At 40.3% G+C, this 72,089-nt stretch overlaps 4 protein-coding genes, 1 long non-coding RNA gene and 2 other non-coding genes across 9 annotated transcripts in view; 4 read left to right on the top strand and 3 right to left on the bottom strand.

Annotated features, from left to right (window-relative positions):
- Positions 1-11,795: 11,795 nt before the first annotated feature.
- On the bottom strand, positions 11,796-15,343 carry psmg1 (proteasome (prosome, macropain) assembly chaperone 1). Of its 2 annotated transcripts, none has more exons than XM_066699511.1 (7): positions 15,095-15,343; positions 13,941-14,050; positions 13,420-13,577; positions 13,081-13,143; positions 12,379-12,577; positions 12,112-12,245; positions 11,796-11,962 (listed from the first exon to the last, which is right to left on the bottom strand). In XM_066699511.1, the coding sequence occupies exons 1-7, from the start codon at positions 15,211-15,213 to the stop codon at positions 11,885-11,887; spliced, it is 861 nt and encodes a 286-aa protein (XP_066555608.1). In that variant the 5' UTR covers positions 15,214-15,343; the 3' UTR covers positions 11,796-11,884. The 2 variants fall into 2 exon arrangements, with proteins under 2 accessions (XP_066555608.1, XP_066555609.1); XM_066699512.1 differs by lacking the exon at positions 15,095-15,343 and adding an exon at positions 14,965-15,073.
- Positions 15,344-20,638: 5,295 nt separating this feature from the next.
- Positions 20,639-20,710, top strand: trnap-cgg (transfer RNA proline (anticodon CGG)). Its single transcript has one exon. It is a non-coding gene; the product is annotated as a tRNA-Pro (tRNA).
- A 259-nt stretch (positions 20,711-20,969) lies between these two features.
- trnap-agg (transfer RNA proline (anticodon AGG)) lies at positions 20,970-21,041 on the bottom strand. Its single transcript has one exon. It is a non-coding gene; the product is annotated as a tRNA-Pro (tRNA).
- A 419-nt stretch (positions 21,042-21,460) lies between these two features.
- Positions 21,461-33,976, top strand: mpzl1l (myelin protein zero-like 1 like). Of its 2 annotated transcripts, XM_066699513.1 has the most exons (6): positions 21,461-21,631; positions 23,754-23,920; positions 25,185-25,398; positions 26,737-26,866; positions 30,748-30,853; positions 31,469-33,976. In XM_066699513.1, the coding sequence occupies exons 1-6, from the start codon at positions 21,562-21,564 to the stop codon at positions 31,568-31,570; spliced, it is 789 nt and encodes a 262-aa protein (XP_066555610.1). In that variant the 5' UTR covers positions 21,461-21,561; the 3' UTR covers positions 31,571-33,976. The 2 variants fall into 2 exon arrangements, with proteins under 2 accessions (XP_066555610.1, XP_066555611.1); XM_066699514.1 differs by lacking the exon at positions 30,748-30,853.
- A 2,498-nt stretch (positions 33,977-36,474) lies between these two features.
- klhl35 (kelch-like family member 35) lies at positions 36,475-43,716 on the bottom strand. The gene is made up of 7 exons (XM_066699515.1): positions 43,626-43,716; positions 41,546-42,442; positions 40,823-41,007; positions 39,691-39,809; positions 39,388-39,576; positions 38,353-38,541; positions 36,475-38,202 (listed from the first exon to the last, which is right to left on the bottom strand). The coding sequence occupies exons 2-7, from the start codon at positions 42,394-42,396 to the stop codon at positions 38,008-38,010; spliced, it is 1,728 nt and encodes a 575-aa protein (XP_066555612.1). The 5' UTR covers positions 42,397-42,442; positions 43,626-43,716; the 3' UTR covers positions 36,475-38,007.
- A 17,075-nt stretch (positions 43,717-60,791) lies between these two features.
- On the top strand, positions 60,792-61,517 carry LOC136746769 (uncharacterized). Its single transcript, XR_010816422.1, has 3 exons — positions 60,792-60,967; positions 61,202-61,227; positions 61,431-61,517. It is a non-coding gene; the product is annotated as an uncharacterized LOC136746769 (long non-coding RNA).
- Positions 61,518-68,309: 6,792 nt separating this feature from the next.
- lrrc32 (leucine rich repeat containing 32) overlaps positions 68,310-72,089 on the top strand; it is a 9,195-nt gene continuing 5,415 nt past the window's right edge. Inside the window, exons 1-2 of the mRNA XM_066699517.1 lie at positions 68,310-68,437; positions 70,165-70,255. Of these exons, the coding sequence (XP_066555614.1) occupies positions 70,169-70,255 (87 nt within the window). The 5' untranslated portion in view covers positions 68,310-68,437; positions 70,165-70,168. The remainder of the gene's footprint in view (positions 68,438-70,164; positions 70,256-72,089) is intronic.

A 72,089-nucleotide genomic window follows, 5' to 3' on the forward strand; every position in this document is an offset into this window, starting at 1 on the left:
GATGGGAAAAAAATATTGTAATGTAAGAATACACCGTTATCATTTGCACCAGTGACGTCTTGCTGCCATGCCAACCAGCTCTTGGATTCATGAAAATGCTCAAGTGGATCATTACAACAAGCTCTTATTGCACCGCTGTTTCAGTCCACGGACTGACTGAAAGCTGAAAGAAATATCTTGGTCTTAAAATGCCCCAGCAGAGTAAACAGGGCTGCTTCAGTTACAAGTTCCCCTTATCCATTCCACACTACCATTTATTGCTTAACAGCATCATAAGAATTTTACTTATAGGCGTAGAAAGCAAGGTTTTCTCAGTCACACCATGTACTACTAATATTTATCAGATACTTATAATGATGATAACATTGTCTGCCTGCAGAATTAGTGTGGAATTGAGTTTTTCATCTGAATTGGGACACCTTGACGGCACAGTCCTTCCCAGCATGCTTGGAATGTCTAATCTGTCGCAAAACACTCTCCTCCACAACAAAGCAAAATGTCAATGAAAAAGTTACACACATTTTTTCTGTTAAATAATTCCCCCAGCTTGGTGTTTAACCATTTAATTTTGATTCAGCATTATTAGAAGATTTTAATCATTCAAATAATCCAAGCAAAAGCAGCTGCTTGTCCTCATTAATATACAAATGTTGATGTAAAATTGAACAGTGTCCTTAAAATTAAATCTTATTAATCCACTGCAGTTCAATGATGGGGAGAAACAGATTAATTCATACATAAGGACAGATCAGGTATACAAAAGAGACTGTTCTAAACTTCAGCACTTCATAACAAATTTTAAAAAACATCTAGCCCCGCCTTTCTCAGGCATTCCTGGGCTGCAGATGAGCATAACCCCCTGACTTCACCTCCACAAGCGCAAACCCGTGGCCGAGTTAATATGTGTAATCTGATCAAAGCACCTGGTTTGTTTGAAGTGGCATGGCTCCAGCTTTCCATATTAAACGTGGAAACAGCCAAACAAAGAACAGAGCACAAACAGAAACCACACAAGGTTTCCCGAACAAGGTCCGCCCTGCTCGCTTTACCGTAAGTGTCGAGGCGCAGGGCCCACCCTGGCTCTGGGGGTGGAGTGAGGACGTTCCCACCAATTCCAGCGCTTGTCTTCAAGGTGGATACAATTGCAGGTTTGAATTCCTGAATCAGGGGAGGCTCTTGGTTAATTCCGAGCTGCCTAAACCAGCTTTTATGACAGTCTTTTTTTTTCGCATAAAGCAACAGTAGCCTGGATTCTGTGGCACACATGAAGCATATTTTGGTATCTGACGCATGGTAACGCAGTATATGCAGGTATTTGTTTTTTAGAAGAAAGACCTGGTTGACATAATCATAAAAGGTGAAATTTAAATGTACACACAATTCATGTCATAATAACTTTAAGTGTACAAGGCAGTGTCTCAAAAACATAGTTTAATGACAGAACCATTTTTGAGGAGAAACTGATGCCAAAATCTCTTGCCGAACTCAATTCCTGGCCTGACAGGAACGTCATAGAAACATTGCAGAAATCCTCTGCACACGTGTGTTTTGTAATATAGAAATGGAAATTTGCTTTAGTTACATGCAGCACAAGGGAGTACATGCATTTCACATATATTAAACCACTGTAATCTGGGTTTATGTGGAATGACAGGGATTTGCATGATTTTATTTTTCTTGGTGACACTTCAGAATTACTTTAAGAAGTAACATTCATTGGCAGAAAGGTGTTCTTTGCTCACTGAGAGTCTATTCACTGCCCTTTGAGATTTTTCTTGAAATATTACACTTTATTCAACTCATATATTATAATTAACAAAGAACAAAGAATAGCATACTGGACTAAATAAAGTGTCCTATGTCTACGAAAAACGTCATGGCAATCGAAAATGGCATATCGGAGCAAAGAATGTCACACTGGATTAAACAGTGTCATGCACGGACACATTAACTAAAAAGTGTGTCATAGGGGTCAGCCAAAATGCATTCATATGACTATATAGCTACTTCCTGCAAGTTTTGATGAAATGCTTGTTACACATCATTATAATATACATATACTATATAGAAATAATGTTTTACTGTCTAATTTCTTGCCATAGAGAAACCTATGAATTTTATCCCAATATAGTGTACTGTACACTAATACAATATATAATGCAATGCATATACAGTACGGCCGAGATGTTTCTGGTTGTGTTCCATTGTTACCAAAGAATGTAAAGACGCAATCTGTAATCCTATTTAATCCATATGCAAAACAGAAAGGAAGGCTCATATCTGAAACTATTAAGAACACGGTTAGAGACTAACAAAGTTAACAAGGGATTGAGAAAGTATGCACTAAGACTAACCCAAATATATACAGTTCTGAAATAAGCTGTTTTGGTATTTTAGTATTTAAAACTACTGGCCATAATACTCAATATTAATGTATCAACTACAGTATTTACAAAACATCTGAGGCATGAGGCAGCTCAGACACATTACCAATTAAGGTAATCCAGTTCACCAAGACTGAGAGCAATTGCATCAGAAGATATTGCATCATGACGGGGAATTCCCTTCTCTTTGCTGTGGCTTCACAACAGCTAATTCAGCAAAGCCTAGCACTAAACTTCACACCGGCTCCCTCTCACACTGCCGTAGCCACAGGCGGGGAAAAGCAGGCTCAGAGAACAGCTGTAACTGCGAACTCGGTTTCACAGCCGGGAGGGACCCCACTTTGGACTTTAACTAGAAACTCCTGGTTTCCAAGAGAGCAGGATTGCTCAGCCAGTGTGCTCTTATTGTCCTGCCACCAGTGTCAGGCATTAGTCATAGGTTGTAGTCATAAGAACACACAGCCTTCATTTGAAATAATGTTATTCATTTAGTTCAATAAATATTGATCAGTAGATTACTTATTTACAAAAGAAACATTTTGTCATAGTGACAAGATATAAAATGAATCCAACTGACTAAACTGAAGGTAGTATTGAGGCAGATTTAAGTTAGTGTGTGTGTGGGTGTGTGTGTTTTTGACTGTTTGTCATGGTGTGAGCTGGGAGCAGAAAAAATTACCTTTTTGGGTCACTTTCTTTTTAAGAAATTTTCATTTAAATGTTATATAATCTCATCATAGAATGTTTTCATTTAAAAAAAAATGATGAAGACTATTAAATAAGTGGAAACTATATTTTCCCAAGGCATAGAAGTAATTTTCTCTCTTTTTCCAAAACATGATTTTTCTAAGAATTGATCACTCTTGCACAAATCTACACCGATCAGCTATAACATTATGACCACTGACAGGTGAAGTGAATAACACTGACAATCTCGTCATCATGGCACCTGTCAGTGGGTGGGATATATTAGGCATATGTTAGAAGCAGGAAAAATGGGCAAGCGTAAGGATCTGAGCGACTTTGACAAGGGCCAAATTGTGATGGCTAGACGACTGGGTCAGAGCACCTCCAAAATTGCAGCTCTTGTGGGGTGTTCCCGGTCTGCAGTGGTCAGTACCTATCAAAAGTGGTCCAAGGAAGGAAAAGCAGTGAACCGGCGACAGGGTCATGGGCGGCCAAGGCTCATTGATGCACGTGGGGAGCGAAGGCTGGCCCGTGTGGTCTGATCCAACAGACGAGCTACTGTAGCTTAGATTGCTGAAAAAGTGAATGCTGGTTCTGATAGAAAGGTGTCAGAACACACAGTGCATCGCAGTTTGTTGCGTATGGGGCTGCGTAGCCGCAGACCAGTCAGGGTGCCCATGCTGACCCCTGTCCACTGCCGAAAGCACCTACAATGGGCACGTGAGCATCAGAACTGGACCACGGAGCAATGGAAGAAGGTGGCCTGGTCTGATGAATCACGAGTTCAAGGTGTTGACTTGGCCTCCAAACTCCCCAGATCTCAATCCAATCGAGCATCCGTGGGATGTGCTGGACAAACAAGTCCGATCCATGGAGGCCCCACCTCGCAACTTACAGGACTTAAAGGATCTGCTGCTAACATCTTGGTGCCAGATACCACAGCACACCTTCAGAGGTCTAGTGGAGTCCATGCCTCGACGGGTCAGGGCTGTTTTGGCTGCAAAAGGGGGACCTATGGCTGATCAGTGTAAGTTGTTGTATTGACCCTCACATAGAGAGCAAGGTTCTTTGTGGTTTATATGACCAAGTTTCTATTTGTCTGAGCTATTGAGGGGGTCCCCTCTTTTACAATGTTCAGCTAACTGATAATGAGTGCTGGTTGTTATAAGTAATTCAGGGGTGAGATCAAACTACTGGTGGATAAAACTCAAACATCAAGTATTGTTTTTCTTAACATGATGTGCTGCTTATAGCCTTGGGTTTCTAGTTTGATTTACAGTGATCAGTAATGACAGACTAGGATACAGTACTTATTCTCACAGTTATATTTATATGCTGAGGGACTCCTGCAAATACATATAGTGACCACACATATGTAGACCACAGACCAGCTGGTATGTGCAGGCAGTGTGTAACCTTTAACAGCCTCCTGATTAATCTCTTCATGCACTCCATTCTCTGAGTATTTTTTGTATATTGTGTCTTTTTTGTCTTTCAGGTCAGGCCTTGGACAGAAAACTCATATACATGTTTTATTTGGTACAAGCACATTCCCCCCCCCCCCCCCAACTGAATAAACATAATTCACGGGTGTCAAAATGGGAGACATGTCATGAGGTTCAACAGGTATTGGTTGACGTAAAGTCCTGAAATTAACAGAGGCGCCATTCGCTGGGTCCTGCCACACTACCTCGCTACTGAGAAATCTCTCCATGCCACACAAGCTTAAAACAAATAGTAAAAAAGGACATCCATTAAGCCTTTACTGCCAACGTTTATTTGGGATTCGGCCAAAAAACGTAGCAGCTACCAGGTATATCTAGCAGTCCTCTGTTTAGACTACTGACAATCTAAACAGAAACAGACAAACCCTTGACTGATGGGATAGAAAATGGCTCTGGCAGGCTAGTCCGTTTCCAAGCCAGTGTTCCCTGTAACATAAACAGGCAATGGCTGCTCTGTCCCTCAGTGCACTGAGACTACAGACTGAGGGGAGAAGTCCAACTCTCTGGTACTGCAGCCAAGGTCCACAAGTGAACACACAGACCGCAGATGATCACTGTAACTCAATGCACCCCTAAAAACAACCTGGCAATGAGGTTGCTGTTCAATACTGCAACACACGTTATTTGAAAATGTGGACTTATAGATCTCCACTTCAGTTATCTGAGCGCGACTTCACAGCCCAGTTTAGCATGTGTGCCTGAGCTTGCAAGGCTGCTCAATAGAAACCAGACAGCCGGAGCTCCAGAACCACACCGGCTGTCCAGCAGCAGGCCTGTTATAAATTAAGAGTCTGGGAAGTCGTTAAGCAACAGTCAAAGGCCCCTTTGTATGAAACAAGGACTTTTCCTTCCAACCTCAAAACACGATATGCTAGCACTGCTGGTTTAATTGACCACTGGCAGGACTTCAAGAGGTAGCGCCATAGGCTGGTTTTACTGGAAAATAACATGTCAATCTTCATCTTTTCACCCCAGTAACAAAATGCTATTAAATCAAAACACAGATGCATGCTGGGAAGAGAATGGCTATTGTACTGACACTGAAGATGGCGCAATAATGCATATATTCATGCAAAAACCTTATTAAAGCTATGCCTTCTGATACATTTTCAGTTCATTGACAAGGTAAAAAATAAAATACCATACTGTGATGCCAAAAAATATAACTTATATTAACCACAGTCTCGTTTGTGAGAAGAACAAAATGGTCACCAAACCTATATCATTGTCAATTAGGATTAATACATCAATGCATACTTATGGAAGTAATCAAATACTTTGCTATTTCTATTGCCCTGACTTTGTGTAAACCAAAGAGGGTTTTAACACTGTGTATGAGCTACTTATATGCCCTAAAACACCTTACCTGTTAATGTATGTTCATATATATATATATCTACACTGAACATATGACCTTGTAGCTTATATCAAGCACAGGCCTCTCTTTGTGTGACGCAGCCCCTCATACAATTAGCCCTGACTACCCGGATATACACAAATATACTTCGGGACAGAAGAATAGATAAGAAATCATAAACAGACAGCAGTCCTTCTGTGTAATCGTGTTGATAGATTAGACTACAGGTGATGGCTGGCTATGTTAATGATAAATGTCTGAGAGGCCGTGGGATAGCGTTCAGATGTCTTGGCTCAAACACACATGTAGGCACAAAAACAGTGTAATGAGAAAGAGATATTTCCAGCACTGAGACACCAAGTTGTTTACTCTCTGAATTACTGATATATTGTTATTTAGAAGTATGACGTCAGCCCAATTCTATAGAGATCGGGCCAAATATGCTTGTTTCCAAATATAGGAAACATTTCAGAATGAGTTTGACTTCTGATGTCATTGGCAGGGGAAGCCATGAGCTGTCTGTACTTTCTCTAGGTATAAACACACTCACCTTCCCCTGGTCTCTCCTGAACCACTTTAATAATTGAAACCATATTAACCACTATTACGGTCTGTATTTTGGTTGTCCAGAGTGGAATTTTGTTATTCTACTTTGTCTAGATCTTAAATAATCATAGTTGAAACCAGTGTTTGCTCATCTTTCCAAGCCTAATGCACACTCACTCCTCAAGGCCACCCACTCCATTATAAACGTTCAAACACAACATGGCAACTTCTCAGATATATTTCTGGGGAAACATCCACTGTTGGATTCTTGCTTCATAGTGCAATCAAAGCCACAAGGCTGGTCAAAACCAGAATATCCTTACTCAAGAGTAGATGGTCATTCAACACAATAAATCTTTTGACCATTTGTTTACAGAATGAAACAGTCACCGTTTGTCATCGAAATTGCTGGAGAAATGGAATCCAAATTCAACCATATGATATCATCTTCATTTATTTTCACTTAGAATGAGGACCAAAGTCATGTGATAGGAATAGGAGGTAACCATTATTTATTCACACAAGATTGCACTAAATATTATCATAGAATTGTTTTCTTTAGATTTGTGAATTTATATTAATTAAATATGAAGGTGCAACACAACCAAATTAAGAAGAGTTTCTGTACCTTTACTTTTCAAGACATGGCCTCACAGGAAGGCAAGCTGTGGGTAGGTCTTCACTTCCTGTTGAGGAAAAGGTGACAGGAAATACAAGATAAACAAATACAAAAGAATAACTTGCGAAGATACGGATTGCCTGTGTCAGTATGGCAGTGAATCTAGTTTTACGTAAAAGATATTGATAGAATTAAACGAAGGATGTTGTGTTTTTTCACTGTAGGTTCATGTGACCACAGTGATGGCAGCTGCCTCTTTGCAGATGTAGGGGAATTCTGCTATGTGGTTAACACACTTATTCTGCACATATGTAATTTACGTTCAGTGTAATTGAAACTATCAGCATTTTTCTCAGTAATTGATGTGTACAAGCTTCCTTTGTGAAAGTGTGTTATATTTTACTAATTAAAGCTTTTTTGTGTTTTTAAGAATAAATGGTAAGTCCATCGTCTTATTCTTTGTATTTCAATGGCAGTGAAATACAAAGGAAAATTGCTTGATGTTGACCTGCTCTGGGTATCAAAAGGTAGTTACTCGAAAATAAGCAGAAGACCAAATTCTGAACAGAGCTCTGAGTAAGTGGCGTGCATGTGGGAGATAATTAGTTAGAAATGATTCCTGTGTTGCAGTGAGATCCACTGACTAAAAGTACGAGCTGTTCATAAGAAATCGCCAGCCAGCAGCATTCTGTCAGAGGATTTGTAATTAGCTACAGTCTCTTAGTAAATGAAGCATCTGAGCTGCCTGTGATTGAAATCTGTAAGCTATGAGTCGGCCTGGGCGCTGTGACTAAGTAATTCCTTTTGGAAACATTAACAAGGCACCAGAAGTGTAATTACTCATTAAAACTTGTCAAGCAACAAAGGGGTAGTTTCTGCAGTAAGTGATTCAAACTACAGTAATGCATACAATTGTGTCTACATACATATACTAGTGCTTAACTGTTTTCATAAGGTCTCAAGGTCAAATATACTGTAACGTAATCATATATACAGACGGGTGACAAATTAAAGGTAAAAACAAAATGAAGCGTCTTAGTAAGGTGTTGGGCATCACGAGCTGCCAGAACAGCTTCAATGCTCTTGGCACAGATTCTACGAGTCTCTGAACTCTACTGGAGGGTTGAACACCATTCTGCCAAAAGATAGAAATGTGTTACCATAGGATAAAGGTGATCACTCAGAATAACTTTGTAATTATTTGCAGTGACCCTTCCATATAAGGGGACAAGTGGACCCAAACCATGCCAGGAAAATGACCCCGACAGCATAACAGAGCCTCCGGACCCCTTCACTGTAGGGGTCAAGCAGTCAGGCCTGTACCGTTCTCTTGGTGTCCCACACATGCACTCACCCATTTGTTGTGAACACGAGCCAGTTGAGCATTTGGTGACTGAAGCTCCTGCCATTTGTGCCCCAATAATGACCCCTCTTTCACAGTCACTTAGATCCTTTTCCTCTTGCCATCTTGATCCAACATCGAGGTCAGCTGGGCCTGCTCAGCATTTTTATACATGCCACAGAGCATGATGTCAATTGCTTAATTGTATCATGAAGTACACCTGTTTGGAGGCATCTGCATTCATCATGTTCCTCCACTCATTTATTCAGGTTTTTCCTTTAATTTGTCACCCGTTTGTATATACACATACACACACATTATATATCTATATATCTATATATATATCTATATATATATACAAACACACATACACAAGTGTCCCTCTGAGTTCAGCACTGCATGGGAAGGCTGTATAGGTCATGTCACCACAGGGTTGCAGGTGCTTCAATAGTCACCTTAAAGCAAACGGTCTTGACTCTTCCCACCTGTTCTTCCATACACATTGAAAGATGCCAGCTTCAGCCCACGGAAGATTCTGAAGTGATACTAGTCTGCTAGCATTTCACAAATTCAATGCAGTTATGTAGGTCTCTGTAAAAGATTCTGGACACCTTTGTCTTGGCAATATTATTATTATTATTATTGTAACAATAGTGTTGCCTCAGATCCGCCTGACTGACAGCAATATCTTTGTCAGCAGACAAGAGTGAACACGCAACACATTCCTGGTGTCAGGCCTGGGCAGCTTTCTGCTGATATTATTAGTGAAAGTAGTGATAACACATATTCACTACCTAACCCACCTCCCCCTACTAATCGTTTGCTCTCCTCAGCAGAGGCTAAATCGTACTCACCTCACAGTGGTTCCAGTGAGACAGAGGTCTCCAAACACAGGGCTGGGGAGTTCAAGAATTTTCTGATTTTGATTCCAGTTGATGAGACCAGTGTTGGGACCCTCCAGGACCTGGGCTGCCCACCACTGCTGCAGAATTACTTGTTAACTATGCTTTTATTAAAAAAAAGCTCAAAATCCCACAAAGAAAGAACTTTGTATTTTTCCTTTTTCAATGAGTTAGGGTGCATACAATAGTTTCTAACTTCAGTACTATAAAATATTTTCATGCAATTCTAATAATTGCATTTCAACTATAATAGAATAAAATCATTATTGTATAGAACAAGTGTATAAGTGTATGTGTAGATAAGCAAAATAATTGCACAGTGCAATTATGGAAGACAAGCAATGAAAATTGTGAAGCACATTATATAACCTCAAATAAATTGGCAAAGTGCGCCCCCTGCTGACGACAAGCGTATCACATGTACTTTGAAAATGGCTGGGCTTCATCTTGCTGGAATTGTGCCCCCTGCTTTCCACCCCTCCAGCCTGGAACAGACACTGAGGTGGAAAACACTGAAATTACTGGTGATGACACACATATCATAGGGAGTTTTGTTTCTGACGTACTCTTCTAGTGTATACACAGAATTAACAACTTGCAGAGCTCATAACACATTGTATTCCTACAATGCGCACATCGTTTGAAAGCTTATTCTCTTGGCTACCAGCGCGTTTCATTCTCAAACACATCCGATTTAGTTTCCATGTCGCCCGTCTTCATTCAGAGCCCAGGGGGTAAACGCACAGTCTGCTCCGGTGGGGGGAGGTCTCAGGGCCTCATTCAGACCGTCACAGATCACTCAGTTTTGATAGGATTTCTTAGGCTTGTTTTGTTCACAACAACCTAATGATTAATCCAGTATATATTATTTGATGTTCTATCAAACACAGAGAAGTTCAGATCCAATTATGTACAATTGTTGTGTATTAGTACACTGTAAACAGTTTTCCATCTTGACATTTAGAGCTCTCTATGGGTGTGTGTTGCTTCTACCAATACATGGATGGTCTTGTTCTGATCAGTAGACTGTTTGGTTCCAGAATATGTCATAACTGTCAATATTCTCTGAGATTTTGTATTCCTAGTCAGACCAAGTATCCCCCCATTTCAGAATGCCGGGGGGGGGGGGGGGGGTTATAAAAACCAAATTTTTCACAGAGAATGCTTCACATCATTAAAAAGCTGTGAGTCTCAGTTTTCATGGGATACCAAACACTTGGCAAACAACAACAGTGAAGAGTACACATGGGATTTAAAAGAAGCACACAGATTTGGTGCCCAGAGGGCTTTGTCAGCTTAAGGAGTTACATTTCGTTAAATTCCATGATTTCTTTATCTCCAATTGTTTATTTGTTCTATGCTTTAATTTCAGAGTACACCGAGACATTAAACTGCGTACATTTCAATAATAACTGAAAAAACGTAGGTGTTCTAAAACGTTTGACCAGTAGTGTATATACAATAATTTGACTTGCTTGAAAAAAAATACAACACTTAAAGTACACATTATATGTTTAAGTGCATGTTTTTAAATTCCCAAGTGTACTATGTGGATTAAGAACAAAAGATTAACCTGACAGAAGAAAATCTATCCAACTTTTCCCGCTGTCATATGAGAGCACTGTACATTAACTTTCCCTGCATTCCACTCAAAAACAAAACCTCAAAAATGCAAAACCTCAGTCCGTGCGGATTGGGCTGAGCAGTGATTTAAAGGTGACAGACTTGTGGAAGCTGCAGGCTGGCTGTAAGCATGGGAAGCCTGTGCTACTATTGGAAATTGATTTTTCTGATCCCCTGCCAGCGTCTCGCAGGATTCCATAGGCCTCACAGGAAATACAGTAGACAATTTATTTGTTTCAGAGAGTGAGGAACTCAGAGGGGACCTGAGTGATGGGGCCTTTTCAAAGGTGGCTAACAATATTGCTGTGTTTGCATATGGGAAACATATGTTAGGGGGGAAAGAATGTAAAAATGTTTTTTTAAATTATATACATACATATATATAATACAATCTAAAGCCTCTTCTGTCAGGACTGTTATGTTTCTGAGTGTGAGTGTGTGGAAATGGATGCATTTTAAGCATTCCCTCTTTGAGTGGAGAGATTTATCTGACCCCCTCTACTGAACAGCTGGTCACTAGAGATTTTACCTCTCCTAGTATGCTGTTCAGATCTGTCTCCTCCTAGTGGCCATTTATCAAGTACTCCAGAACAACCTTTCAAAACCCCACTCACTCTTCGCATGGGGTAAATCAATTAATCTGACAATTGTATATTTTGAACATTCATTAAATCACTTTTATGTGCTAGAATGCCACTATGTGATTTATTTGTCTGTTTCCATGGTATATTGAAATCTAAAGCTGGGAAAAAACATCTGACTACATAATACAGTGCAGGAAGAACAAAAAAAAAGTATTTAAACCAAAATAAGTGTATTGATTTTGATAATTTGTTATTGAAGTAATTTATTCATCCAGTATTTAACATACAAGTGCTTTTAAAAAAAAAAAAAAAAACAGACATGGGGGGGAATGGGTTCAAGTGTACAAGTTACTCTGAGCTTCACTGACTCTTACCACCTTCCTGAGGACTTCAGTGCTAGGATTGTAGTCAACCTGGAAATAGAGAAGAAAGTGGATGTTTTACGGTATATCTGAATGGCTTCACCTGGCGATACTTACCATCGTGTTAAGCTCTAACAGTGGCATGCATGTGTATGATTGGACCGAAGCCCCATTTCAGCACACCGAAAGAGTTCTCTTACCTTTCCTAACTTGCTAGAGAGGCAAGAGAGTGCTGGCCTGTAGGCCTCCATGGTGAGCGAATCGGGACAGGCAACGTCGCTGTAGCACTGATAAACGACAGCAGGGATGCGATGCACCTGACAGTGACTCAACACTGAGGAGAGGGCAACAAAGCAACAGCTCAGCCACTGTATACAGGGGTACTCTGGTAACCTGCTCCCCTCCACCAAGCCAGGACTGAAAACAATGAATGAAAGTGGAGGGGGGGGGCGGAGTGGAGGCAGTACCTGCTGCAGGAAGGCCTGTGAGGATGTTGGGCTGCTCCATCAGGGGGCAGCGCAGGGCATCTCTGTACTCGCTGGTCTTCAGTGTTCTCAGGAACGGAGACGGACTAGCTGTGATGCACTCGGAGGTCTTGTACTCGGCGACGGAGCAGTCGGACAGCACCAGCACACGCAGCCCCCTCCTCTGGATGCTCCCCAACACCTCCAGACACAGACACGGGGGCACAAGAGTTTGGAAGGCTGCATCAAAACGCCCACAACACCCACACAACCTGGGAGGCTACAAAACCTTAATATTGTGCATGGTGTCGGTAGCATTCGACCTAAACCGAACACTGCCTCTAGTGCTAGAGTCAGAAGCAGGACTAAACATTGTTACAGGGCATAATTACGGTTCTCAAGGGTTTCATGGTCTATGGGTTTCTGTGGACCATTATCTCATGTACTGAATTGAACTAATGACCTAATTATCTGGAGACGTTGAACACGCTTCCACATCTTTATTCTTAGATTTAATTGCACCTTTACAACCATGGACTCAGTGACACGATTTGCCCATCCCCAGGCAAATGACTCAGCTGAATTTACGCCGAGTTATGCCAATGTTCTTCATCCGTTTACATCACGGTGAACACTTTGCTTCTTGCTTCAATAGACTCCTGTTGGAAAGCTCTGTGAAGAACAGCACAAGCAGTAAGGCCTTACCTTTTCAGTCCACTGGAATAACTGGTCTTCAGCTACGTAGTAAGTACACTGGCATATCACAACCTTGACATACAGAAGACAAAGACATTTACCACAGAGAGCTTGTACTGTTTACTAATCCTCAATTTTTACAGATCCCACAATCCAAGTTCATTAAGAACTTAAAATCCTAATACTACCCTCTTTAAAAGACTAAGCACGACAAAACAGAATGGTTGGAACAAAGTTCTGCAGGTTATCTTTACAGTTAACCTAAAATAACTTCCTTTGCTACATTATTACAACACTAAGGACCTCCAGGATGCAACAGACCTGTGTTGTGCAGATGGGGTCACTCACCGAGGGGCATGCTGCCTGCCTGTAGAGCACACATCTGGACTCCTCTGGCAGCTGAGTGTTGGTCACCTGACTGGGGCCTTTGGTCCTCTCGTTCCACAGCGTGACAGTTCCCACCACGTCCCAGTTCCCCGTGCTTAGCACAAAGGCCGAGAGAAATCCTGACATGCAAGGAATGAATGAGCTTTAATTAATGCTCCCACAGAGGCAAGGATCACAGCATATCTGAACCACAGATTCTACACCGACTCACAGCCCATTATGAACAAACTGGGCCAAACACCTCCTCACACCAGAGTATACCAGCATGCCAAAGGCAGTGGGTACAAATGCATGTTTTCTAGCCTCAGATGGACATTTTCCAAATAACTGAGACTTTTCACTCAATATCAAAATCCTGTTAAGATGACAGAGACAGTTTTCTAATGCAGGAAGGAAAAAAAAAGAGGGGAATATTACTAGCACCACCAATAGCAATAATAATCAGCAATTTTTAAAGAATGGGCTCTTTGCACTGAGCTTACCTGATGCATTTTGCCCCACTGCTATGACCAGGTCTGAGCACTGAAACGTCTTGTCGCTGGAACTTTCTATTGACTCTGCGATTTCTGACCTCCAGTTTAGGTGCACTTCTCTGTGAAAGCAAAATAGAATAAAATTAAACTCAGAGCAGCACAATTACAAATTAAAAAATGGTGGGGGAGTTCTATTCTCAATTCAATTCACTCAATTCTGGATTTTATTAAAGTTAGGGTTGCATTTCTACAGATTCAGGGCTAGATTTGCATGGAACCAGCTTGAACTGTTGCTATTGACTAGGGTTGGTATCAGACTGTGTTTAGGACTTAAAACTGGTCAGGTAACGTACTGGTGTAATACAAATGTGTTGATGCAGAATCACAGTTCAGAATAAAGAATATTTATAAGGCCTTGTTATATGCCTGCAACGTGGTGACTAACCTGTTGATGTAATACAGTAAGGCACACCTACTCAACTTCAAATATTTTGCATCACAACAACATTTGTTAATTCTATCAGGAACACATTTATACTAAATGCATGAGAAATGTTTTCTTATTTCATTATTGATCTATTTTTGTCATGTGTGACTGCCCAATATGCCATTGTTCCCCTCTTCAGGCACACTGTGTGGGAATCAATACACCATGTACACCATGCATGCACGCATAAACCAGCTCAATCTGCACATCCCGTCACCAGTTATCATGTATTATGATCATATACATTATATACTATAGTATTGTTGGAAGTGCAATGCGAAATCAGATCTGCACTGCTGTGTTGGATCGCATTAAGAAAGTGAAAGCAAAAGTAAAAGCGCCTCACGTGTGTTAAGTGTACATGCAATGAAACAGCAAAATCTGAGTCCAACCTTATTTGAATTCGGTGGAAATATATATATGTCTGTCTATCCGGCTACGACCATAAACAATGTAACGCTCGTTTCTCTAGTATCGGAGCACATCCAAAAAATAATAATAACAGTGAAGTGTTACTGTTTTTGTTTGTTTACTAGCCTTGCCTACCTCTTCATTTCGGTCATAAGACAATGAAATCAATCAGAATAACACTAGAAAGTGGCCAAACGAGCGACACCGCACTTGTAAACGCGTTTGTCTACCTACGCTACACATCCCCGGCCTGTGCGCCGCTCACCTCTGCTTCTGCACTTCCCTGCGGATCTCCGCGTCCTCCTCGCCCTCCTCCTCCTCCTCTTCATCCTCCTCCACCGCCCGGGAGTAGACAGACACAACCTCGCCAAAAAACGTGGCCATCGGGCTGTCCTTTGTGCGCTACTGCAGTCTGGCTGCTGGGCAATGTCAGAGTAAATCCCCGGCTGGCCGAGCTGAGAAAGCGGCCTGTCGTGCTAGGCCGCGCTGGTGTCCTGATAGCGCCGGGCCAGCAGAGGCGCTGTGGAGTCCGCGGAGTCACAGAGCAGCGTAGAGGTTTAACAGTTTGAGCAGCTGGGCCATTGAAGTCCGTTTGTCTCAGCATATACGAAATATGAATACTGTGTGAAATGTCTGTATCATTATTTGTTTCAGTCATCGGAGTGGTAGGAGGGGACTACATTATAATTGTACAGCTGCATACATGTTCTTGACCATTGTTTTCTGACTGTATACATGCATGTGTATGCTATCTGTTATTCATGACACATCCAAAATGTACATTGTTCCCCATGCATTATATAAAAAAGTCCTCATTATTGAATAACGACATGTTTATTCATTATTCTAAACACATATCATGATGTATGTAGTTCTAAATTGACAGCAGTTCTCAGTTGTTTTAACCTTTTGAGCATCTAAACTATGACCCCACTGGCGTCTCTGATGGGGGTGAAATGTGTTGGCAGTTCTTAATGTTATGAAGTCTTGTTCTCAGTTATTATCCCTGTGTTCCTGTAAAATACATCATAATTCATGTTTAGGATATTATGGGAATGACTGTGTTCAAGTTCAAGAAACACTTTTCAGGTCTTTTCTTTTCAATGCAAAATGTGCTCCAGTTTTTCAATCTTCCAAAACTGTTTTGAGGTAATAATTAAAACTGTACTTGGCCTTTTCCATACATATGCTTTTTAGTTTTAATTTTGCAATTACTATAGGAAAATATTCTTCTGGAGCAAAAAAACAAAAACAATTCTGTGTATTTCATATCATGTATCCTTTCAATATGCAAAACAGAAAAGCTCACAGTATCTGCATTTCCTCGAATATCTTTATAGTGCATTAAAAAAGGTTTTTCCAGTGAACACATTAAAACATGTCTGAGACAAAAAATGACTTTGTGGGAAATTGCAGTGATGATTACACCGTCTTAGCTTTTAGCTCTACATACAAAAATGCAGTTTTGTTATCTTTCGTTTTTAAAGCAGAACAAAGGAATGACATATGTCTCTTCTTGAGAAACTATAGTGAAACTGTTTGGCATGCCATGGACTCATCAAGCAAGCTAATGGATTAATTCCACTGAAGATCTTCCCTTACAGTTATGTTGTCATTTAAGCACTAACAGCATACAGGGAGTTAAAATTTGACCATTTATTAGCTGTTTAAATGTATTTATTTGTGTTTTCATTCCTTTTGTAATTAAAAGGGTTTGAGTGTGATTTATGTATTGATTTTAAAGAGTCTGTGTGTTGTCTTGATTGCTTTGCAAGAGGTTTCCAGTTTATTCTATCTGATCTGTTTAAAAGAAAGCTATCAGAAATCTTTGATCTGTTGTTGTCCCTTTGGAAAGACACAGAAGAAGATAAGGGACTCCTTCTATAGTGTTATCTATAATTGCGTGTAATTTGTCATGCTATGCAATATCTGGTCTTGTATATGGTTGTTAATCTACTGTCTGGGGAAGGTGAATTATAAATAGCAGTTGATTAAAAAATAGTTATGGTTGTGCAACTCAGAGATGAGAAAATATTATAGTGCCAATGTTTAAATGATTGATTGGAAGACATTTATATCACAAGCTTGTAAAGTAGAGCTAGAATATGTTCAATAAAATACCTCTGAATCAATAATATGAAATCTAAGGACATGGTATATTAATTACATCTTGTATAATCAGCAATTAGTTAATCATGCATTGCACATAATCTCATATTTTCATTATTTATGACACAATTCATTTTCAAAGCATTTTTTTAAACCAATATTGTAATAATTTCACTGTGACCTGTAAATTCCTTCATGTAAGAATCACATTACAAGATTACTATATAAACATAAATAAACATTTACAGTGTCTAAATATTATATTGACATATTTGAGTTGTTCTTGCCATAAGGTTATATTTGTTATCTATAATCTCTAGGGGATCAATTGCTTGCTTTTGTTAAAACATGATGTACTCTATTACAGTATGCTTTATTCCAGAGAAGAAAAAGATAACTCCCTATATCTTAATATATTTAAGACACTGGTGACATACAAAATGACACTTCCCTGATTCCTAAGCCCCTTGAGTGAGTAGCTTAATCTACAACTGCAGGCAATATTTATGCTGTACCTTCATAAGCAAAAAAACAACAACAACACAGTGTTACTTGGGACATTTCCATTGCTTTGAAATGAATACTGCAAAACAACATGCAAAATACATTGGTGCTCTGATGCTTATTTCTATATGTAGTGTTTCCTTTGTTTTATTCCTAAAAGGCAACATGTTTTCCAGTGTATGCAAGAGAATACAATTACTTCACATGAACTATAAATAAACTGTATAACCTGCTTTTTCTGTTTTACATTTTGGTGATGGTTACTCTAGATATCAACAATTAATCGTTGCATACTTTTGTTTTTAACATTTCCTTGCTTTGAATTACTTAAACCAAGCTGTTTATGTGGAACGTTGTTGCCTGCAGCATGATCTGAATGTAAGTGTCAGACACAACAATCCACACAACAGTAAAGTAAAGCCCGTTGAATGCTTCTGGCTTTAGCTGATGGTCTTTATGAACATACCAAGACGCGCTCCAAGGACATGGCCACTAGAGTGAAATGGGTGTTCATGGCTTTGTGGCCCCCAGTGTGGACAGAGAGCACAACGAGTGATGTTGAGGGACATTCAGAAAACCAGGAGGAAATAGAGCGGGACAGATATGCCTGGCTGTGTGTCACAAGCTCCCCTCTTCTAGATTCACACAGAGTAAATAGAGAAAACAAAGGTTTACCATTCTTACTGTCTCCAATGTGTGGGTCTGATCACTCTTAGTTGATGTGAACACAAAGCATATTACAGAGGTGTACACTCACCTAAAGAATTATTAGGAACACCTGTTCAATTTCTCATTAATGCAATTATCTAACCAACCAATCACATGGCAGTTGCTTCAATGCATTTAGGGGTGTGGTCCTGGTCAAGACAATCTCCTGAACTCCAAACTGAATGTCTGAATGTGAAAGAAAGGTGATTTAAGCAATTTTGAGCGTGGCATGGTTGTTGGTGCCAGACGGGCCGGTCTGAGTATTTCACAATCTGCTCAGTTACTGGGATTTTCACGCACAACCATTTCTAGGGTTTACAAAGAATGGTGTGAAAAGGGAAAAACATCCAGTATGCGGCAGTCCTGTGGGCGAAAATGCCTTGTTGATGCTAGAGGTCAGAGGAGAATGGGCCGACTGATTCAAGCTGATAGAAGAGCAACTTTGACTGAAATAACCACTCGTTACAACCGAGGTATGCAGCAAAACATTTGTGAAGCCACAACACGTACAACCTTGAGGCGGATGGGCTACAACAGCAGAAGACCCCACCGGGTACCACTCATCTCCACTACAAATAGGAAAAAGAGGCTACAATTTGCACAAGCTCACCAAAATTGGACAGTTGAAGACTGGAAAAATGTTGCCTGGTCTGATGAGTCTCGATTTCTGTTGAGACATTCAGATGGTAGAGTCAGAATTTGGCGTAAACAGAATGAGAACATGGATCCATCATGCCTTGTTACCACTGTGCAGGCTGGTGGTGGTGGTGTAATGGTGTGGGGGATGTTTTCTTGGCACACTTTAGGCCCCTTAGTGCCAATTGGGCATCGTTTAAATGCCACGGCCTACCTGAGCATTGTTTCTGACCATGTCCATCCCTTTATGACCACCATGTACCCATCCTCTGATGGCTACTTCCAGCAGGATTACGCACCATGTCACAAAGGTCGAATCATTTCAAATTGGTTTCTTGAACATGACAATGAGTTCACTGTACTAAACTGGCCCCCACAGTCACCAGATCTCAACCCAATAGAGCATCTTTGGGATGTGGTGGAACGGGAGCTTCGTGCCCTGGATGTGCATCCCACAAATCTCCATCAACTGCAAGATGCTATCCTATCAATATGGGCCAACATTTCTAAAGAATGCTTTCAGCACCTTGTTGAATCAATGCCACGTAGAATTAAGGCAGTTCTGAAGGCGAAAGGGGGTCAAACACAGTATTAGTATGGTGTTCCTAATAATCCTTTAGGTGAGTGTATATGATATATGCATGAGTCATAAGTCATTCATAGTTTTAAAATAGGTTACAGTGACCTACAGCAAACTGAGGTCACATAAACAAAATGTGCCCAGCAAGTCATCCAGAGAGAGCCTGCAGCTCCGTGTGTCAGAGTCCTTTAGAGCTCAGTGTCAACAAAAAAGTATTTTCCCAATGTCACAAAGACTAAGGGGAAACTTTCACAAAAGTATTAAGAAAGAACCAACTGATTACAACTTGAAGGCTGGAGCACACAGACAATAAACAGAACACTTTAGACTTTGTATCAATATAAATTGTTAAATAATTTAGAGATACATTTATCATTATGATGTATATTTCTAATGCATAGAGATGTCCAAATGGGGTTAATGATCCAACTAAACCACTTTCATGTACCCAGAACTGTAAATGACACTTTTTTTTGTTATGTAAAATATAAGGCAAATATATTTGGTATATGCACTTGTTTACACCCAACTACAAAATCTATAGAATCATTCAAATACATACAATATTCTTCATATATATCTTGCAAAGTTGCTTAACTTAATAACACTATACTAACCTGCATATTTACCTAACATAATATTACATATTCAATCATAATGTTCACAAACATAGTACTGTCCCATGCAAAGTATCTCCAAACACCATACATGCCTTTATTTTTATGATCTGGAAAGACTGGAATCGATCCCAGTGTTGGAGTCGACTCTTCAAGAACAGAATGGATTTCTGGGATCGATTGGCCATCCTTAGAGGCGCACAGACCCGTTTCTGCAGCGGATGAGGGACAGGTCTGTCAGCCCCTAATCAGGTTCACGTTTATTATGGTAAGACAGTGTATGGAGACGTCGGTGTAATAGCTGTGATAATGATGCATCAATGGAAAAACAATCAACTAAGGCAAAAAAAGCTCTCTTTGTTTATCATCACATCCTACCACGAGTGCCAATCCTGTGGAAAAATACACATGAACATATATTTCATCTCGCAACGCTATTTCGCTGTTTGATTCTTCATCTTGGTTTGGGAAATATCGTCCACATCTGCAACCTAAAGAGGACGATGTTCGGTGCGTCGTATATACGCTTCTTGTAGCTTCTTTACATATATTGCTGGGTTTACTTTGAGTCGCTTATTAACACAAATACTGTGTAAAGTAGCTGAGGTACAGGTCTCGCATTGTTCACACCAGGATCAGCTGGATCACAAACAGTGGCTCGTTGGTCTAGGGGTATGATTCTCGCTTCGGGTGCGAGAGGTCCCGGGTTCAAATCCCGGACGAGCCCATTTTTATTTTCCCGCAAGTACTGAAGTCACGTTCCGAATGCAAACTGTGGTTAGTAATGCATTCTTAATGGATTATTAAAAATACATCGATTCTTTTTCTGTAAGTGTTGTGCTCCGCTTGTGTCTGTGTAATTTAGGTACGATAGCTATGGACGACGTGTTTTTGATGTCGGAATACCTTGTGTTATTGTGAAGCAGAGCTGCATTTAGTTCGATGTGTGTTTATGGTTTCATTTGCAAAAACGTGTAACTAAAAATGGGCTCGTCCGGGATTTGAACCCGGGACCTCTCGCACCCTAAGCGAGAATCATACCCCTAGACCAACGAGCCACGCAGGCAATAGAGGGGAATAAACTGACTCTGAGATTTGTACATTTTTTTTTGTTTTTAAAACACTTTCTATATTCTCAAGTTCGTGCATTTATTTTTTGTTAGGTTTACGTCACGTCGCAGAAGTAAGTTGTAACCAATTTGTCGTAGCATGATGCAGTAAAATGGTCGCGTTCTTGTCGTGCAGATTTCCGCAGTTGTGCGCCGAGCTGCAGAACTCCACCGCTCCCATTGGTGCAGCCGCGCAGACCTGCGCAGAGCTGCGGACAAGTGCGCTGCACGAACGCGCCCGGGCGCTGGGCAGGCGTGTGAGCGCATTGGCTACAGCGGGCGGGCTGGACTTGATTGGCAGCTGTGGGCACCTCTAGCGCCGCAGCAGGGGTCTGCCAATCAACAGTCTCGGCGAGGAGAGGCGGGACTTCCTGTTGAAATGCAGGAAGAGAACGAGGGGGTGCTGGAGCAGCGAGAGTGATATTGATCACAACAAAAGAGCAAACAATTGTGAAAATCCCCCGGAACAATGGAGATCAAGCTGTTAATCTCAGCAAACGTGTTCGTATTGTTGTTTGGATCGCATTTGCATTTTTTGGGTAAGTGAAAATCTAGCCTGAATCGACATGAAAGAAAGAAAACAGTTACTGTGTTCTTGGTTTGCGTTCATTTCAGCAAGAAATCTCAGACTTTTAATCATCTTGTTTTTTGTTTGTTTGTTTGTTTGTTTCAGCGAAAAGTCACATTGCTATGTTGCTTTAGTTTGTTTTAAAACCGCAAGGACCCAGTTGTTTGTCTCATCAGTATCGGTCTCTTCATCCTAATTCCGTTGGATGAAGCGGGTCTTTACATGGTGCACAGTGAGGTACCGTGACTGGGAAGGGCAAAGCCTGCCGTCACACGGGAATGACTAGCAATAGACAAGTATCACTTCTGTCTAGTTTTCCAACGAATAATTGATCTTGTATAGATATCTTAAGGTCATGTATATTTTAATTAAAAACTCCAGCTAATGCTACAAAACATGCAAAGGATCACGAAGCACACAAGTTACAAATGAATGTTACCTAAAGCCTCAATTGAGAAAATAATGTAATTAGCTCCTACAATGTTGATTTGACACTTTTCCTGATACCTTGCCACCACTTAAACATTTGAGGATTGCAATCTAATTAGAAAGTCAATTAAGGGCTCAATTATGTAATTGAGAACTCGGTTGGAAGCAAACAACCAGCAGATACAGGGGTGTTGCAAGACAGGGTTTAAAACACGAACAAACCAACAAAAACACACCAATACACTAAGTACTATAGTTTCTCCTCCAGTAAGTGTGTTTGCCCTGCAGTGCTGTAGCCCACACTGTGTCGTTTGTTAAGGGGGACAAATGGCTGTTTTGATAACAGGATTCAATGGTGTTCTGTGACTCACTCACATACAGACCTTTGTTCATAAAATGCATGGTGTAGTTGATAAAAAATATTAAATGTGTATATAAAATGTTTTTCTTAATAGTGCAAAAGACAAAGGCCTGCGGTTTCTGTCTTGAGCAGGCTGACACTTGGAATTATGCTTTGGAATAACTTTAAGTTGGTAGGTTCGGTGCTTTTAAAAGGATATTCATTTTAAACACAACTCCAAATTTGCTCCAGCAGAACATCAGTGGTACAGTGGTACACCTCTGAGGTGAAAAGCTGTATAGATTGTGGTCTTCTAGGAGAGCTTAATGATGGGATTGAGAAAGTGTGCAATCTGTTGGCAGGCCTCCAAGGGCGATGTACTGTAAGCTTTTAATTTACTTAAATGCTGCAGGAGGGGTTTGGCATTTGTGTATTTTTACGGATTGGGTTCTAGCGCTATCCTGAAAGTGGAAGGAGTTGTTCCTCATGGGATGCGAGACAATCGGATTCTCAATTTTTTCTGATGAACCAAGAGATCTCCCTGATAAAGATGGAAAAGCTCATTTCCTTTCCTCTTCACTCTTGTGAGCTGTGCTAATTGTACAGCCATGCTCAGGGATTCACAACACACCCAGCTCTGCTTGAGCCTTGCTTAAATGCTCTTTGTGATAACTGCTCTTCAACATTTTTGTTTGTAATGTGATAAAAGACAATTCACCTCTCCCCTTGTACTGTTATTTTTAATCATCAAAAGAAGAGCTAGACTCGTTGTTCAGATGTTTCATAGCAATACTACAAAGCATACAGAGAACACAATCCATATTTCAATTCTGCCTTAAGCCCAGAGTTTCCAGCTCCGTTTGATAAATGTAGCAGCTTTGTTGACAGTATGAAACCGTAAGCCTGCTATTAAACCAATTTGTAGAAAATGAGCCTCCAGGGCATTTTTTCCCTGGGTCTGTGTCAGCATGATTTTCTTGCTTGTGCACTCGTTCCTCTTAACAGATTTGGGTGGGGATTTAATAATGAATAATAATTAAAAAAAATCCAATGCATGTGCAGTTCAGTTTTTGCTGTTATGTCCAAACGGTCCTGACTAGCCCAGACAGATATATTGCAAAAGCGCCAACGTGGTGTCAGCCAAGAGAGGGGGAAGGGCTGATAAAATGATGTGTCCTGTTTTTTCTGTTAACATTGAGTGATCTTCTCATAAAAAGAGTGCTTTTTTGAGTGTTTTTTTAAATTTAATTGTATCTACCGTGGTGAAATGTAACGCCTGTTGCTTAGATCAACAGTGTTCATGGTGTGATTCTCTCCCACGCAGGTACGTTTCCAGTCACCGCAGTAGAAGTCTATACCCCCTCTGAACTTTTTATTGAGAACGGGACCGTGGGGATCCTCAAGTGCACTTTTACGTCGAAGGAGGTGGTCAGCAGTGATGCAGCAGTGTCCTGGACTTTCCTTCCGGTGGGGGGAGAGAGAGCGGCCACAGTAAGAGCACTGCATTTCTTTACCCTTGGCTTTTGTGACAATTCTGGACATTTAAAGCAAGCTCTGTTGTGTAGAACAATACATATTTTTCTGTTTAGTGTTTTTAAACACTGTGAGGTGCCCTGTTTAAAATTCCATTCCAGTGAAGTTTCATACAGTCGTTAACGGGATGGTTTTGTTAATCTTTTAATGCCATGAGCTATTGTTTGGTTCCACAAACATCAATGCATTTTACAATGATTGAAATGGATGGGACCACTTCTGGTTCAGAGAGACATCAAGGTCTCTTGAAACGTTTAGCTTAAGACCTGGTTAAAAATAACGTATTTCTATTCTGGCCCTAGGAGCTGTACGTCGCTGCAATGAAGGGTTAAGCTCAGGCCCCACTTCCTGGCTCTGTTTCATTCCCTGTTTGTTTTCATTTGAACCTGTGGCTCTGAGCTCCTCTTTCTTCCTCAGAGAACAGATTTTTCCTCTTGGATGAACCCGTCCCCCTCCCCAATAGCTGGCAGCTTCTTTTCATGGCTAAATTGTCTCCTAAAATAACAGGAAATGCCCAGCAATGTTTTAATGTTGTTTTTTTAAGAAAGATATCTTGTCATTTACTATAGTTGCTGGCCAAATTGAGATTAAAATTCACTTACTGATCAATACAAATTTAAAAAATGGAATAGATATTTTTTCCTTTCACTTTTCGTACCTAATGAAAAACTCATGGTCCACTGAGACTAACTGTAACGGAAGGACACGATGTTCTCTCATTTCCTTTCTCCAGAGGGTAATGTTATCTCCTCTATTATATATAATGATACTATCCCATCCCAACCTGTCCCCGAAAAGGTCTTATCATACCTCATCTATCTTACAATTTTGCAATTGTAGTGTTAGTCCCAAAGAAACCTCTTACTCCTCTTTTTAACAGCACCTAAAGGTCTTTAAACACTTCACTCCTTTGTTGGTAAACCTCAGTTTTTGCATACATCAGGTTTTATCTGAAGTTTACCCCTCTAACGGCAGCCTCCAGCTGTTGCATAGGATGTCGTCACAGCGTGTTTCAATGCTAGAAGAAGTCATTTCTTCTTGCAGTCATTTCCTCCCATTGTCTGTTTTATAATGCATTTCGCACATTCCAAAAACCTGCTGATTTTATTAATTTTAAATAAATCATTGAATGGTGTAAAGATCTGTGTTTTTGTTAATATTGTCTCAAATGTCCATAACCCACCTTCTCTCTCTCTCTCTCTCTCTCTCTCTCTCGCCGCAGTTCTTCTATTTCTCGAAGGGGAAGTCGTACCCTGGGGACATGCCGCAGTTCAAGGGCAGAGTGATGTGGGCTGGAGACCTCAATAAGAAAGATGCCTCCATAAAAGTGACCAAAATGCAGTTTACCGATAACGGCACCTACGCCTGCGATGTGAAAAACCCCCCTGACATAGTCGTGACACCAGGGAGTATACAGCTACATGTTGTGCTAAAAGGTAAATATAGCATTATTTTATCTCCTCAAGGTCGGAGTCTGGCAAACCACAGCGTTTCAGTTAACAGCTTATTGTTGTGTGTCTTTCAGAAGTGAAACCTTGCTTACAAAATCTAAATGTATTCTTTCCAACCAGCAGAAACTTAGTATCAACATGGATGGTTTTCCGCTTCCGCTGTCAACACAAGTCAAAAGCCTTGGTGTCGTCTTGGACAGTATGCTCTCGTTTGAACCCCACATAAAAGCCATCACCCGGACATCATTTTTCCACCTTCGCAGTATCTCCTTCATTGTCACACTCCAGCACTGAAACCTTATCCATGCCTAGGTCACTTCCCAATTGGACTACTGCAATTCTCTCCTTACTGGTATCCCTATTAAACTTGCCAATAGACTACAATTGGTCCAGTACTCTGCTGTTAGAATACTCACCTGCACTAGATCTGACCATATCACACCAGTCCTTATTCAGTTACATTGGCTCCCTGTGCATCATATTGTCATTAAGTCACTCCTCCTCCTTACAAAGCCCTCCATAACCTGGCACCTATCTACCTGTCGGACCTTCACCCAGCCTATGCCCCTTCCCGCTCTCTCCTTTCCTCTTCTGCTGGTATCCTTACCACCCCCCCATTGTGTCTCTCCACCATGGGTGCAGAGTTGTGGTATTGGCTGTTCCTCCATTGTTTTGTTTAAATACATCCTGGATATTGTGATTCACTGAGCTGCCATTTCCTGTTGAATAGTTCTTGGCGGTGTTTTGAGGAAACATTTGTTATTACGCTTTGAAGAAAAAGAAGTGCAAATTGGGAATATCTCTTCACAATATTGCCTGCCTTCCATCTGTTTGGGGTTATTTAAATTTGTTCTGTAGTGAATGATGTCCCTTTCAGAAGCTGTGCCAGAAACTCTTGCATTCAAGATCTTTGCCCAGGCGTATGCATGTCATTTTATGTTGAGGCCGCTTGTGATGGCTGTGGGTTTGCACTCTCTGGATATGTGTTTTAAATGGTCAGTTATTCAGTCAACGCACAGAACATTGTGACAGCAGTTGGACGTGGTGAATTCCTGAGGACTGGAGGTTATCTGCATTTTGCCCCAGCTGTACCAGCAGACGGGATGCCAAGTGAAAACAATGCCACGCGTTAATCACACTCCGGATGCGTTTAAATGCGCCACCTTTTTGTTTTTCTAATGCATCATCTGAGAAGTTTAATGTGCTTTTTGTTTTTCATATATAAACACTCCAGCTTGGATGGGTTTCCCTGCTCCCACACAATTTAGTGTCCACTGTTTTGCTGCATCACTTCCACTCATGACGTTTTTCACTCCATTCCAGATGCTCTTCCTCAGTCGAATGCTGGAGTAATTGCAGGGGCTGTGATTGGAGCCATTCTAGGCCTCACCCTCATCATCTTCGTTTTCTATTTAATATTGAGGACACGGGAACCCAAGCATGAATATGAAGGGTAAGATGGAAGTTATGCGTTATCTCAAGTCCCAGGTGTTGTCAAGGGAGCTGTATCTAGAAGTGCAGTTCTAGAATGAGTAGCTGCCTGTGCAAAGAAAGATATTTTATCAAGTACCCTAAACACATCCATAGTGCCTGCTAATATTATTAAAGTGTGGTTTTTAGGTATTTTGTATATTTTATTTGAATGTAACAGGGATTTTATCTTGTTTTAAAGACATGTTGCAGAGCATATTAAGTATTAATGTCCAGTGGTAAGTTCCTATATGCGGTAGCCTGTTTGCCTTTCAACTTACTTCCAGTAGGGCGATTCCACGTGAATTACACACAGACTTGAACATCTAAAAGCCCAGGTGTATGTGCGTATGGAGTTAATTGCTAGGGATGGCATGTGTTCACGCATGTGTGTAAGTGCAAAAATCCGTTGATCAATCATTTATTTTATCACTTTAGTACATTAGTTTGTGATCCAAGTGCTGAAAACTGCATGAAGGCTATTCTTCCACCTAATGCAAACATAGCATTGGGTAGAAAAAGGCGTATTGCCCACAAATTAACAAAATATCTCCCGAGCATATACATTATTAAAATATTGTCAACCCTCGTTCTACACACACTTTAATTTGTCTGTCTGACTTGGTGTCTGAAATATTAATGATGAGCTGAGATCCATATGGAACAATAAAAACCGCACAGTATATGATCTGTTAGGGAGTCTCATGTGGAGTTGTCTAATAAATTTGAAAGCATGGGAATTTCTGCTGATATAAACGCCACTTTGCTTTATGAGATGTACTGTACAGAATAGTCTGTGCTTATTATTCAGTGTGGACAGAATATAAACTGGATTGTTTTATGTCTGCCATAAACCATGTTTAAACAGTAAATGCCCTTAAAGTAAAGATCTCCTGGGGCAAAGTGGTTTGCTTTTACTTTGGTATTTAATGGCTTGGTATGTTGTGTTTTTGCCTTGGGAGTGGTTTTATTTTTGTTTTGTTTTTTACATGGGGGGTTGTTTTGAGCAAACTGACCTTTATGCTGCTGCCCTTTGTCAGAATGGCTTGAGCTGCTGTTTGACAAAGACCAGGAGTCCAAGTCCCTCACAGTCCCCTGTTGCATGTGCCACCAATTCCTTGGATTTGAGCTGTTCATGTTTTAACATCCTGTGAAACCCTTTCTCCCTGGTTATAATCCTGTATTTGCCCGTGAGTTTTTAGTGTGTTTACAACCTTTCACTGCACTTAACAAAAAGCTATTAACAAAAGCAATGGTTATGAACAGTCCCAACCTTCCAAGAACTATCTGAATGACCAGATAGGGTGTGCTTTTCTATTTTTTAAATAAAATCTTGTATTATGTCCTACTAGTCTAATTCAAATATTAGTTGTGCAGTGCCTTACTCGCAAGAAGGTTAGGTTTCAAATCAGTTTTTATACAGAAATCATACAGCTGCATTTTGAAGCATTTCATAACTTTTCTTAATTTTGATGAGTGTTCGCCCAGAAAACACCAAAACCTCTTGTGCTGTCAAAGGATTGCCACTATCTAAAGCTACTTCATCGCATACAATTGACTTCAGGCCAACATTAATTTAAAATCTTAAAGAAGAATTCAGTCATGCCTGTAGCTTTTAAACAATTCAGATCACTAATCCATTTTAAGCTGAGTATCTATAAATTCCAAAATAAAATGCATCCTCTGTGGAATGCTTTGATGCACTGCCAAAACGTATTACCTTAGCCACTGTTTATCCATAGCAGTTTGCACAATTTCTTATGTTTTTTGTTATCCAATTTCAAAACAATTAAAACGGAGCATACACATGTAATATGTCAACACTTGCACATCCTTTGAGGGGCGCAGAATTAAAATGGAAACACTTTATTTGAAGGACGACTACTAAACGGGCGATTAACCATCTCAACCAGGATTCTTTGGAATGCGTGTCATTATCTTTAAGTGGTGCATGCTGGGATTAACAGCACTGTCGCATCCCCCACATTTCCACACACTGCAGTTCAGAACGCACTGCTAGCTTGGCTTTTCGGCTCATGTACTAACTGGATAGTTCATGCTGTTCGGTCATTGTCTTAACAAAACTAACACTGTGTCCTTGGTTGTCATCTAATAACCCCAATTAACTGTGTATTGCACGGAATGCCTGTGATTCTACAAAATAACAAACCTTTTTATTTAACCTTTATAAATGTGTTACTAAAACAGTTTCTTGTAACTCAAAACCTTTTTCTAGAGCTTTCAGGTGTCCCTAGCTCTGTATGACTTTGAAGATCTTCAGACAGAGCTAAACATCCACAACCATAGTCATGCTGCACAATTAAGCATTCTCATGTTATTTCCTTATTAACTTTTGACTTCTGGCTGATTTTCAAAAACAGCGACATACTGGGCAGAGACAAAGAGGAAGATGATGTTTAGATTATAGCAATTTGCAGGTTCTGTCTCTCAAAAAGACAACAAATTTGCCATTTCAAGTCTCTTTTCCCCCGTGTTCACAACAATTATCTGGAGATCAGGAATACAAAGAGCATTACTGCTAACTGCAGTGGGTGCAGATAATGTGGAAGTCTGAATTCCTTAAACCCTTTGAGATTTGACCAGACTGTGCCAGAAAAAGAGACGCTCGTATAATAGCAGTGGATATCATTCACTTTAATAAATTGCCCACTTTAAATATAGCAGATGCATATAAACATTTACTAGTCAGATCTCTTACTCTATGCTAAAATTTGGGAAAGTTGTTCAATATATTTTTAGTCAAATTACCTCACCATCCTTTTGGTACTTTCTGGAGCTTTTTTAGCTTTTGGACACTTCTTTTTCAACCCTACTGTTTTAGCAGTAAAGCTATGAGGAAGTGGCAAATGTAAGGTCCTCCTTGCAATCCCACAGTACATTTAAAAGCCTCTGCTCTGTCCATAACTCAGAGCATTCATTTCATATGGCCTGACTTGCATGCCACGTCAGATGAGCAGTCTTGGCAAAATCCCTTTCAAGTTTTTAATGACAGAGAACCAATTACTTGCTGCTGTTTACACCAGCAGGGTTGTATATTGTTTGAAAAAATATGACCTTTTGATGACCATGTCTGTCTAATGCTGTAGTCTTCTAAAACCAAAAACACTTGGAGTAATAATAATACAAAAAGTCACAACAATGGAGTGATGCACTTTAATTTTCTCTCTGCTCCAAGATAGTGTGCCTATGACAGCAGAATGTGTAGATTGCTTTGCCCAGCCATGTTCTCTAATCTGAGAAACAAAGCAAAAAAATATATAAAAATAAGGAAAAGTAGTCTTTATGAATCTAAAGACAAAGTTAAGAAACTTTTCAGTGTTATGGCATTGAATTTGTGGTTTGTTTTGTCTAGTTACATTCTCCTCTGTTCAGACGCTGTGTGCTTTTGTGTACAAGGTCAAACGATTAGAGCGCTTTAAAAAAAGACCCGTTTGAGTGCTCTGTCTCACAGTTATAGAATTTGTCACATTCCTTGCAATCGCAGTATTTAAAGTTTCATTTGACGTGTCCTGTCCAACCTAATATGTGTCCGTATATGTTTGTGTGTGTATGTTTGTTAATAAGTGTTGGGAAGTGTTTTGTAGCGATACCAGGATAATTCTTCATATGAGTGCAATTTGTGTGTCAATTGAGATCATCACTCACTGCATTTGTCTTTCTGTTTGTCTTCATTTTGATTTTTTTGTTTTTGTTTGTTTTGTCCCTGTACGCCAACGCTTGCTTGTCTGCTACATCTGACCTTGAAATTTAAAAATCCACACCTCCAACCGTAATCCCAACCCCACCCGACCTGCATACCGCTCCTCTACCCACCACCTCCCCCTAAAATCAAACGTAAACTAGCTGCACCTCCACCGAGAGTGTGATTTCCCAACCAACGCGGCCGGGGAAGAAAGCCGATTCCAGTACCAAGGGCTCAAGGTGTAGCAGTCCAACTGCCCCTGTCCAGGTAGGAATGTCAAAGACTTCGCCGCGGGTCTCTGGGTAAGGCTGTTTCGCATGAACAGCGTCCGACTGGAATTCTCTGGGTGGTGTTTCGTGGCTGAACTGGAAGCTTGGGATGGCATGCAATAGGAGTGAACTTTGTCACTTTGATCGTTTGTTATCGGTTATGGGTGGTAGCGTTGATCTTTGCTGATCTCGATATTGTGTGACTGTGACCAACTTTAAGCTGCAGTAGATCCCAATTCTGGTCAGTTTACAAGCCCTAACGATCTGTAGTGTCAGATGGTATGTTTGCCTGTGTGGTTCCATTGAAATATTTAGTCCGTGTTTTGGGGCTTTATTCTGGACTTCCGGGGACATTCCGGGGACCTGTCTGTAAGTCGAAATTTCTGTAAGATGGAACGCACTCCTATATGTTCTTACTATAGGGCTAATGTACAGGTATGAATGGTTTCTTATCATAGCCTTTACTATTCTATGTCAAAAACTGTTTCTATAAAAACATCCGAGTCCTCCGTGACCCCGGGAACGTCTGTATATTGTAAGCTGGTTTGTTACATTAAGTAAACGACCATTTTCAGGATCACTGTTTGACTGATCCATCGTTCTCTCTCCGCAGGGCCCTGTGATCTACGCCCAGCTAGATCACTCAGGCAACAGGACCTCGAACGTATTGCCCAAGAATGAGCCTGTGGTTTATGCTGACATCCGGAAGAACTAGAAGCGGGAGTGGAACACGGAAAGGATGAAGTGTGATGATCTAATACAGACAGTTCCTGGATAGCTGCCTATTGTGAATATATGTAAACAGATTCTATTTAATTGGTGCTGAAAGCATTGCATGTTCAAATGTTTCATATGTGCACATATCTTGATTGCAGGGCTCTGTTTCGGTTTTATAGATTTCCTTTTCTTCAAACTAAGCATTAAATTATTACAAATTAAATGTCTTCTTGGAGGCTGAAACACGGTAACAGTTGATTAGCCTTAAAATCGCAGTAGCTGCGGTACACGGTATTAGATTTCTCGGCAATAGCTTCTGCTGAGGCAAGATTTAGTCGCATCACAAAAGCCACCATGACCAGTTGAGAGCTTTGAACGAGAACAGGTCTGGAATGCTTTGTAGGTACATAATTTTAGGATTGTAGTTTAAAAAAGAAAAGTTTATTAATCGCAGTGAATGGAAACCGATTCTGAAAACAATATTGTCTTAATGTGATCCCATGGGCTGTGCTGTACTTCAATCAATGTGTACAATGTAGTGCAAGCAGTTTCATTATGTAATTATTCACTGCCTTCGCTACAGATTTTAAAAGCGAATTGTGAAATACTGCGATTATGACTGAATAAGTATACATAAGACATATTTGCATGTAATTTATGAATAATCACTACAACAATGCCTTATGGTTTTGTTTGAAATACTTAACATCCTGGGTGCTTATGTTTTTGGGCACAGGGACGAACTTGCCTTATAAGCTGAATATGGCAGTGTCGAATGGTATCTGTGACAGTGGAAATGCATGTTACTACTCAAAATGGGATGGAAACTGCATAACGCTAATCTCGTATAATTCTGAGCTTATGCTCTCACACAAGGCTTGTATTAATGTGTTCATAGCTTGGCAAACTACCCTGTCACCCAGGCTGTGCCACGGCTTAATTTTTCACATTCTTTTCTAAAAACACAACATAATTGCAGTGCCCTTCCTGGCTCACATTCATTGTTTCTGCTTTGGATCAAAAGGTGCAATACTGCGTTACCAATACTTTCTTAAAAATGACAATTCTGTTTTAATTTTACTGCCCACTATTTAACTCGCATACTATTACAACTAAAGGGACTTTGACATATTTTCAGATTACTTGAAGCTTCTCTCTTACTCTTCTGTTGTAGCCAGATGGAACTGGACTAAGTTGGATGAGCACATGAGATGCTGGCCTTCTTCTGGTCACTTTTAAAAGGATCGCTAAAAATGTCTTGGGAACCAGGATCGAATGTCGGTGGAAACAAAGAGTTCCCAAATCTTAAAACCACTGTTTTACTGACTACAGAGTTAGTCATTCAGACATCTTTACGATTGCCACCATTTACGGTTACAATACTATAAGCAAAAAAAAAAAAAAAGTGTACAGTTATCTCTCTCTTATATGGTAGAAATTACATTTTATCACAATATGAAAAGGCTTGTTTCTCACAAGGGAATTCTCAGATCATGCACCAGTGCCATCTTTTAAAGTCATACAATCAGTTCTGACGATCAGTGTTGCTTTTTTTTTTTTTTTTAACATTACAGCATCATGCAATAAGATTACGCTTCCTAAAATGTTTGCAGCCCCTTGCTATCACCAGGGGAAATTTATTTGTCAAGCTCAGCAATTTGCACTTGATAAGAACACTTTCAATGGAGCCTTACACACACCGACAAGTCTTAAGATCTGTGAAGTCTCTCCAGTTTAAGGGTCTTTACATTCCATTGTATTGTCTTCCAATCGTTTCTCAAAATGGAGAGTATAAACTATGATCTACGGTGACGAGTTGAACTGCTACCTGTCAAAAAAAGTTAGATAAAACCATACCTCGGATAACACAAATCAAGTTCACTTCGAACATTCCTCAGTGTTCCATTGAGATTGGAACTACCCCTAGTAGGTTTTTAAATCATTGGTGTTATAGATTTTATTTTATTTTGTAGTCTCTTTTTGCATTCAAATAAGATGCTGTTTATAGATGTGGAGGAGTACACTATGAGCAAATGTTCTTCCATGCTGGTACACTTGTAATACATATCGGTTTCAAATCATTTGTATTGGTCTTGAACACGTTAGTACCTGTGCTATTCTCTGTATTGCAAGTCTGTATTGAAAACCATTCTGCACAATGTCATGTGTAGGACTATACATTTTCCCCTTATATTAATACAAATATTGTTTTGTCTTAAAACTGGAATGTAGTTATAAATTGTGCCTTTGTTTTCCAAATTATTCCTACACTTGTGCATCATCTCTGCTTAAAAGTACGAAGAGATTTGTTTTCCTGTGATACTGTATGTTCTTTTTTTAAATATATATATATATAAACAGTTATTGTACCTATTCTAATTTTTTATAAAATCCATTCCCTGTGTATTTTGTCTTTTTTTTGTATTTTTAAGTACAGTACAGATCCTAATGGATGCAATGTGATGAGAAACCGAGGCTGTAATAGAGAAAAGCTTATTCATTTATTAGAAATCGGGAGAGAAAATAATTTATGCGGGATGAATCAATATTGGTTCCATCCATTTTGCTGTCTACCCATGCAAAGCATCCCCATGACATGCTGCTGCCACCACCATGCTTCACAGTAGGGATGGTGTTACCTGGGTGATGTGCTGTCAGATTTCAAATATTCCAAATATTGAACTTTTGTTTCATCGGACCATATACATATTTTTGCAAATTTCAATCCGGCTTTTACATGGGTTTTTCAGAAATGGTAAATGAGATCGACTTGACTGCTCAAAGGGATAGTTAATGCTGTAGATATGTGTATACCCCTCCTCTGATCTGTGCCTTTCCACAACTTTATAGTGGTTTTGAAGGCTACTTGGTCTTTAAAATAGTATCTTTGTTTTGAAGGCACTACCCAACTGTGGGATCTTACAGAGACTGGTGTATTTTATCTGAAATCATGTGAATCACTTTAATTGCACACAGATGGACTCCTTTCAAATTATTGTGTGAATCCTAAAGGCAATTGGTTGTACCTGAGCTTATATAGGGGTGTCATGACAAAGGGAGTGAATCCCCATTTAAGGAAGACTTCATGTTTGTATTTTTCATAATGTTTTTTTAACCCCCCCTCCATTTTTTCCATATTGAAATTCAGTGTGGAGTAGGTTGTGTAAATCAATGGGAGAAAACCCAGTTTAAATGCATACAAATATTAGGTTAAAATGTGAAAAAGACCAAGTGAATATTTTCTATAGCCACTGACAATAGATCCTATTATTGCAGTAGAGGGCAGTATAACCCACTAATTCAGGGAGCTGATACTGAGTTATTACAGAATTACATATCACATAGAAGAGCAGAAGAAAAGCATAAAACAACTAAGATTCATTCACTCAATAATATGAATAATTATGAAAATGAATTACCAAATAACAGTTTCTAATTGAAGATGTGCATACATTTCATTATTTCTAGTTGTGCCCATTCTAGAAATGTCTTATCCATAGATGCTGTTTTTGTTTTGATTGATAGACTCATCAATTATTACTTTTGTAATGGCGAGGGAGGGGTTAGTGGTGTTAATGCAATCGTGATGATCTTGCAGGAAATCAGTTGTGCATATGCATGCCAGGTCACTGGTCGGGGATTTTGCATTACATCAGCACGGGTGCACAGATGGCAGGTGTGAGGTTTCATTATTACCCCAGATCAATGTTCAGGGTCTCAGATGACACGTCGGTTCTTCACTCATCACTTTGTTTGGGGCAAAACTAAATTTCCATTTGCTTTCCTTGGAAATTCATTGAAAAGAAATCCCTGCTTGGTCAGTAATCACGTTGCTTTCACATGAAAATGGCAGGATGCCAACAAAGCTACTACTTAAGCAAACAAACAGGATGGAAAAAAAAAAAAGCTGTAGAAAATGTTTCCTTACGATTCCAGGAAAATGTGTAGAATTGTAGAATAGTTTGTAGGCTATGTAATAAAAGCTTTGTCATTTCATAATTAATGATCTTTCACAGTTTTGCTTTGTATAATGGACTACATCTTAAACACACATCTAAAACGGAGGGTATAGATATTGGGCTTTTATCTTTACCAGATTTCACCTGAGCTCTTTGTGACATGTTGGTTTTACGTGCACAATAAAAAAACATACACAAAAAATATTTATTCCAAGCTACACCCAGAATACTGAGTCTATCTAGTTTCATTTTCACATTTTTATTATTTAATTGGGGGGGGTTCAGTAACAAAGGAAACGTATTCATTTAAAAGCGAAATATCTGTTTAAATTGATTCATTAAAAGCTGAATTTGATATTTGATTGCGTTCACGTTTCAGACTTGGGGCTGTAGAGGGATAATGAAAACCATTTGCACTGTGGTCCTCCCTGGGGAGAGACATTAATCCTGTAATCAGCGCTTCGAGAGGCTGTGGCAGATAGCGGTTGGTAGATTGTGCCTCCCTGCCCACAAGGCCCCAGCTGCACATGGGAGTCTCGTTAATTGGTCATTCATTGACTCAGTGACTCTCCACTTGCCTATAATGTCTCTGGTTTTCTAACCTTATTATGAACTCACCATCCTGAGCAGAAAGAAATGGGATACGAACACCAAGGTACACTGGTTTGTAGGGTCACTAAAAACAGAGTTTGATTTCACCCGTGTTCGAATCGGAGGTCTACACACCTTTAAATATTAGTCTACATAATCATACACCTCTTGTGTAGCTTGGGGCCTCATAAACGCCAGTGAAGGGAACACAACTGACTAGGAAACAAGTGATGTAAATTCGAAACGAGTAGGAAATGAGATCCTGAAAGTCCATCTGCCAGCACTGAAAAACTGAATTCATTTTAAACAAGATAAATTGAGCATCATCTCTGATTATATTCAAAACAAAATCTTTATTAAGTCAGTGTAAAACAGCTGTTAAATTACAGATTCTTACGACAAACCAGCAACCCCATGATTACATGTAATGAGGCATATGTAGATATTCCTTAATACATAATGTTGTGTACACACCTATGTAAAACAAAGCTGTGAAAAAGAGTCAGGGATGAGCACCATAGTAGACCATTCCCTCCTTTATCTATACAATAATTATTAGATTGATAAGTAGTTAATAAAACAAAACAAATCAAAACCATATTTAAATATAATAAACTTTCAGGAAAAACGGTTAAAGAGTTTGTGTTCAGGAAACAAACAAATGTCCACATATTTTCTTCACATTTCTGGGATTTCCCAACTTAAGTGGTTTAGGCACAGTGTATAATTTGTGTGAAGTGAGTGTACGTCATTATGAAATCTGGCCACTGAGATCCTAAAAAGGGTCAACGTGCAAAAATGGTATTATTCCAACCTGAAAAACACTTCTCTGTCCAATAGTGAATTACACAGCACTGTTGCAGTTTTGACAGTATGAAATTGAAAATAAACTAAATTCATAGAAGGAAGAAGCTTCAGGTTTCACTGATTGGCAACGGACACCAACACTGAGTAAGAAAAGACTATCGGTTTAAAAGCAATTTTCATGTCACGCAAAGCTGTCTAACAATAATCTTACTTGGCAGCTTCTTCAAAAACCACTGAAACCATTGTGGAGAAAACAATATAACAGTAAATAATTCACAGTACACAGATATGTGTCATTAAGTGCGTTATGTTATGCATTAAATGCCTTGGAATTGAAGAATAGAATAGAAGGTTTTCCTTATGGATGGAGACATCTGATCTTTTGTCTTTGGCAAGCAGGTTGTAATCATTTCATTCCTAATTCAATGTATTTACATTAACCAAGGACTGAAATACAATACTAGATAAACGTAGTTTCATTCTAAGCACAATGCCAGTGGCAGGTGTGGAAGAGCACTTATGTCAGAGCAATCAATCTGTTTCCGACTGAAGACTGAAGACACTTTTCTTCAGATGAAATAGGTAAGGTTGATTTGGATACTGTAGTCTTTTACACGGATAACATTTGGCAACATTTCTATAAAGTGTTTCAAACTGGCTTAAAAAAACAAATTAACAACAAATTAAAATAATTTACTTCCGCTATGGCTCACAGAAGATCATAATCTAAAACTTCATGTGAAAGAGGTTTCCAGTATAAAGGAAAACATTCCTTTTGAAAAAATATTGTTGTTTATTACAAAAATAGGATTACTCGCAATGCTGGTTGAGAATTAGAAGAAGATGATGTATCGAAGTTGTGCTTATAAAGTGAAAGCAGCCTTGTTACAACTTTCAGTAAAGGCTGAGAGATGGACCTCAGTTTGACTGTTGTGAAAGTGTCAGAATCCCATACAGCATGAGTTGATCAAATATTTAGCATGTAGGCACCAAATGAAAAACTCACAATCACAATGCACCTCTTGGTGAATGCAGCCCTGGGTGGGGAAGGCACTTCAGCCAGGCTGGGGGTTGTCGTTCAGGGCTTTGGGGTTTGGCGCTGGACCACAGTGACGCATCCGTGGTAGCTCACGCAGCGGGTCATGGGCGGCTCCTCCTCCAGCGCGGATGTTTTAGGATCAAAGACGTAGATCCTGTCGGTGCCGATGCCGTATTCATTTCGCCCGCCAAGAATGTAGATCTTGCCGTCACACGCAGTCAAACCACAGCTCTCCTGGTTTGGCAAGACAAAAACACACTGGCATTAAAAGTTCAAATGTGGCCATAGAGTTCTGTACAACCTAAAGAAATGCTTGGGGAGACAGATTGCTTCTATTATGCTAGTGCAACTCAGGTGCTTTCTTGCTGAGTTTCTGGGACTTACAATTGGGCTAGGCAAGACACCAACTTCACTCCAGGTGTTTTTCTGCGGGCTGAAGCTGTACATCTTGTCCATGAGGCCTCCAACCACATAGATGGTGTCATGGAAGGCTGCAGCGTTAATGCATCGCTGAGTGAACGGGCAAGGGGCCATGTAGCTCCACTTGTCTTCCACGGGGTCATAGCACTGCACCTACAGCAAGAAAAAAAAAGTATTCCAGACAGGATATCCAAATCTGTAGTTCACATTCGTAACAGACACTCGTGGGTTGATATTCCTTGCCTTGCCTTAACCATTCTTACCTGGTAAACATATTTAAATCTATACATTTTAAATAAACTACCACCTTCACAGAACAGGCACACATTTTTCAAAAAAATTTCCAAGTTAATCTGCTCTGGCAATCACTAAATACACTAAGTGCAGCCCACTGCTTTAACAGTCATTTTCCAAGTCAGAGCATGTATTTTAAACAGTAGCATAACATGCATTGTGGTTTCACATGGCTGTTCCAAAGAAATTTGCAGGAATCATTCCATCAATCTTTTTTTTTTTTTTATACAAGAGTTTGGCTTACATAGTGGCTTCATTTTTATTTTAGTAACATGCAATCAAATTCTGGTCTCCTGTAAACACTGAGGTGAAACTTATCTGCATTCCAGCTGCAAATTCTAATTAGATTACATCACTTATAACTGATGCATCTTCAAAGTGAAATGTATGTATTTAAGTGCCTTTTAACAATTCTCTCGTCAAATACGGTACTCTAGCAACACTGCAGCCTCATTTCTCATCACATCTCAGCATCATTCCTTCAAATCAGTTACAGCTGTACAGCAATGAAAGGAGCCCCGGCCTCCAACCAATTGCCAATGACAAATACATCATCGTGGCTTTTAGCATCAAGAAGTTTGTTGTTCCCGTGGGAAGCCACATGTTCCGGGGATGTGAGATTGGGATTGGTGGGCGAGCTGCCCTTTTTTGATTGAAATCCCGCTGTTTTGAAAGCCTGGAGGAGAGACGACAGGGTAGTCTTGCCTGGGCAGTGTTGGCATCTTCGCTCACTGCCCCACCGATGACATACAGCTTCCCGCCACAGGCTGCTACAGCGGCCGAGCTCACAGGCAGCAGCAGAGGGGCCACCGGCTGCCAATGGTTATCAAAGGGGCTGTAGCTCTCCACGCTGAGCAGCCTCTCCATGCCGTTGAAGCCTCCAACCGCGTACAGCTACAAAGACAGGCAAATGTCACGCCACCAGCATCCTGCTCACCTGGGCAACCGAGTCAGCTTTGATACCCAGCTTTCATCATTAGGTGCAATAGGGAATAATTATGTATTTACCTTCCCGCGGAGGGCTGCCATCTTGTGCCGCCACCTGCCTTTGTTCAGAGGGGCAACACGAACCCAAGTGTCCAGCTGAGAGATGTGTCGCCACACGTCACTGCTGTTCAACTGACCACCTTCACCAAGGGGGAAAGACAAAAAAAAAAGTGCACAGGCTATTCCGACAAATCACTGATGTATAATTGTAGACGTACTGATTACTTAACGGATACATTGAAGGAAGTTAAACCAGATACAGGCATTTCTTTTTTTAATGGGGGAAATTGAAAATGAGTTAAATTTACAATTATATGCTTTGAAGACTTTTACATCGACCAGTAAACACTGAAGCGATTGTAAAGGTCTTCTGTTTAATGAGATGCCAAACACAAAGCACACTCGAAGACCATAATAAAATCCTGGAAAATATGAGGGTTATCAGTGTTGTGAAAGGTTTCATACGGGGTATTTGCATTGAATCAGGAAGTATGAAAGAAGAACCTCCTCCTTCAAAACTTCACAGGGTTTATTTTATTGCTGAGCTCTGGATGACAGTTTGTTCTCAGACAAAAAATAACAACGCAATTTAAAAAATATGCTTGCATTGGGCTTTCATTGCATATATATTGCTTACCAAATTTATTTCACAAAAAATGCTGAACTAATGGAATTCAATAAAGCATAAGCCAACAGAGAAAGCAGTGAATCACAGCATAACAATATATAATTGACTGTGGCTTACTGGCTGGCTATGCGGGTCTGTACTATTATTTTATTTGCATATTTCCAAAGTTTCCTGACTAGGACATCAAGATAATGTTAATAAAAAAAAACACATCTGCTTCCCCTTCCAGAGAAACAAATCTTAACAACTCCAACCCATGTCAACAAAAATATTTCCCCAAACTATGAATGCCAGGAATTATCATTATCTATCGCTGATATTTAATTGTTGTCTCCTTTGTAACCCACACAATGATGTGATACTGGTGTGGTACCAAACCAATACTGTGGCAGAACTCAAACAGTTCAGATAGAGCAGCCATCCAAGGGACAAGAAACAGATCTGAACACACACACACACACACATTATATATATATATATATATATATTCTGTGTGGCGCAAAGAAGCCTGATTTTCTTGCGTACCAGATAAGTAGATGTCATTTTGGAAGGCACAGGCAGCAAATTCGGACTTTGAGTATCCTGGGATCGACGCTGAGGGGAGCCACTCCTTAGTGTGAGTGTTGAGCTTCTCAGTGAAGGACAGCTTTGCATAGCTGTTCTTATCGCAGCCTCCAATCACTACGATCATCTCCACTCGTCCCATTGACCTGATAAGACACAGAGGAGCAGCTGAAGTGAGCGTAAGAGTGCAACTACCCTGTGTCTGACCCAGAACTGAGCCAAACACAGAGCAGACACACATTCTCAGACTTAGGGTAGGAATACATTTATGAAACTAAATAGATGCGGTGGTCAATTAAAACAATGTGTGGCATTGCCAAACCACAGAATGTAAACTAATAAACAAAACATACAAGAGTATACACTACATGATTCACATGAGCTGGAAAATCCAGAAAATCTCTTCTGTAGAACTGTTTTGAGGAAGTGTTACTGTTGAGTAGTGTGCAGATACATCTGAACACCCTTCACAAATACAGCATTGGTGTAAATATATATATATATTTTTTTTTTACAACTTGAAACATGCTTCTTAATTTCCATTTTATCTTCAGCATGCCTTTATTGGTGTTTTCTCTCTATTAAAAGCCTTGCTACATTTTATGAGGTTATTCACACGCTGCGCTGCACTGGTAGTCTGGCCTAAGCAAAAGGAGGGTTGAGAAACCAGTGTGCTTGAGATACCTTCTGGGCCGGGTTGTGGCGGAGTTCTCTTCATTTCCGAAGACTTGGTACTTCCTGGCCTCCAGCAGCAAAGGCCGGCAGTCCTTGCAGTCCTGGACGAGGACATCGGTTTCCACAGTGCTGAGGAAAAAGGCAGGGTCCACCAGTGGCAGGTGGACTAGCTCCAGCAGGTCCCTCAGCGCCGCCTTCCTGCCGCTGGGATCATGGTGAACCCACTTCAGCACAGCCTCGACCAGCACCTCTTCGCGCTCCACCAGCAGCTCCTCGCTGGACAGCAGCTCCACCATCTGCTCCTTGGACAGTGTGAGGAACTCCTCGTGCTTGTAGACCTTCACAAAGTCCTCAAAGACAAGCTTCTGACACTTCTCGGTCAAAGGGCGAATGAAATAGGAGCTGGCAAAGTTCATGATGCCCAGGCAGTTGGAGTGGTCGACCTGCTTCTCCAGGAAGCGGACACAGGCCTTGCTGAGCACAGAGACCCCCAGCAGGTCGGCTGCCCTGAAGACACTCTCCACGTTTTCCTCGTGGATGTCCACCTTGCCCTCGTACATGAAGTTCAGCAGGTTCTCCATGGTGGTGGCCGAGATGTCCCGCAGCACCACCAAGGACTGGCGGCTCTCCAGCAGCTGACTGTGGAACATGGTGCGAAAGTAAAGGCTGCTGGCGGACAGTGTGGCGCGGTGGCAGGGGAACTCGCTGCCCCCCACCTGCAGGACCACATCGGTGAAGGTGCCGCTCTGCCGGTACGAGTTCAGGATTTGCAGGACCTGCTCTGCGTGGCAGGACCCTGAGCACAGTTCCCCCTCCTTCCGCTGATCTACATGGGTCTCGCCCAAGTTTCCAAACCCCATCCTGCAGAGGGCCGGCGGAAAATAATATCACCACACTAAGCAAGCCCTGAAGAACAGAGACAAAGCAGGACTGAACCTTTGCTATAACCATTTAAAATCAATTAAGACTTTTTAAACTCCTGTTTGATCTTTTAAAAACCCTGACAATGCATGACATAAAAACACTTTTTTTTTAAACAAGCAAACAAATTACATGTCACTTATAACACACACATTTAATTTGTATTATTCTACTGAACTGATAAGACCTACATTATACTATTATAATATAACACCCTAACACTTGTCTTTACCGTCAGTGCATATGTACAGCTTTCTTTGTGCCTATGCCCATACATTATATATGAAGTTGGCTGATTTAGATGAATTTGAGAACCCCTTCAGGGAACAAAGAGCAGTGAGATCGGGCGTTGTTGCCTCCAGCTGCGTACTAGAATTAATATACCCCGATATTTCTATTTTTTCTTATTTTTTTCTTGATATACTATTATTATGATACAATATTGAAAGTGTAATTACATCATATATATATACACATATTATATATATATATATATATATATATATATATATATATATATATATATATATATATATATATATATATATATATATATATATATATATATATATATATATATATATAAAACATACAAACTAGATCCCAAAACAAAACAACAGACAGTGAGAAGATGTGAACTCAAGCAATGAATCAATGGGTTTAATTAAACGTGCAGCTGGACCCACAGCATTAGCGAGCAGATGAAGAGGAGCGTGTTTTGTGGTGATAAAGCCGGACCCGACTGCTATTGCAATCATTAACATGCGACTATATGGTAAACGGTTTCTGAGTGTTTGCAACATGATTTCCAAATGGTTTAATTTTTTTCTTTTTAACTGGCGTTTTAAAAATAGAGATGTAAAGTGTACTATATACAGAAAGGCAGGAACTGTTAAAAACCATTTAACACAGACATACACGATTAAAGGCGCATTTAGCAAAGATGTACTAGATGTTCAGACAAAGCCAACATAATAATAATAATAATAATAATAATAATAATAATAATAATAATAATAATAATAATAATAATAATAATAATAAAACGCATATGATAGCCTGTTAGGTCAGGTCAGGTGATATTCAATTTGAGCATATGTTCTTTATCTCGTCACTGCGTATGAAAGCAAAAATATGAATACCTTTATGAATTAGATCAGCAACGCACCTGACTCGCTGTGCACTAGCAGTTGTAAGTCCAAAGCACAAGCAGGTTGTGTCAGAAGTCATCCCTCTGCAGCTTTATACGCACAAGAAGAGGCGAGTCTCTCCCCATCGCAGATGCTTTTGTTGCCTAATGACGCTGCCCGTGTGCTCCAGGTCGCGTTTGTGTGGCGCAGATGTCCGCGGCTCCGCCAATGGGATCGGAGGGATTCTGCAGATCTGCGCAGAACTGCGGGAATCTGCGCCACACGAACGCGAGCCCACCGACTTGACTGCGGCCAGGCTTTGTGCAGGGATCAGGGGATTAAACCGCAACGCCGCTGTGTATCATGTATTAGAGATAGACAAATAAAATGACCCGATACGAATATTTGCGTCGAACACTCTAGAATCAGTCGAGTTGACACGAGGAAGTATATTAAAAGAGACACAGTTTTAGTCAGTGGTGGGATCAGACGGTATGTTGAATCGGGGTTATTAGGGCGAAATAGGATCAATATAATCCTCAGTCCGATTCCAGCAGTATATTATAACTGCTGTTCAGTAGAGCAGCATAAGGGTTTTAACTGGCAAGAACAGTCTGGCATCAGATGCTGAAATCTGAGTCTAAATTAAAGACTTGTTTATGCTCAACAGAAATTAATTAAATCATGCATTTACTTAAGGTATACAAACATGCACACATAGTAGGTATATATCAATGTATGTGTATGTGTATGCATACTGGATCCTTAAAGAGTCGTGTTACAATGTCGCACACAAGTAATAAGTTAGTGAGTTTATTAAGTTTCTATCCTTCCTATCCAGTTCTGTCGTATCGCGAGGTCACCCATAAGAACTACAAATGGTCTTGGACTTTTTTTTTTTTCATGGCAACAACACAGGCCCCACACAAACAAACAAACAAACAAAAATCCCCTGGCAGCCACACGCCCCCAAAATACTCGAGGAGGATTTTCTTTTTCTTTCCTCTTTTTTTTTTTTTTTCGTCTGTGGCTGTTGTCTGATAGATAAAACACAAATCAGCTAGCGGCTGCGTTACAAAACTAACTGCTGTTCTAATTCGGTAGCTGTTGTAACTAAAGTGTAAACCATAGTAAATCAGAGAAGAATGTCATGTTTCTGCACCGACGAGAACACAAACGGATTCTGGAACACTGATCAGTGTTCCAGAATCCGGGCATTCATTTCGACAAAAACAAATCGAACACTGCAGGACAGTGATATTTTGAAATGTGACTATTTCCAATGAGAAAACGGGCGAATTTGTGTCTTTTCGTTCGCATGAAGTCAGAAAATAACAACATATGAATCCAAATGAACATGCATTTGCACTAAAGTAATACAAAAATGACTACAAAAGATTTAGAAGTGCGTACTGTTTCGAAAAAACGACTCACGCACTCATTCCTCCTCCTCCTCCAAACACGGCGAGTTGAGTTGATGCCAAAGAGCTCGATTTTGGTCTCATCTGACCACAACACTTCCACCCAGTTCTCCTCTGAATCATTCAGATGTTCATTGGCAAACTTCAGACAGGCCTGTACATGTGCTTTCTTGAGCAGGGGGACCTTGCGGGCGCTGCAGGATTTCAGTCCTTCACGGCGTAGTGTGTTACCAATTGTTTTCTTGGTGACTATGGTCCCAGCTGCCTTGAGATCATTAACAAGATCCCCCGTGTAGTTCTGGGCTGATTCCTCACCGTTCTCATGATCATTGAAACTCCAGGAGGTGAGATCTTGCATGGAGCCCCAGACCGAGGAAGACTGACAGTTATTTTGTGTTTCTTCCATTTGCGAATAATCGCACCAACTGTTGTCACCTTCTCACCACCTGCTTGGCGATGGTCTTGTAGCCCATTCCAGCCTTGTGTAGGTCTACAATCTTGTCCCTGACCTCCTTGGACAGCTCTTTGGTCTTGGCCATGGTGGAGAGTTTGGAATCTGATTGATTGATTGCTTCTGTGGACAGGTGTCTTTTATACAGGTAACGACCTGAGATTAGGAGAGTCCCTTTAAGAGAGTGCTCCTAATCTCAGCTCGTTACCTGTATAAAAGACACCTGGGAGCCAGAAATCTTGCTGATTGATAGGGGATCAAATACTTATTTTCCTCATTAAATGCGTTTTTCTGGATTTTTTTGCGATTATTCTGTCTCTCACTGTTAAAATACACATACCATTAAAATTATAGACTGATCATTTCTTTATCAGTGGGCAAACGTACAAATCCATACATCATAATTTGGACCCAAGATATACCACTGGTGAGGATGAAGATGCAGATTGTGCGCTTTCACAATGTTGCCATAGAAAGTGGTCGGCAGTCAGAGGCAGAGCGATGGCGGACAGACGTGTTTCAATGGAAGTTAACACTGAATAGTTTCCATATTGTGTTTTGTTCGTTTTTATTCGGGAATATTTACAGAGACACATCTACTCGCTCACACGGTATCTATATGTAAAGGGAGATGTTAGATTAAGTCCATGGAGTTACACGGAATCAGAGTATGGAGGACTATCCAAGCTTACATTTTAAGTACATACGCAGAGAAAATAAATACACGATTATACAAATACGTGGACATTTAGGGCTATCTATTTATGTATTTATCTATTTATTTGTTTATTTATTTCAACATGTATTTATACATTCATTAGTTTCAACATGTATTTATTTATTTCCCGTTTGTCTCTTTGCTATTCACATTTCTCAGTGCGCTTCTACATTTCGTAGCGTCTCTTGTATTTTTTTTTTCGATGTGACAAAACATTGAACTCTGTCAATCAGAGCTGGTGGGCGGGACCAGTGCGCGTATTGTCCTATCCAGTGCTCATAATCATCTTCATGTTCATGTTAATAATCATCTTCATGTTAATAATCATCTTCATGTTCATAATCATCTTCATAATCATCTTCATCTTCATAATCATGTTAATAATCATCTTCATGTTCATAATCATCTTCATGTTCATCTTCATAATCATCTTCATGTTCATCTTCATAATCATCTTCATGTTCATAATCATCTTCATAATCATCTTCATGTTCATAATCATGTTAATAATCATCTTCATGTTCATCTTCATGTTCATAATCATCTTCATGTTCATGTTAATAATCATCTTCATGTTCATAATCATGTTAATAATCATCTTCATGTTCATCTTCATGTTCATAATCATCTTCATGTTCATGTTAATAATCATCTTCATGTTCATAATCATGTTAATAATCATCTTCATGTTCATAATCATCTTCATGTTCATCTTCACAATCATCTTCATTTTTATAATCACGTTCATCTTAATTTTGGCACTGATCACCCTCCATACTGCAGCTCCACTAACCACAAGATACACTGCACTGAGTCTGTGTGTGGGGCTGTTATACTTGCCAACATTGAATGTATAACATATTTAGTGTTTTTTATGTATTTATTATTATTTATTAATTCATGTTATTTACATATTTAAAATATCCATATTTAGACGTTTAACAGATGTTAACTTAATTTAAAAAGTGTATTATCCCACAGATGTTTAATATGCTCTATATAACTATATAAAAATATTGTATTATACATTTTGACATAATTAATTTTCAGAAAAGCATCTTTAGGGTAAATAAGTAAAATTAATTCAAATGATTGCATTTTATATACTGTACTATGTCTTACATAAATTGTTTGATTGTAATTTTGTTTTGTGCTGAATAAATTACTTAATAAGACAGAGATCTGCTACATGTTTGCAATAGTAATAATTTATATTAATGTTTTTCTGTTTACATTAAACAACTACCACATGGTTTCCTTTGTTAAATTAATATTTTGTTTAGCTTTAATAAGCCAACATGTTCAGTAAAACTAACATATTACAGTGTTCATGAAATAACACATTATTTGTGCTAATATTCCTACACATCTTCTGAGTAAAACTAACCCATAAATGTGTTAATTAAATAACACATTATTTGTGCTAATATTACTACACACAACCTGTGTTAACTTTAACACAACATGTGTTGTCCTTAATCACACTCAGTAATGTGTTTAAAAAACAACACATCATGTGTTGTTTTTAACACATTTGTTCTAAGAGTGCAATTGCTATGCTAACGTTACTCTGAAAAACAGGGTTACATGGAGCGAACTTCGTCATTCTGAATTAAATAATTCAAGTTATTAATTTCTCCTCATGATTGAAGAGAAAAGAATGCTTAGACACTAATCTTTAATTTAAAGTCGGCCGATTTTCATGTCGTCTGTTTGTGCTTTGCAAATAAATGTTTTACCAACTTTATTTTGTTATTGTCGCTTATACCTTCCTTATTGTATCACTGTGAGATCTAGTAACATTAAAAACAAATTAAAAAATATATATATTACTGCCCAAGATTCAGGAAATGTAAAATTACACTATATTGCGTAAGAAACGCAAGCTGTGATGTCTGTGCATGTTTGTTCAGCTAGCAGAGGTTAGGCAATGGTAACTAGTTAAATATTGAATTGAAAATGCAAATATCTTCACATAAACAGGTTGTTTTGTCTATGTATAGTTATCATTGCAATGGTTGTTATTTTAAAGAGAGATTATTAGAGATTTATTAATGTATTTATGCCCATAGTCTTTCCTTGAAGGATAATGTCATTACATTTTTTTTTTTTTTGGCAACACCCCCCCTCCGCCAGGATTAGGGGACCCTCCATAAACCCTAACCCAATTCAAACACTGCTGTCTTGGTCACAAAAGCAATGTTTGTGGGGAATAAAAGCCATTTTCTATACATTTGGGAATAATAGCCATTTTCTATACTTTTGAGGCATAAGTAATTAGGAAATAACACTCAAAAATTGTGTTACATAGTGTAATCCAGTGGTTCTCAAACCTGTCCACCTTCCATGCTGTTTTAGTTCCAACCGAGTTCTTAATTACTTAATTGAACCCTTAATTTAAGTAATTTGATTGCATTGTGTAACTGGTAAAAAGTTGGTTCCTTAATAATTTCCTTATATAATTTTATACTTAAAAGCCCTACTGTTATAAATAATCAAACGGCTCTGATTTAGGAAATTATTAAGGGTTTAATTAAGTAATTGAGAGCTCTGTTGTAATAAAAAGCAGTAGGGTAGGTGGTACTCCCGGACAGGTTTGAGAATCAGTGAGATAATCAGAATACATGGTCGTCTTAGTGCTGCATTACAGGGGTGAGTTGGTTATAGACAGTAAGATGTACAGAATCCTCCAATGCATTGTGGGAAGCAACATTTTGAACCTTTGTTCATCATGGCTATAATAGCCTTGTATGCAGACTTTTTAAGGTATCGGAAATCTAATGGTTATAAAAACAAGGGAGATCTATTGAATATAAAGCCAAAACTAACTTTTTGGTTTGTGTTTGCATGGCATGGATGTCTTAGAAATAAATGTCATCAATCAAAGTACAATTTTTTCTTATTTCTCAAATATTATTTTGTATATACCAATGATTTTACCATAATTTGGAGTCTAATGTAGTTAACTGCATGTCAATGATTGTATTCTAGCAAGACGGTTAAATAGCTCCCTCTGGTGAGGAAATAGCAGGCGAGTCTAATCAGAGGTCATCTTACCCTGGACAAGGGCGTCTGCTAAGAAAGAAAGAAAAAGAAATAATAATAATAATAATAATAATAATAATAATAATAATAATAATAATAGTACTGACATAAGGAAAGCACTTGACAGAATGTCCATATCAAGTGTCCTATCCGTATCTGCTATTGAACTGCATGTGAATGTATAAATTAAGATCAAATATATGCACTTACCAAAGCCCCACTGCTAGGTGTGCTTCCCTGTCTCTTGTGATTTTATTTTGCCATGATTTAATCTACAAATGGCTACGAGATTCAAATGAAACCATATTTAAATGATTGTTCATTGGTATTATAATTAATCATAACACCCAGTCCTGTCCCCCGTGAATTGAATGGTTTAGTCCACATGTAGATACAGTACCTGGCTGTATTGCACTTGAGTGACACAAGAGGCACGCCATTACGTTCAATGTATTCATTTAATTATTTTTTCATTATTTTCTAAAGGGTATTTTACGTTATGTCATTGTTTGCTTATTTGTATACATATAGGCTTATATCTATACTGGTTAACATTAGCAAAACGTAGGTGTAGGTTTTCAGTTATAAACAATAGTTTAAAAATATTGTACTGTGCAAAAGTTTTAGGCAGGTGTCAAAAAATGCTGTAAAGTAGGAATGCTTTCAAAAATAGACGTTAATAGATTATATGCATCAATTAACAAAATGCAAAGTGAGTGAACAGAAGAAAAATCTACATCAAACCCATATTTGGTGTGACCACCCTTTGCCTTCAAAAATATAATGCCATTAGTGAGGATTGAAGGTAAACTGTTAATCAATTTCTTTATATAATTCATTTTATTGTAAGACAAATTGGTAATTTAAGCTGCCATTTCACCTGCGGCTTTAATTATCTGCATTTAAAGACTGATCTGAGGAAGATTTATAGTGGCACAGCGAGGGGGGAAAGGGAAAAGGTTATTGAAGTCCAGCGGGAATTGCAGTTGGAGGGGAGTGTGAACTGTGGTGAAATGTTATTGTAAATATGTATATGATTCCTTTGTTTGATGACAATGTTAATATCGCTGTGGATTTATCCAACTGGTGTACAGTAACTACATGTGTGTTTTGAAGTAAGCCTTATGCAGTGTGTGCGTCGGTGCTTGTCATGGCGGCTGCGTGACGTCACCCTATATGCCAGACGGCGGCGCACACACGCGTTTGAAGGTATCGGAAGGAACCATTACCTACATAACGTGAGACTAAGCTTTTCTTTTTTGTGTTTAAAGTATTAAAAGAGATGTGATTTAGTATAATTACGTAATTGTGGAGAATTAATTTTGATAATGTTATTTAAAGTGTTTGTATGTTTATTTCTGGCCAGTCAATGTCTGTGTTTGTTTTGAATCCCCCCCTGTTTTTGGGCTGAGTGATGTGAACCCAGAGTGGGAGGACCTGATCGCACCAGCTGTATAAAGCTGGGTCTGTACCAACTGGGGGAGACTAGCTGGGTGTGAGAGCTTGGCATGGTGGCTGCTTTGAGCTTAACCTGAAGTGTATAATTTCTGCCAGAATCTCTTTAAAAAGGTTTTAACAGATTTTAGCAGAAAATCCACACCAAATCCAATCCATTTAAATAAAATCCACACCAAATCCAAATAAAGTGTGGGTTACACAACTGGATTTGGATTTGATGTAGATTTTCTTTAATTGGGTTGTTTATTATACCTTGTTTAAGTTTGTATTGCAGTGAGTTTGAATTCATTATTAATTGTGTGCAGTGTTTTGCGTTTGTATTTGGAAATTATATACATCTTTTACTGCGTACAGTGGTTTGAACTTGGTTTTAAGGGACTGTATACATCCTTGCTAGATAATCGGGCAGAATTGCTACATAGATTGTATTTGATTAAGTGTGTGTTTATTTTAATTTGGAAGTGACTCCCATTTTATATTGTGTAATAACGACTTATTTAATTTGATAATTGAAATAAAAATGTTCAGTCTCTGCTCTTGGGCTTCCATTCTTCAATTACAATACAGCGATTTCTCAATCATGACATGAAATGTTATACTTTATAAACTACTGCTAGTGTTATATAAAGCAAAGTCTCCCTCTTGTTTGAATGTTTTCCTTAAAAAAATATAATAATTATTCTGTTTATTTAGTTGATGGCTTAAAACAGGAACACAATATATTTATTCATGAATTGATCAAGTAAATGGCTTTAACAATTTGAATTCAGAGTTGCTGTATCTTTAAAATGTGTAACCTGAGAGAGCTGTTAATTGACAAGGTAATGAATGGATCAGACTGACAGAGCTGGGACTGTTATATTGTAATGAATGACTGGAAACCAACTGTATAGGTTGACCTGTATAGGATGTTTTTAGTACCCCTGTTACCATTGCCAGAACATGGCGACTTTCTCAGTGCATGCACACACACAACACCAGCATCATATCCCAACAACCCAACACAACACTCATTCACCTGAACATAACAGGGACCTGGGCTGAAACAAGTCAGAAGACACTGCCGTCTTCCAGTAATTGCATCTGAGAGCCCTGTTTGAGTCTTGTGTGTAGATGAATCCCACAGAATGCTTAACCATTGCACCACACTTACCATTTTGAGAAGAGCAAATTAGATTTATATAACTCCCTTCCTTCTCGATTCTTTACATCTTGTATGGAATCGGCAACATTGATAGTAATAAACCAAACCGTACTCATCTATGGTAACTAATCAATTCAAGTGTATTGTATGAAGGAGTGCAGACGAGCTAGCCGAGTGTCTTATTTGCAGATTCCCACATGGTCCTAAAAGTTTAAGTGTAACTAATTTATATGCATCTCTCGATTTATATAGTAGTTACTGTATTTAAGAGAATACAGCAGTTTGTGAGTCTATTGAATACTAAATTTGACTGTTCTTATTACTTTGCATTTGTGGAATCTTGTAGGCCCATTTATACATTGAGAAGCATCTCCTCAATGAGCTCGATCTTCACTCCTGCAGCTCCTCCTCTGGATGTAAACAAGGACATTAGTGTCAGGGTATATCGGTCACCAGGGGTGTCGCAAGGGGGTAGGCATCGTAGGCAATTGCCTACCCAAATGGGAACCCCCCCCCCCTCGGTCCGCCGTCCCCCTGCTCTCACGGGACAAAACTCCGCCGCACAACCACCCCTCCCCTGCGGCATCACCGTCAGGAATTATTTTGCCTGGGGCCCCCACATACCCTAGAATCCCCTCTGTCGGTCACGTTTTGCCATAAAAGTGGCCTCAAGACTGACTGTGGCTATCCTCTTGAATTGTTCATTGATCTGCATGGTAAAAATAATAGAGATATGAAATGTCATAACTGTGAATGCAGTCCTGAATATTTGTTTTGAAATCAGTTTTTCAAAGGGTCTACTTAACTACCTAATGCCATGCCATTGGCTCCTACAGATTATATGGAATATGAAAAATCCTTTCACAGAGCAGGGTTAAACTTGGAATAAATGATTAATTTTAAACCACAGATGTCTATCAATCAAGCTTACTTTAAGACTGACATTATTCAATAGTTTCTCAGACTTCCAACCACTTAGGCTAACCAGTGCAATATGGGCAACAATCTAGAATCTACAATGCCTGCTTGTCTAAAACAAATACTGTAAGAAAACAATTCACAGTAATTCAGAATAGTAACAATGTGCATGCGTAATGATTCATGCTTCGTTTAGATCAAGTTATGCGTTCAAATTACACAGAGATACGCTCACATAATATTTTCAGTATAATGTCGGCTGAACTTGTGAGTTGGTAACTCATAATATTGTGGTAAATCTAACATGTTGAAATGCATGTTCATTTTAAGTAGGCCTAATTATGACTATCTTGCTGAATCATTTGTTAGCCTGCATGTACATTGATTGGTTTGAGACCCAGAATCCACTGCGTTCATGGACATTGAATGCTTGAAGATTGAAAGGTATCACCCTTTTGTCCATAATACAATGTCTATAATAATTGTATTGTTTATCAATTAAGTGATTCACCTGGTGAGAGAGCAGGGTTTATCCAGTTGAATCAGCTGTTTCCCTCATTTCTACCCACTTTGCTGATCAACTCTTGCAGCTGTCCTTCAGTTGCTGGAATCATTTGCTGCCTAATTAATGCCCACTTAATTATATTTTGTTAAATTTAATAATTTGAATTCAGTCCATAATTATAGTAGGTCTAATTAAGTTAAACCAATTTATGCAAAAATTTGCCCACATTTGCCTTCAGGTACTTAAATGATTTTAGGTCCACACACTATACAAAATCAAGTACTGGCAACTTGCAATAACTGCAAGCTACAAATACTAAAATAAAAATTGAAACAACAAGTATTCTCAACTAGCTTGTTTTTCAGTGTGTAGTCCTAACTTACGACAATGAGACGTGTATGCATTGATGACTTGTTCAATTAGTATGAAAGCAAAACAGTGCTGGGTTCAGGCCAAACCCGGCAGCTGAATAAAGACCCCTGTAGTGGCTTTGCAGTACAACGTCCAGGCAGGATTAGACCGCAGAGAAGCCGCCAACGCACTTCCCCGCGCAGGCGCAGTGCTCAGCTCTGGCCTCGCTGCAGTGCGCAGACTCGCAGCCCCACTGAGCCCCGCAGCGGCCGCCGCGTCGTCATAGCGACCCATTCAGGGCTCGTCGCCGGGGCAACGCGTGACGCGCCGCCCGCGCCGCCGCCGCTATAGGCGCGCGCTGGCCGCGGTTGCGCACTTGGCGTATTGCGGAGACACGGAGGCGCGGCGCCAGCAACTCAAGCGCTACATGGAGCAGTGCGGGGTGGACAAGAGCCGCACTAATGTGCTGGTGGGCCTGCGACAACAACCCGACAAGCCCGAGGACACGCTGGCGTTTTTGATGACACATTTGGGTGTTTCTGAACAGGAGGCGGCCACCATCGAGCACCTGCGCTACATGTATGCACTCCTGACCTGGAAATACGACATGGTGCTGCAAGAACTGCAGCTGAAGATCCCATACCCGCCCCTGTAACACGGACACAGACAGCGCAAGATTTACGTAGACGTTAGGTTTATGTAAAGCGCGTTGAGATAAGATAAGACTTAAATTGTATAACTTAATGATATAATGAGCAGAGTAGCAGAGAACTCTTAGTCCATGCTACATTTCATTACTATAAGCATGGAGACTTAAATTGGACGTGTGTGAAATTATTACAATGCTGTAAATACCTGTGTACTAAAACACATTTAAAATGCAGCGATTTCTTGCCATGCTTCCTCTCTGGACTTGGCGAAAATGAATTGATATTCCTCAAAACCTTCAATGAGAAGGTCTTGCTCAGTGGGGTTGACAAACGTTTCTCTCTGTTTTAACATCTTCTTTCAATCAGATCACTGTTTCCACAAATCCTGCCTTGTGGGGCAGCAAGAGCATGCGCATGTGGGGGGCCAAACAGGCCAAAATACATGGGATTGCATGCATACTATATTGGTTTCTTAACTTTGCATGCATACTATATCGATTTGCTTGTGTTTTGGATCACAATTGTGCTTAAATACTATATCGGGTTGTGTGTGTACTATAATGTGCATTTTATGGGACGAAATGTCAATTATGTACACGAAATGGGCATTTTGTGGGATGGAATGTCAATTGTGGGCATTTGGTGGGACAATGTCAGCTGTGGGCACAAAGTGGGCATTTTGTGGGACGGAGTGTCAGCTGTGGGCACACTGGGCATTTTGTGGGATGGAATGTCAATTGTGGGCATTTGGTGGGACGGAATGTCAGCTGTGGGCACAAAGTGGGCAGTTGGGTCATGTGAACAACCGATATGGTACACACACCGTATGCATGCAATCCGATGTATTTTGGCCTGTTTGGCCCCCCACATGCGCATGCTCTTGCTGCCCCACAAGGCAGGATTTGTGGAAACAGTGATCTGATTGAAAGAAGATGTTAAAACAGAGAGAAACGTTTGTCAACCTCACTGAGCAAGACCTTCTCATTGAAGGTTTTGAGGAATATCAATTCATTTTCGCAGCTAAATGCAACACTGCAGCTGCTGCCAAGTCCAGAGAGGAAGCATGGCAAGAAATCGCTGCATTTTAAATGTGTTTTAGTACACAGGTATTTACAGAATTGTAATAATTTCATACACATCAAATATAAGTCTCCATGCTTATAGTAATTAGTCCTTCCGCTGGACACCGCAGCAGTGGCCCCAAGCACATCTAGCATAGCTAGGGCGGGGCCACAGACTGCTGGCAAAGGAACTGTATACATAGCGAAGCACGAGTGCCCTCGCTAACAACAGGAGCAGTTGTCCACGCTCAACTCAATAAGGAGCGGACAAGCTCAACTGTCTATTCTAAAGAACTATATACACTGTGGGGCGCAGGAGCCAGTTCATGCACCACACGCAGGACACAGGAGCAAGTTACCCACTGCCGACTAGCAGCTAGCAGCAACAGATGCTCTACTGATGTCAATAAATGAACTATATACACAGCAGGGCACAAGAGTAAACTTGGGTTGGGATGGCACAGTGTGCCCTGCACCTGAGACCGCACGTCCGCCAAAGTCTCCGACCAAGAGGGAGATCAGGTCCGCAAACCACAGTCTGCAGGGCCAGCCTGATCTTTTCCAGAACCACTGGGAGAAGAGGGAACTGTAGGAATGCGTAGAGGAGACAGCGTGGCCATGTGTGGGCTAGCGCGTCGATCCCCAGGGTCCCTGACTGATCCTGAACGGAGAACCATAGGGGGCAATGTGTGGATTCTGCCGAAGCAAAGAGCCGTAGCGGCTCCAAATACTGTTTTTAATGGAAGTATTTTACATTACAATAAAAACATACATTTTTAATACTCGTGATTAACATTTAAACAAAATTCAAAATAGTCAAATGCATTAATTTAAATTTAATTAATTTAAAATTTAAAATCAAGAATTCATTAAAGCCAATTGAAATTAATTTTTAAAAGACAATCTTAATTCATAAAATCAAATATTAATCAATAAAAGGTTAAAAGATCTCAGACTTGGGCTCCAGCAGGGGGAGATGGCCGTCCCCGGAGGTGGGATCCCATCACGGGATCCTGATCTCCCCCAGATCTTGAAGATGCCAGTTCTTGAAGGCTTCCTCCTTGCCCCTCTGATGGACCTCCAGGTTGACGTAGTCCCATGGACCATGCCACTCCGCGCGATGACAACTGGGTCCAGCTCCTGCTTGTTGAACAGACAGATGTTCCTTCCCTCCCACAGGGCCTGTTTCACTGCGCAGACGACACGCCACCAGCACTTCAGGGTTGAAGATGTAATTCCCCTGGCTGGTCCATAGAGGATCTGCTGAGCGGTCGCCTGCACAGGAACGGCAAACCTGCGGAGGAACGGGAAAAACAGGAGCCAGTCCCTGCGAGCGGAGGGGCAATCCCTAAAGATATGAGCATCTGTCTCCCTTCCCAGGCAACCCTTGTAGGGGCAGGTGTCAAACAGGGCCAGGCCCTTTCTGTGCATGAACACTTGGGTGGAGAGACACCGACTCATGGCCATCCAGGAGACATCTTTCTGCGTGTTTGTAAGGCAAACGTGCGTAGCGTTAGCCCAGATAAACCAGCAGGTTTCGGGAGGGAACTCTTCTATCTACCAGCGCGACTTTATGGAGGCCTACTTTGAGCGCAAAGGCTCGGAGCGCCCTGTAGAACGGTGGGGGATCCCACGAGTGCGGCCTGGTGTTATCCATGGCGCAGAGGCCAAATTTTCTCTCAGGCTGCATAAAACTCACTTTCTTGCCAGCAGCCTGGATGTTCTGGACCACATATGCCAGCCCCTGCACCTTAATAAGCCGCACAACGTCCGGGACCACCCTACCTCCATCCAGGGTACCCTTCACCATCTGCACTCTTTTCAGCCTCTCCATTTTGCTCCCCCAGACAAACCGGAATATAATTCTGGTGACTAGTTTTGCGATGTCCTTGTCTGGGGGGAAGATCATACCTACGTAGAGAAGTATCGGGAAGAGGATGGCCTTTACGACCAGCACCTTACCAGCCATCGTCAAGGTCATTGTGCTCCAGCCGTGGATCTTCCTTTGGACCTTAGATAAGGCTTCCTCCCAGCTCCGGGTGCCCGTGTTGGAACACGGTCGGCGGGCCCCGGCCGACAGGCCATGCCTTGGAGAGGTAGACCTCGCTCTTGGCTTTATTGACAGCGGCCCCCCGTCACCCTGCAGAAGCCGTCCAGCAGTTCCTCAACCCTGGCCATGGACGGCGTGTCCGTGCAGGCCACGGCCACGTCGTCCATATAGGCCAGGATTTTCAGTTGCTCTCCCCGCCGGAACCCGGGAGATGGAAACCTGTCACCTGGACATCCCGGCGGATCGCCTGCATGAACGGCTCCAAACAGAGGACATATAGCAGGGCCGACAGGGGACAACCCTGTCGAACCCCCGACCTGACCGGGAATGGTTCGGTCAGGTGGCGGTTCACGAGGACCCTGCTGCTTAGGCCGCTGTAAATGATCTTGATCCATTTCCTCAAGCCAAGAGCGAGACCCATCCTCTCCATAACGAGCTGCAGGTATTCGTGGCCCACTCTATCGTAGGCCTTCTCCTGGTCCAGACTAATAAGGACCAGGGGAAGCCTTCTCTTGTTCGAGTAGACCACGACATCCCTGAGCAGCATGGCGTTGTCGGCCGCTGATCTCCCCCGGGCACCACAGACCTGGTTGGGACCCATGACTTGAGGGAGTGGCCGCTGCAGCTGGAGCGTCAGTGCTTTGGCCAGTATCTTGTAGTTGGTGCACAGGAGGCTGACCGGCCGCCAGTTCCTCAGATCCTTTGGATCTCCCTTCTTGTGAAGAAGAGAGAGGATGCTCTTCCTCATAGAAGGGGCCAGTCTACCCTCTCTGTACACCGACCCCAAGACCCATGCCAGATCTTCCCTAAGCACCTCCCAAAAGATCTTATAGAATTCAGCAGGGATCCCGGGACCTGGTGTCCTTCCAGAGTTAAGACTCTTTATCACCTGGGAGAGTTCCGTGGTGGTGATCTCTGGATCCTCCTCCGCCTCCTCGTCCCCCTCGTTGCGGGACTCCAACAGGGACAGAAAATGATGGATCAGATTTTGATCCACCACCTTCTGGTCATACAACTCCCTGTAGAAGTCCCGCACCACTGTCTCAACAGTCTCTCTGCCCTCCACCTCCTGCCCCGAGGAGTCGATCATGGAGGACATTGCAGGGTGCCTCTCCTTCATTTTCTTGAAGAAGAAGCGGCTGCACTTCTCATCATCCTCCATGATACGGACCCTGGAAAGGACCTTGATCTTCTCTTGCTCCTCCCGATAGAGGGTGGAGAGACTCAGTTTGACCTGGGCTACCTCCTCAGCCAAGTCGAAGCCTCTGAGCTGTAAAAGGCTCAGGCGCTGGAGGCGGGCGTTCAGATCTCGCCCGCCACTCGCGAGCTTTCCGTTTCCCTAGCTGAATGAAGTAGCCCTTGGTTCTACTCTTCACCATCTCCCACCACTCTATGGAAGAATCAAAAATGTCCTTCAGGTCCTCCACTCCGTGAGGCGTCTACTAAAGGTTTTAATTACATGAGGGTCATCGAGCAGAGAGGTGTTGAGTTTCCAGACCCCAGGCCCTGACTCCTGTGTGCTCGGGATGAGCACCTCTGTCATCAGGAGCCTGTGGTCTGAAAAGAAGACCGCCTCCGAAGACATGGTGGTCCTCTCCAGTGGCTTACTGAGGAGGACGAGATATATCCTGGAGAAGGAGGAGCCAGAAGAATTCACCCAGGAGAATAAGGGGACCAGGTCCCGACCTGCGTCGCAGAGTTCAAAGTCCTCTACGAACGCAACTAGATCCCTGCTGGATCTATCATTGCGGGGCTTACTCCGGTCTTCATCCCTCAGGGCACAGTTGAAATCACCTGAAATGATAACTGGTAAGGTGCCGATCAGGAGTGTAGCGGCTCCAAAGCTGCCGAATCACCAGTGGGTGCATATTTTAATAATGAATAGAATATTTTGCCAACAAAATAATCAAGGCTCATTAAGAAAACAGCCTTAAAACAATCTTTCAGGATTTGTGTGTGACTTCTGTCATTTCAAGTTTTAAAATTCTAAGTGCAACATAAATGCAATAAAAGTGTCTTCCAACTCACCACCAGAGGTCATCATTACCAGAGTTATAACCCCATATACCTGTTCTTCCACATTCCTCAAAACCCAGTGCCCTCTCTCTCACCTCCCTCGGCTCCCATTCGCTCAGCACCTATTACCTTCCTTCTCGTGCCCTGTATATAAACCCCTTGGTCACATCTCGCATTGCTAAGTCTAGTCTTCTTTCGAGTTGCTATTCTCAGTATTTCTCTCATTTATTGATTGCCTATTCTTTGACCTTCTTGTGTTCCTCGACTTATGATTCACGGATTCTCCTGACTAGCCTGTTTGCCTCATCGTTGACCCTTGCTTGCCTTATCAACCTCGCCTTCGGGTTCTCCTGGACATTGCTATTGCCGGTATTGACCCTCACCTGTCCGTGGACTCCCTTATCTCTGCTCCTGGGTTCCTCATACCCGAGTCCCCGAGTTACAAATTGGAACCTACAAGATATTATTAGCCCATAATTAAAAAACAAAGTTTACAAATAATCCAGCAAGATGTGTGCATGACTGCATCAATATGCATTTTAACACAGTTTTAAACACTGAATTATTACAATCTACACATGTGCATTGCAAAAAATGTATTGGAAGTAGTGAAAAATGACTAATGTTGCTTGCACAATCTTTTTGCCATGTTGATAAAATGTCAATAAATCTTTGGAAATACAAATACTAAATTTTAAGGAGGCTATAACCATTAATGGTGTATGTATTCGATTTAACATGTTCAAAATCACTGCTTTGTCTGCTCCACCCACTCACAAACGTAGGAGACTTTTCAACCTATGAGACAATCCATTGAGCAAACTAAATTAAATAGTCTTTTTGAACATTTTAATGACTTCTAATTTTGAACTTTCAAAGTTAAACAAAAAAACCTGCTTAGCAGAGATATGGACAAATACCAGGCTTCTATTAGTCTTCAAGCTTAGTTTTTTAGGAATTGTGCCTTGGACGACAACCTCTGCCCATCCAGATTTAGAATAATCTTCTGCAGGACTTCAACAGTGCATTTGAGGTCTGGTAGGTAGCTTAGGTTCAAACAGTATATCGGTTCAAATAACAGAACACAAGCCATCAAAATGATCCCCAAACCACTGAGGACCTCCACACCTTCAATCAGGACAGCGATGTCCTCTGGGTCATCTCCAGGCTCCTTACCCTCCTTCTGTATGACATACACTCCCATCACAATTTGCTCCATGGAAGTGTTGGACTAGAGGTCTGTGTTCTGTGGAGTAAAATATGACAATAAATACATTTAAATACAGAGTCTAGACAAAGTGTGGCATGAGACTGGAGGCAAGACAAAGTTAAATATGCTGATTGCTGATCCTAAAATTGTCAATTGTAAAACAAACATTTACAAATTTTATGAAAAGTACAAATTAAGTAGTACAGTTGGAGCTGTACAGAAGTAATACAGATGCATGTCACACCCTAGTGGGTGCTTAGGGGCGACTACGCTACCCGACCACGCCACCTCCTTTGTTGTACGAGGGAGGAACTTGTCTACCCACTCCAATGCTCTCCCCAGGCAGGCTTGATGGGACCCCAAGACACTCCCACACAGGCAGGTAAGGTATAACCATTTATTTAATAAAGCTCCAGACAGGGCATGAAGACTGTCCTGGATAATTGTACAGAATTATAGAAAGTAAAACCGCCTTTATTTAGAAGGGCAATAAAATGCTAAAAACCCTACCCAACCGAAAAATAAGAAAAGAAAAAGAAACTAATAAAATCCTGTAAAACTACGGTTTCTATATCTCAAACAGACACCAATGACTTTTCCCTTCTTCCGTCCACAGGCATGATCAGTACTTGGAGCACACTGGTAAGTGGAATTTGCTTCTTTTGGTTTCTCTTCCCCACAGCCTGGCAGCGCCCCGTTGGCCAAACAGACACCAGCAGGCTGGGAAAATAAACACAAATAAGAGGAACGAAACCTCAGGTAGGACGAAAGCAAATCACCGTTCAATGTTAAGCTCTCGCCATAACTTGAAGAGCTAATCCAAAGCAATACTTCTCTTTCTCCAGTACAACAGATAATCCCAGAGGGAAGGAATAACCCAGAGATCTATGCCTCTTCGCCGTAGCACAGATCAAGTTCAAAATAAAGACCAGTCCCAAAACGTGCAATTCCATGTGGCTTTTGATTTCCGCATTTAAAGTTTCTTCAATCCTGCTCAGTGCTCTTTCACTTACAACAACCCTTCCGTGTACACAGTCAATCAGAAACCCCCCCGACTTAGCGGCTCAAAGCTCACGCTGTCCATGCTTTGCCACCAAGTCCCTGGGGTGTATCACCGCCATTTCAGGGTCCAGGATCAGGGTTTGTAATCCACCAAGGAAAATAAAGAGTTCATCTATTGCCACAATAGTCTCCACAGGTCCCCGCTCCAGCCCAGGCTTTACTTCTCCTCCCTCTGTACCACTACTGGTCACATCACCGGCTGTGTCAGTCTGTATCCCTACTGAATGATCCCTCCCAGCTTAAATACTGGGGCAGAGAACCAGGGTGCAGGTGGAGGTGATCAGGAGAGAATGTGCAGGTGAGTCCAGGTGGGAATGTAGCCAGCGGCTTGCACTGGGCAGGACAAACAATAAAGCAATTAAAAAACCCAATTAACCAATTATACAAAGAAAGTGATACAACCAAAATAAGGAAGCAAAAAAAACATACTTCATAAGTGAAAATAACCGTGATCAAAATAAAGTGCACAACACAATATAAAAGTGAAAAAAACCAAATACAATAATAAACCAATCAGTGAATAAATTGCCCATCATGCACCGCCCGTGACACATACATTACAAAAACAGTACAAAGTGAAATCTAAGGTTGGGCAACCCAGTGAGCACTGAAAGCATTCACTGGAGAACGAGGGAAGGAAGTAGCACCTAGTGTATGTAACTCACCATATATTCCTTCACAAGTTTCTCATGGTCTTCGTTCAGGTAGTTGCACAAGGACTTGAGGACGCATGCTCATCTTGTATGTATTGTGTCATCCTGAGGAAACCATTCTGACAATATTCAGCATTTTAGGCAGCAATTTGAAAAAAGAACTCTGCAGTCTTGATAGCAAACTGCAATTTTTGCAAAAGTTTTGAGCATGGTTATTGTGTGGCAGACAATACTTAATACAAACATATTTTTTAGGTCTCTGGAGCCCAAAAGGCAAGTATATGCGAATTAAGTCCTTATCGATCTGAGAAACATTAACAACGCACTTGTCACTCCCCCTATCAGAACATTACAACAATATACAACACACGAAGGATGAACAGTGAAATACTAGCTGTTGATCACTATATTATATCAATATCAGTAAGGAGAGAAACAACTGGTCACCACCATATTTGATTTGTCATGATCTTCCTGTTCTTGTGTGTGCGCACACTCTGGGGGCATACATAAAACCCAAGCACATACAGGACTTGTACCTCTTTCTCAGTGAACAGAGCTGGCAATCTGGTTTGGAAGTCTGATACCAAGGGCTGTCCTTGAAGAACTTCTTGCCTTCTGTATGAGAAAGTATTCTCCATTTTCATTGTCTCTATATGGTCACTGGATCTCTTCTTAATGTCTGAAAGCAGTGCAATTCTCTCCTTGATTAATGAGCTTCATAGACATGGGTGTTGAGTCCACTCCACGTGTTGAATATGCATGGACAATTTACATATATGCACAGATAATGTTGTCCTCTTCCCTAATGATGATGTAGTTTATAATGCTTAAGTAATTTGTACCTACTACCCTCTCTGGCGACACAATATGATTTCCATGACTGACCAATGAAGACCAAATACCAAGGAAAATATCCTACTGATGGGCTAATGTGATGATACAGAGGCAGACAAAGCACATGCAATTACTTTAGACACTGATTTTATCTTGCATCTTGTTATTATTTCACCTGCAAGATACAGTGCACATTAGCTTAAAATGAATAAGTAAAGCAATTTCAGTTTGCTTGGCAAGGGCATGCATCTTCATCAAGATAAGACGTACTGCACCACAGCTTTCATAGCATCATCGTTTCCTATAATATTGTGTACACTGATTTAGTTACACTGCTGGTTCAGTGGCAGGAGTTTTTACATGGAGCACAAAAATAAAATTTTCATCTACAATCTTTTTCTGCATCCGGTGGACATGGAGCATGCGCAATAGCTAATCATAGCTAACCAAGTCATTGTTTTGAGGGACCTCATTCTCATTGTATTGACATGAATGAGTCATGTACAGCAAACAAGAATGAATCATTTAATGAACATAAACATGACAAAATAATTGAATGCAAACATATTTCTAGTTTGTGAATCAAACACAAGCCCTAGTTGATTTCTTTGAGTGTACTTTACCCCAGAAAACACAAATATTGGATGTTTGACTGGGGCGGGGGGGGAGAACAGTAGCAGAAAGAAACAACAGTTTTCACTACTGCATGGATGTCCTAACTATCAGTCAGTGATTACGGTGGCCCTTTTTTCCTATACCTGGTAAATCCCACCTGCTCTTTCACTGACGGAGAGACTCATTCACAGGCAGCCCAGTGATTTCAGAGCCCTGGACTAAAGGTAATTATGTTGGATTATTGCCCAAACGGATTGTTTTCAGTGCTGTCCTGTTTTTAAGGCTGTGCCAGAAGCTGGGTTTGAACAATGGGAAGCTCCTCTCTTCAAAGCAATGGGAGACGGTAAGCAGTGGGATCACACCTTCAGCGTAATGAAAAACCACTTTCCCTCATCATAATCCGCAAACCCCCTAATCTCCTCCACTGGCGTTTTCCACCCCAGACAGACCGCATTTTCACCCTAGGCTTCCTATCTGCCATCCTTCAGCCTCAGAATTGACGAATCTTGACTTTGAATAAAGATAGTTTTGGTGGTCTTTGGCACCTAAGCCATAACCCATCAAAAAGGCTAACAATCAAAAATGTGTCAGTAACAGTGATTATAGCACAAAAGTTGTGCATTTAAAAGCCAGTCAACGCAAATGTAAAATAAAATAAAAACTAAAACAATGGTCCAATTCATGTTGAATGGATGTGCCTGACAAATCAGATTAAAGTGAATTGTATTTGACTTAACTTAAATTAGTTCTAAGAAACATGAGTCTTATTCAGTGCGAAACAATGGATAGTATTTGAGTCTTGTGAAGGAAACTCAAAAATGTCGCTGAGCAACTGTCATCAATGTATTCAGCCCTTAAGGAGTTCATCCTTCCAAAGGCAAAATCAATGAATGGATCACACCTGAGAAAGAAAGGGGAGGAAAGAGTTATTAGTGTCCTTGCGTGTTTGTGTTATTGTATGGAAATAGTAGTTTTATAATTTACTAGCTTCCTTTTCTTATCTCTCTGCTATATTTTTGGGTAGGGGTTTTAGTGTTTTAAGTGCTCAGGGATTTAAGGCAGTTTTAGCTAGGTTTTATTTATAATTCATTTTTACATTTGCTTCTGTACAATTTGTGATATCCTGCCCTGACTGGAATTTAATTGAATAAACTTTGTTGTTCCTTTTACCTGTGTTGGGGATTGTCTTGGTCCTGTCGAGCCAGCCCGGGGGGAGAGAGTGGGAGTACGAGTTCCTCTCTTATCAAACAGAGGAGGTGGCATGGTCTTGTATTGTGTCGCCCCTATTTACCCACTAGGCGGTGACAATAGCACTTCAATCCAGACATGGAGGGAGTGTACAGATAAGTGCTACACTGCTTTCTGGAGCAAACACCTGATGAACCAAAAAACAAACCAAAAAAGAATTGCAGATGCCAGCTTTTATCATTGATTGTGTACCTGGCAGGGGCATGATGTCCAATAATACTTGGAGGGTGATGTCACACATCTGATCTGCAAGACGAGGAGAAATAATTCAGGGATTCCTTATACGAGACATCGATCCAACACGCCTTTTTCTTGCTTGATAGTCTAAACCATCTTCAGTGCAGTGGGTCATATACAACTAATACTGCAGACAACTTCTCGTAGGAGACAATGTTGCAGGCCTATTAAAAAAAGCCCATGTGTGATTTTGACAGCGTAATTGTATTGTGTGTGTATATGTGTCACCATTTACATTTTCAATAGGTTACAAATCCATCATGTTGTATGGTATAATGTCAAATACATTTTTAAAACAATTTTTAAAAAGCAGACACCACCTGCTATGTATGATGTAAAATCACTGTTTCGTCCAGAAGAAAAGCCATACAGGAGTGAGCAATTGTTAGAAATGAATAATAATAATAATGAATACTGTTGAATACTCATTAACAACATACATACGTAGCAAAAGGGATTAACCCTTTAGTTGTCTATTAGCACACATACTCTGCATGTTCTCAGATGCATACCAATGACAAGAAGTTGAATACGACTTTTATGAGTTCTAGATTGATGCAAGGCTATTTATACTACAAATCCAGTTCAAACATTGTCTTTGTAATGTATCCACATGCGCCGCTGGAGGGAGACATTGACCCATCTCTTATCAAACTTTTTTTTTTTTTTTTTTTTAATTCAATCTTCTCTATTAAAACAGTCACTACTTCAGCTGGGCATCCACACCTGCTGGGTTGCAACTATGCACCGACGTCATGTGCTGACAGATTGTGCCAACCATTTCCTTCAGTCAATACGTGAATAAACTGAGATGCCCCATGCTCATTCTTACCCAACAACTTCAGTGGACAAGACCTCAATCTGTTTTTTTTTTTTTTTTTTTTTTTTTGGTCCATGAATGAATATGAATGAAAGAATGAAAATACAAACAAGAAATACAAAGATATTAAAAACATGGACATGATTACCAAGTGCTCTGTGCTGTATATTTTAGAATGAGTTGTGACTTAAAACAGGCAAACAAACACGGTCGATCTTCAATTGCAGGGAAATCCTGAGGGATCTGTCCCACAGAAAGTGGGAATTCCCCTTTTCCCGGAGACTATAACCGTTCAGAGCAACGTCTCGCTTTCAGGACAGTGCACAGCAAGCACGCCTAGAGATACATACTTTTGAAAAGATCTATTGCATGCAATCTTAGCTCTAGAAATTGTATTAAAATATGCTGATGCATGTTGGTCATTGCACTTGAGCTTACCATTTTAGATGATTTGTTACTGTTTCCAAGCATGGGCAACAGTTTGTGAATGTCGCACCCGTGAATCAGGAGTGATGCTGAGGTCCGGTGATGATACCTGGACTGGTCATGAGTGGGAAAGCGCATCTAGCTGATCTCGATTCCCTCTCTCTGTGGGCCACAGAAAAAAATCAGCAGATACACTTTAACTCACCCCTGCCGGAGAACAGGTATGTGATAAAAAAAGAAGAAGGAAAAAAAGTGAATCTTGTGTTGTGCTGGATTTGTGCTTCACTCCACAACTTTTCAATGTTATTATGTGCTAAACTTCTTCTACGCTATAAAATATTCAGTTTCTTCCAAATTAGACTTTTTACATTGTTTTCTTAATGTTATATATATTTGTTGTTCAAGACAGGTATGTATAATGTATTTATACTAAAGCTAATACAATAAAATAATTAAACATTTGGAGATAATACACGTTGCTTTACAGTAATCATATGCAAGCTTACACTAACTGATTACACCAAAAAAAATACAATGTAAACTTTAATATCCATCTTGATAGGTTTAGTAATTGCAACACCATATCGATGCTATTGGTGTTTAAGATTATTTTAAGAGTTTAAGAGTTTTTCCCAGTAACATTATTCTGAATAAAATGCTTCATTCAGATGTAAATACAAACAAACAACAACAACAAAACTGACATAGGTCCTTTTACTTGCCTGCTACAGGATGACACAAATAACCAGACATCAGCATTGTTTTCAACCTGTACATTCTTCCTTCTGCTATTGAGTTTCACAGGAAGCAGATATGCCATCTGTTTTCTGTGATAAAATGCAATGTCACTTTCATTCTACCAACAAAGAAAAAAACAGGCAAGATAATAACTTCACATATACAATTCAAAAGAAGGTAAAGAAATTAAGTGGAAATTCATGACCTTTTAAATGTCCACAAAAATGTCAGACAGTTTTAGTCATTCTTATCTTCAAAGCCTCATTACTGTAAATGCAAAAGCTCACATATACCATTTGATTGCTCAATATCAAGTTAATATGTTTCGGTGTAACAAATCCTCTTCAAGCCTTGTCATGTCAATTGTCTTCTGAGCGCAAATCAAGCGTTAGGTAGGGATCCTGACATTCTGTGGCAGTTCAAGTCTTCTTGCAAGCTGCAGCTTAGTATGAATCTGCTGATACATGAGGTGGATACATGCTTTTTTTTTATTTATGTGGTAAAGATGGACCATAAAAGTGAAGGAAAGTTACATAAAAAGACAGAAAACACGCCAAAGAATGTCAGATCAAGATAAAGTGATACAATACACAGCATTATATGTTAAAGCTTTCTGGTGGTGGCTCCAAGTACAAAGCTGAGCTGTTACTGAGTACATTTCTATCAACATTTTGTTTTGTTTCGGGACTTTTGCCCATTTAGTTAGGTAAAGGTAATCACATGGGCTCTAAAACAAGGACAGCACAGACAACTTTGATGAACCCCTGCTATTCCACTGACTCAGAAAACCTAGGAAAAAATAAGAAGGAGACAGTCTTCTTAATGACAGGAACCAGGAGGAGGTTAGAGTTTTTCACAAAAATATGACTGGAGTTTCACACCGTTTATGTTAAACATTACGTGTACGGCAGCAATATCCTGGTTACGCACAGTTAGCTGGAAGTAAGAAACATAAAGCATTAGGACCCTGTGACTACGCATTCTTTCAAATAAGTAGGAGAATGTGGACTTCCCAATCCCTAATAAGGAACTGCCCCCAAAAAAAGGCAAACGAAAACAGTCCTGCAGGATATTCCCACAGGATGTATTAGTTGCCGTCTATAGCTCAATGGTGCAGGGGCAGAGCCAGCTGTACTACATTCAGGGAGGATGTGTGAGCATCACAGCCACAAAATGAGCAACGCTGTCTGGAGAGGGAAGTAATATTTACAAGAAGGTAACTTGGATTTTTTCAGTCACTTCAGTTTTGTCCATTTGCTTGCTTTATACAGAGTTTTTGAACAATGACAGACTTGGCCACAAAAAACGTGGAGCCACAGAAGGAAAAGGCAAGAAGTGGCAGTCAGTGTGGGGAGCAGTTGAGGAGCCAGGAATTAGAAAAACAGAGAGAGAGAGAGAGAGAGAGAGAGAGAGAGAGAGAGAGGGAGGGAGGAAGCTTCAGAGAGTGGGTTACAGTAGTTAGGAGCTCCACTATGAACACATGCCAGCCTTGTAAATATGTATTTTTGCTGTAAGAAAAAGAAAATATGATTCAAAGGCTTATGTACAACCTAAATACCCCATAAGCAATCAAATATCAAACTTACATTTTTATTGAAGACATCCAGGAAAAAGAAAAATTACTTTGATTGGGGGAAAGATGCTCTTGTTAGTTTTGCTTCTTCGACTTGTGGTTTATTTCCTGGATAACATTTTCTCTTTTCTCTTAGTCTGGTTGCTAAGTAGAGCTCAGAGTGTTTGTTTGATTGGTTATATTGGCATCATATACAGTTGATATGGAAGCAGTTACCTACATTCTTCTCCAGGACAGCACTCAGTTATCTCTACAGTTATGGAGCAACATCAAGCTTACATATCGATTATATTGTGATAAAGCTGGTTTATAATTGATGGCCGTAGGACTAACACTGGTTGATCAATGCAAAGTGTTTCTAATGGAGTAGTTAGGTATGAAAATAGTTAGACACTGCTCTATTGATAATGTATTTATTGATATCAGCAATCCATTTGATAATATTGAAAACAAAAAACACCATTAATGTGGAATTTGTAACGTCATTTATGTAGTGTAGTACTTTTGAAGATATGACGTGTACTAACCTTTACACAGATATATTATTTTAGCATGTCTGATCTGTAGGTGTTTCCTGTACGTTCTTTTAGCAGAACCATATGGGTGAAAACAGAATAGGTGCTTTTTGAAATTAAACCAGTCTACACCTGGAGATGGCATATATATATATATATATATATATATATATATATATATATATATATATATATATATATATATATATATATATATATATATATATATGTGTGTCTTTCTTCTCCAGTTGCAGTGCATGGTATAAGGGTTAACAGATTTCAAGATGACTTTAGTACTAAAAATAAAGGTCCCATGTCTATCCTATCTATGAATAGACTGTAACCCCACGTATGGTTTATGACAACTACCTTACTAAAAACAATGTGAAGAAGCCAATTTGCAATTAAAATCATTTCAGTAACACATTGGGACGTGATAAACAAGCTGATAACCCAGTAATTTCTTTGATGTAATGTGTTTTTATTTTTTACGATATCAAATATCAAGTATGCCGATTCAAATCCAATGAGGATGTTGCACTGAAATTGTCTCAGATCGTCTGTTTGAGGTGATCAGTGTAGAGAGAAACACAGAACAAGAGAAGCACACAACAATACTGTGATTGAGTGGAATAATGAAACAGTCATAGGTCAGACTGACAGGGCCGTCTGTGTGACATTCTGTATTTATGTGACTGTGTCAGAAGCTCATCCCCATCAGAGTTATTACACACCCATTCAAGCAGCACCGCATCCCACAGAGCGCCTGACAAAACCCAGGATGCCGTCCAGTCCTTCTAGTCGGTGCCTTTTGCGCTCATGTGTTTTTGCTTTGTCTTTTCTCCGGATTTTCAGCATCATGGCATCATACCTCTGGGTCTTCCTGGCTGTCGTGAATGAAGTGACAGCAACGTTTCGTCCCCGGCAGCTTTCTCCTTGCCAAGTGGTAAGTGAATTGAATCCCAGGGTCTGTGGTTGACCAGTTTACCTACTCTACATTTCTGTGGCTAGTTTCAGCTGGAGGACTATAGAATTGTGGCACTGACAGACAGATGTATTCAAACAGGCAGGAGATTTGAAAACAGTGTGTAAACGCATGAGACGGTGAGAGGAAGTCAGCGACTTGTTACCTTTGATTCTGTACTAAATAAGCGAGTCCCGGGAGAATAGAGAAGTGCTAGGTCACAGTATCAGTGCCGAATTGCTGTGTTATCTGTGAGCAATGCTAATGCTGTGATGAGACGACAGTTTCACATGGGTGTGTGACTTTTTTGGGATTTTTAAACCCAAAGTAATACTAAACAGTACCGAGCCGCTCAGCAGCAAAGAAAATGTGGCATTAAAAGGTTTCAGAATGACATGATCTTACCAAATGAAAACCAAAAATATCATAGTTCTTGAAGGTGACATTTAAATGGAATCTATTATAATTATTATTTGTAGTAGTAGTTTTTTAATGTACCATTTTAAAATATGGAATACTTTACTTCAGGTGTGAAAGCATATGTCAGCCCTTGAACCGCCTTGGGGGATATTATTTTTCTTCCTGAAGTACACTGTCTAATAATAAGAAAAGTACTGCTGAAGTTTAAACAGTTATTTTACAGGCATTATTTTTGTTGGCATACTTTCCAACTGGAATCCGACACACATGCACGTCCTTAAGAGATGCCAACTTAGTGACATCAGCTTACAGCTTAAATAAATAATATTTAATCATATTTCTGGTGTCAATTCTAACATTACATAGCATGATTCCTACAAAATGACACCCATTTTATGTGGTTAGAGACCTGGGGATGCATGACTTCATCTTGAACCATTTGGTTTATAGAAACACATCAGCTGACATAAACAATGAGATTGTTTTGTGCATTTTGTACAAATTGACATTTCACATTAGACATTTGGCTGGCAAGGTGCCAATGGATAATACAATATATTGCAACATACACTTAGACATGAATACTCTGAAAGCAGCATTATATAACAAACAGATTGTTGTTCACCCCGATGATGTTGTCCAGCACACTTACTTACCATCAGCCCTCTAAGCTGGTAGTTTGCCTGAATCAGAGTCCTGGTGATAAATGTAAGTTGGCTGCTAACCTACCTTTCAATGCCATATTAGGATGAACCAACTGGTCTAAAGGCAAAAGGACTGAATTAAGTGCTAAGCCCTGAGCTGCACTCAAGAAAGGAATTTTCCTACATCCAGGTCTTTATCAGAAACTGCTGTTGTAGGGTGTCCTATATTAGTCAAGACGAAGACCGCCTGAGATCTCGTAAATGCAATTCTTTGAGGTATTGGCTTTATTTTATAGATTGCTATCACACAATACATAAGCAGGGACTACAGTTTGAGTGTATGAGGTACATAAGGTTTCACTAGGATTTTATGTTTAAAAAAGTGTGACTACATTGTGATTTACATTTTTCATATTTCAACAATTTCAGTGTATATTTATGTAAGAGAGAGAGAGGTCTTCATTTTGACAGAATGCCAAAGTGGAAATCTAGTCAAGATGCTGTTAGTAGAGACCTGGATTCCTTTCACATTTGAAACATGACACGACAATTGATATGAACATTCCTAGGCACTGAAATTTCATAGCATGTTATTTGTATAGCTATGTATGGTCAATTAAATCAAGGCCATGTTTTGGCATGTGAAGTTGAAGTCTTTTATGTATTCAGCATTGAGCATGATATTAATCATGAATCTGATTCATTGCTTATTTTGTGACTGAAGTTTTCTTTGAATTGGGATTCTATAAGAG

Source organism: Amia ocellicauda, chromosome 3 (assembly GCF_036373705.1).
Source record: "Amia ocellicauda isolate fAmiCal2 chromosome 3, fAmiCal2.hap1, whole genome shotgun sequence".
In the NCBI taxonomy this organism is placed as follows: domain Eukaryota; kingdom Metazoa; phylum Chordata; class Actinopteri; order Amiiformes; family Amiidae; genus Amia; species Amia ocellicauda.

Coding starts and splice junctions, on each gene's coding strand:
- psmg1 (XM_066699511.1), bottom strand. CDS start 15,213: ATGGCCACGTTTTTTGGCGAGGTTGTGTCTGTCTACTCCCGGGCGGTG. Junction 13,578..13,940: donor AGTGGGGCAAAATGCATCAG/GTAAGCTCAGTG, acceptor CTTGCATGTCAG/GATTTCTCTCGGCCTTTGTG. Junction 12,578..13,080: donor TATTCCAGTGGACTGAAAAG/GTAAGGCCTTAC, acceptor CTGTGTCTGGAG/GTGTTGGGGAGCATCCAGAG.
- mpzl1l (XM_066699513.1), top strand. CDS start 21,562: ATGGAGATCAAGCTGTTAATCTCAGCAAACGTGTTCGTATTGTTGTTT. Junction 23,921..25,184: donor GGGGAGAGAGAGCGGCCACA/GTAAGAGCACTG, acceptor CTCTCGCCGCAG/TTCTTCTATTTCTCGAAGGG. Junction 30,854..31,468: donor GTCCAACTGCCCCTGTCCAG/GTAGGAATGTCA, acceptor CTCTCTCCGCAG/GGCCCTGTGATCTACGCCCA.
- klhl35 (XM_066699515.1), bottom strand. CDS start 42,396: ATGGGGTTTGGAAACTTGGGCGAGACCCATGTAGATCAGCGGAAGGAG. Junction 41,008..41,545: donor GCCACAACCCGGCCCAGAAG/GTATCTCAAGCA, acceptor GTGTCTTATCAG/GTCAATGGGACGAGTGGAGA. Junction 39,810..40,822: donor AAATGACATCTACTTATCTG/GTACGCAAGAAA, acceptor CCCTTGGTGAAG/GTGGTCAGTTGAACAGCAGT.